Source organism: Cebus imitator, unplaced genomic scaffold (assembly GCF_001604975.1).
Source record: "Cebus imitator isolate Cc_AM_T3 unplaced genomic scaffold, Cebus_imitator-1.0 Scaffold29, whole genome shotgun sequence".
Lineage (NCBI taxonomy): Eukaryota > Metazoa > Chordata > Mammalia > Primates > Cebidae > Cebus > Cebus imitator.
This window is the reverse complement of record NW_016107344.1, coordinates 7,989,512-8,054,974: the sequence shown is the minus strand read 5'-3', so window position 1 is coordinate 8,054,974 and position 65,463 is coordinate 7,989,512. Positions and strand designations below refer to the sequence as shown.

The window sequence follows — 65,463 nt, the reverse complement described above, 5'->3', positions numbered from 1 at the left end:
AAAAAAAAAAAAAAAAAAAAAAAAGAGAAGGGGGTTTCACCATGTTGGCCATGATAGTCATGATCTCTCGACCTCGTGATCCACCTGCCTCGGCCTCTCAAGGTGTTGGGATTACAGGTGTGAGCCACTGTGCTCGACCGTACTTTTTAAATTAAAGAGAATCATAGTGATATGTAGAATGATGTACTCTAAGTTAGAAGTCTTTTATTTCCAGTTCTCACACTCTCTGAGCCTGTTTCCTTTTTTAGGAAAAAAAAGAAAGAAAAAGGCTGTGTGGAGGATTTAGTGAGATAGTGTAATACGTGAAAACATTTTATAAATGATAACTTACCAACCAAATCAACTATTTTAAAAAAGTTTTCTTTGAAGTATAGTAAATGATTTTAGACTTGCAGAAAAGTTAGGTACATTAGTACAAACCATTCTCATATTTCCCTAATGTTCACATTTTTCTGCATTTGTTTAATAATTCTCTCCTTTCTCTGTCTCTTTCTTTGAATCTTTCCCTCTGTCTGTCTACATATATGTATGTGCATATTTTATTCAAAACCATTTATGAATAACTTGTAGGTATAATACCTCTTTCTCCCTAAATGCTTCTGTATATATTTCCTAAGAACAAAAACATTATCTTATATAGTCACAGTATACTAGCACAATCAGGAAGTTACCAGTTGATACAGCACTATTATCTAATTTACAGAGCTTATTCAATTAGAATTTCATCAACTGGCTAACTGATTTCTGAAATTTACTATTATTAAATGGCTAGCAATTTTAGAAATATGCATTAAAATACATGAAATTTCTGGCAGTCAGAGAAAATTGCAAGAAAATAAGGAAAAGAAAGTGTGAAAGTTTTGCTATCTGAATAAAGGCTGCTTTTTTCTTTTAAAAAATTCCTTCTGCAAATGCTGTCTTCCATCATTGCGTAGGTTGCTATTACTGGCAGTAGATCCAAATATTTTGTTAAAACTTTAATAAATACTATTATTATTCAAACACAATAAGTAGCATATCAGACAAAATACGTTAATTTAGGCAGAATATACTATGAAAAGAGAAACATATAAAATAATTTTGGGAACATATGCATTTCTACCAAGTCATACAGAATTTAGGAAACAAAATAATTCAGTTGAATCAATTTTTACAAAGACCAAGAAGGAAAATATGATGCTAAAATGAAAATTGAAGGAAAACAAAAACAAAATAAGTTCTTCACTAATGCAGATGGTAGAATTTTTAGAGTCATTATAATAGTAAGTGCTGTATAGAAATGAACATCTTTATCAAATTTGGGAGTCATGATTATCTTTAAGGTATGAAGGATATTTATCCCTGCTCAAGTGCTTATCGGGGCAATAGTACACAACAAATCACAAACATAGGCGATATGATAAATAAATAAAAAGGAAATATGCAGATACAATCTAAGCCTAAAATACTTTGTTAGACTTTAGGCATTCCAGTACCAATACTTTGAAGAAACACTGGAGCTAGGCCAGGAGAAAGCAATTGTGATGATTAAGAGAAGGAAAGGATTAAGTGATAAGTAAAGATTTAAGTAGACAAATATACAGCTCGGCAAGTAATGACTTCAGAGTATATTATAAGATTCTACAAATATTTGAAAGTTAAAAAGGTGATAGTGGAATTATTTAAAATGATATAAAAGAGTAAGTTACCAGGAGTAATTTAGGCAGAAGAACTCTTTGACATTGAAAATCATTAGTTGTTGGAAAACTCTTCTAATAGGAAGTTAAAAGTACCTATTCTTTCTGAGGATTTGAAACTAGAAAGAAAATGATTCTTGACTGTGCATAGCTGTTTTCAGGCAGGTGGAAAGACTGATCCCATCATTTGACTCTCCACCTATTTCCATGAATAGAAAAGTTAAAAATACTAAATCTAAGGTGGGCTAATGTAATGTCTACCCATTGTTCAAGAGCTTATGTTAATCATGAGTGCCCCGTAACATTTTTAGATTGTGCTGCATAATTAATCTCTGCATTATGTACTGACTTCAGCAGTTTGTTATCTTCTATTTTGGAGGACATGGTTGGCTTGAGGCTTTACATTTTCATTTCGAACAGAGGCTACCAGTCTTGGATCTCGACACTGGTTGATCCCATTAGGATCTCAATATGTACTTCATTAAAGCAAAGCTATCTTTGCTTTCCAAGCAGTGTGCTTATATTTGAATTGAATCCAGAAAGAATTTGAGGTGCTTACTTGTTTCCACTTCTGATTTGGAATATTTTATTGCATGTATAAAAAGACTTTCCCCCTGTTCCATGTTCCTCACCAACTAGTTACCAAGTAAAAACGTCTATCTCAGTCATTCCATCCTTTCATCCTATTTCCACCGTTTCCGTTTAGTCCTGTATCATTTCCCACACAAGAGCTAACACTCTTTATTTCACTATATCATCTTCTTTCTTCTGTGCCTCTACTGCCTTGCTGCCAGATATGTCTTTCTTAGTGTCTTTTGTTGGCTCAAAAATACCAGTGGATTACCAGTTACCAGCAGGACAAAATTGAAATCTATTCATTTGAGTCCTTTTAGGACCTGTCCTCAACTTACTTTCTCAGCCCCATCTCCAGCTACTTTCTGTGCTTCCTGTCCCACCAAGGGCCACACAGCCTTTCTCACACCTCTGCTCATGCTCTTCTTTTGGCCTAAATCCTTTTCATCTTCCATGGTCCCATTCAGATGTTACTTTCTCTCTGAAGCTTTTCTCAATCCTTTAGGTGAGATTACTTATTTAATTTTATATTTCTTGTAGAATTTATGTCACCTATCTAGATCAAATTAGTTTTATGTCTTTTTTTTTTTTTTTTTTTTCCGAGAAAGTACAATTGCCTTGAGGACAAAATCTGGATCTCATTCATCATACACGGTCCTGAACATATGACCTTGTACATAGGTCTCAAATATAGTAGGTCCTCAATAAACTTTTATAGAACGAATGAAAAGATGGAATGCTTACCATCTTCATGTAGAAGAAATTTCAGGAGCAAACAACATGGGAGAACAGCTGTGTTTTTCAAGCCATTCTGTATTTTCCTGAGCTGTCTAATAGGGTAGGATATAATACAAAATTTTCTTTGAATAACCTAGGTTTCCTTAGGTTGTTTCCAGATTTGACCTAATTCAAGCAACACGAGGATGTAATATCCATTTCCAACCCCTGCTACCCTGATTCCTTAGCTGTGTGCTTTTATTTTCAACTATTATCACCACTAGACATATTACATATTATCATTACTTAATTGTTCATCATTTTCTATCTTCATTCTCTGGAGTGTGAGCACCAAGAAAGCAGTGACTTCGTTTTTGTTCATTGCTTTATCCTCATTGCTCTCAACGATAATTGACATGTAGCAAGTTTTCAACATATTTTTATTGGATAAATAAGTGAATTTACATTGTGTCATTTTTGTTATTAAAGAAGTACCTATTATGTAGGGTCAGTTTTGAGACTATTGAGTTTGCCATTTTATAAAACCCAAAAAAGGTACTAATAATTTGATTCATTCAGAAAAGACTCATTGATTATTTAGAATTTTTATTTTTATTTAGGAAATGGTTGGCTATTATTCACAAATGTTAATTGGAGTTCCTAATGTCCATCTTACAGTAGAAAAAAAATATGAGGTATTTATCTATAGGGCTTTATACTTGTTATAGAAAATGATATAAACCTGAAATACAACTTAGCTCCCCAAATAATCCTTTGTCTTTGGGGATAACGGTAAATCTGGTTTGATGTGCTTTTCAGCACATTGTTGTGCATCATTTATTTTTCATCATTTTTGTTCTTTTCATAGGTTGTCATTGAAAAACATATTCGAGTTCATTTTTGAGCTGATAGAGATCTGATCACTCTACGTTACATGTATCAAAACATCATTATGTACCCTATAAATATGTACACTTATTATTTCTGGTTAAAAAATAAAATAAATAAAGCCTTTACTCATATTAAGGGTAGAGCTTGTGCAACTTAAGGAGGAAAAGTAAAACGCATAGCTACCTTAAATTGTGTAAGCCAGTGATTGACCCTGTGATCTTAGATTGTCTTGCTGGATATAGTTCACCTTGAACCACATACTGTGTTTACCACTCACTAGTATATATAAGGATTTTTTTAAAGGACTCTGAAAATAAATATATTCTATCAGCTTAGAAAAGTTTACTTTTTTTTCTTTTCTCTCTCGTTTTTTGACTTGAACTTCTAAATATATAATTATCAATTACTTTTGCATTACATTTATAATGAGGTAAATTTAAAAAGAGTTAGAAATCTTCATTGATATAGAAGTGTACTGTAACATAATTTTTTAGTTAAAAAATTCTTCCTAAGACTTAAGGGCATTGTTGTTTGTCCTCTTATATCTGGAGAAAATATGGAAGTTCCTTTAAATAAACCACTGAATTTTTTGCTATATTGCCAGTGTGTGTGTGTGTGTGTGTGTGTGTGTGTGTGTGTGTGTGTGCGTGTTATCTTTATTGATAATTTGGAGCTTCCAAATCCCAAAATTTCTTCAAGAAAAAGACAGCATTTTCTCAGAAAGCGTTCTTATATGTATCAAAACTTCTTTGGGGTTAAAACCAGGCATATTAAATGCCTACTTAAGAAGGAAAGTTTTGATTTTTAGGATGAAATATTGATTTTTCATATTTTATAGATTTATTCAATTTAATCACCAAATTCATGATGCATACTACTCAGATAACACGAGATTATAATGTGATTCTAAATATGTGAATTTATTGATAAATTAATGTTAAACGTTAAGGCAAATTTAAGATATACCAATGAGAAGACATTGGAAAGAATTTTAAATTTCAAAAAAGCACAAATTCTATACTTTGTTTTGCTACAGGGTTGTCTGTGATCCTGGCAAGTCGCAAACTTCATTTGTCTTAGTGTTCCCATCTGTAAAATTGTGGTCATTATACTTGACACTTCCTTTCTTAAAAAGCAATGTTATGAGGATGAATAAGGTAATGCATTGTGGTAAAATGCTTTGAGCTCCTTAGAAGAAGGGTGTTACATAAATACAGAGTATTATCTCACATGAAAAATAGCTGCAGTACTTTAAATATGCCTACTAAAAGGCACAATCAACTCCTCATCTCTATTTTTCTCTTGATGTGGAAAATTTTTTACATTAAAAGAAATGATCTTCATCTATTGATTGGCAAATACATCATCGACTCTCTCTATTATTGTGTCACTAATATTCTTTTAAAACTTAAATAGTAATCAAACACACTATCAATCTTTCCTGTTCTTTACATGGGAAACTTTGGAGTCATCTTCAGCTCCTTTCTCTCATTTGACCCCTAAATATTTACAGTTCTTGCTTGATAATGCTTATGAGCTCTAATTTTTTTTTTTGTCTCTTCATATTGCTATGCACCACGTGGTGAGTTATGGTAGCCAATAGATCATACTTACAAGCCAGACTGCTTGGGTTGAAATCCCAGTTCTTTCATTTACTGTACAAACCTTGGCATGTGATTCAATGATGTCGTGCCTCAGTTTCCTCATCGGTAAAACAGGTACAATAATGCTGCCTATCCAAATAGGTCGTAGAGAGAAATAAGTAAGGTGGTACATGTAAAACTATTTATAACTGTGTTTGGCATATAATACACTATCAGTATACATTAGCTATTATCATTATATAGACAACTGTAATAATTGTGTTTTCATTTATTGTTCATCAGACTTACTGAGGCACTAACATACCTTTACAACACAATGCAACTTTCTTTTAAAAAGTTACATTATTCCCTTTTCAGTTTTGAATTGAATCCTCACCAAGCACCAAAATGATCATCTTCCATCTCCTAATTATGTGCTTGAAATGAAACCTCTAACATTCCTGAATAACCACTTGCATCTATACAAATTGTCTAACTTCATTGTCAATAATGCACAGGTGGGCATGCCGCTTCAATCAGGTAAATATCCCTGTCATTCTTCACAAGTGTATCATCAACTTCCACTTTTATTCTCCATTTCTCCTCACAGATATATGCTCATCCTTTCTCTCCTTCAGATTTCTGTTCCTCTCTGGAGCTCTTCCCAAGGATTCCCTCTCTTCTGATTTGTCTAATCATTTCAAGAATAATAACACATCAGCACATTGTGTAACTGAATTTGATTATGTAGTTGGTGTGTTTATATTTTTATGTGCAGTATAACTTTATATTGCTTTTTGTATCAGGATAAGGCAATATCCATATCAAAGAAAGGAGCCAGGAGACCATTTCTCCCTTGCCCTGGGTACTGTAAATTAGGCTGAAATGGGTATTGTACGTACAGAGTTCTATCCGACAAGCTCCTGAAATTATCCTTTGTTGGTTTAGCAGTTCCATAGCATACGGCTCCTCTGACTTCCTGTTTAGTCTCTTAGGTCCCGAAATTTTAAATGAACTGCTTACTACTGCAAGTTTCAAGCTGAGTGCACATCATATGTAAATATATTGTTTTAGGGAGCCTTAGAGAAAAGTTCTAAGCAAACAGTAATAACTACCCATAGATTCATAGAAGCTGAAGAATAGAAAAGTCCTAAAATGTCACCTGTTCTTCAAGACCGAGTCACAGTAACTTCTTTTTCTATGAGCTTAATAAGAGACAATTCCAGAGAATAAGCTGATATTTCTGTATCCCCATAAAATACTAATTTAAAATATTACTTATTTCTAGTTTAGAGCTATTGCATCATGTAATTCTAGTAAAGCTTGGAGTCAGTTTCTGATCTGTGGATGGAATATCTAATGCTGAATTGGAACTTAATGCTATTTTTACAATCTACTCTTTTTGGTCTCAACGTTTCTCCCAACACTTCCGTAAAGTCTATTCTGCTTTTTAACTGTGTGTGTGTGTGTGTGTGTGTGTTTATGACAGGGTGATACGGATGGGAGGCTCACATCTTTGTAAAAACTGTGCAGAAAAGAAACAGTATACAATTGACCCTTGAACAAAACAGAGGTTAGGGATGCCAACTCCTGCCTCTGTTGCTGCCACAGTCAAAAATCCGAATATAAATTTTAACCCTCCCCAAACTTACATGCTATTAACCAACTGTTGACTGGAAATCTTACCAAACACAGTTGATTAACACATATTTTGGATATTGTATCTATTACATATTGCATTCTTACAATAAAGTAAGCTGAAGGAAAGAAAACATTAAGGAAATCATAAGGAAAATATATTTACTGTGTATTAACTGGAAGTAGATCATCATAAAGGTCTTCGTCCTTGCTGTCTTCATATTGAGTAGGCTGAACAGGAGGAGGAAGAAGAGTGGTTGGTATCTTACTGTCTTAGGGGTGGCAGAGGCAAAAGAAAATCTGCCTATAATTGGACCAGTGTAATTCAAACCCTTGTTATTCAAGGGTCATCTGTAGATAGAGGCAGATTTCTGAGAGGCAGAATTGAGCATAAGAGTGAAAATTTACTTCCTTAGAATATACAGTAATCTTTAAGAGGCTCTCAGACTTTTATAGGGCCAGGCTTTGGAATTTGAGCCAACCTTACTGAGATCTCAGATATAAGGTACCCCTACCTTATATCTTGGTTAGACATGAAACATTATTAATTAATAAGGATAGTTTTCATTGAATACATTTGAAAGTTGGTCCTATTATTTAGAGCCACAGACCATCTTCATTAGAATCACATGGAATTTTGTTAAATTACTAGGCCTCTCTCCAGCTCCACCAAAAGAATCTCTGGGGTTGGATGCAGAGATGCTTATGCACATTAAAGTTTAAAAACCACTGCCTTTGAAGCATATCTCCTATTTGTGTATATTTCCCCTTTAGACTATAGGTATCTTGAGAGCCATAATATTTTATATTTTTGCAAAATTTATGGGATTTCTATTTAATTTGTAGGTCTCTTGGCAACAATCCCATCACAAATGCTCAATAAATATTGTTAAAATAGAATGGAATTACCTCAAATGTATTTGCCATTTTATATACTTCCAGAAAATCCCACAAGATATCAGAAGGAATATAACTGTGTAAAAATGTCTGCTCTCATTGTATTCTTGAAAATTGCTGAGAGAATAGACTTTAAGTGTTCTCACCCCACAAATGTTAAGTATGGGAGGTACTACAGATGTTACTTAGCTCAATTTAGCCATTTCACAATCTATACATATTTAAAAACAGTATTTATCATGTTGTACATGACAAATATATTGAATTTTAATTTGTCAATTAAAAATAAATGAATAAGAAATAAACATGCTCTCGAGATCATTTATTTATTTCTTTACTTATTCACTTATTTTTGTTTTGAAGTTCTGAACACCTCTCTTTGTGTTTTGAGGTTCCTGAACACTAACACGTTAGGTGACACTTGAGTTAGGACCTGAATTGACAGTCATTACAGTTAAGATGAATATAGTATCCACCCATATCTCCATGTTTTAACCAGTTGTATAAGCTTTTTAGATGTGTGGAATGACCTTGGCCCCAGCCATGTTGGTTAACTTTCCAGTAGGGTGAGACTTCACAGATCTGTCACGTTCAGCAGTTCTTACAGTTGCCACTGGCTCCCTGGACTCCAGACCTGTGTGTCCAACTGCCTTCTCAGTCTATTTGATGACTACCAGACACCTCAATTTCAATCTTCCTGTGTGTTCAAAGTCCTCAGAGTCAATCTGAACTCCTCTTTCTCTTTTGATCTATATCTTCTCTCTTACCAAATATTTTACTGCTATCTGCAAAGTATGTGTACAGAGTCTAACCACTTTTTAAAAAATGGACTTTAGCTTTTAAAGCAGTTTTAGGTTTATAGAAAAACTGAATGGAAGGTAGAGGGATTGTTCATATCCTCCCAGCTCCCACAACTGCATAGCTCCCCCATTATCAACATCCACTACAGAGTGGTACATTTGTTACAATTGATGAACGTGCATGATACATCATTATCATCCAAAGTCCATCGTTCACTTTAGGGCTCACTCTTAGTTCAACTACTTTTGAATTCTTTCCCTTCATCCCTGGTCCAAGTCAAGATCATCTTTTTCTCAGATCATTGCAGTTGCCTCCTAACTTGTCTCTCTACTTCTACTTTTGCCTCCTTTGATCTATCCTCAACATAGTGGCCACGGTAAAAAAATATTTACCAGATAATGTCATTACTTGGCTTCACTAACTCTCCAGTGCTGTCCATTTCACCCAGAGTAAAAGCCACAGTCCTTATAACAAAAACCGGTTTTATTTCAGCAATATAACCAATTTTGTTTTAGCAACATATTATAATTGTATTAGAAGAAAGCAAATGCTGAATTTAGATAACTAATATTTATTGGCCTTTAAATTAGCTTTTACTCCATGCATTAAAAAACAATTATTTGGTATATACAAGCTTTCATTTCACCCTATCCATTAATATTTATCAAGTATAATATTTATATGTTATTAATCAAACACATGCTCAGTACTAGTTCAAGCACTATAAGTATCCAAGATACTGTAGAACACATTGTTTATTGAAGACCTATGGTTTGAAACCTGGGTAGAGTTGGGAAAGCCAACCATTGTGATTGCAGAAAGATCTTTCTTTCTTTTGGTGTATTTAGTACAAGATAGAGCAATTTGTTTTTGAGACGGAGTCTTGCTCTGTTGCCCAGGCTGAAGAGTAGTAGCACGATCTTGGCTCACTGCAACCTCTGCCTCCTGGGTTCAAGTGATTCTCCTGTCTCAGCCTCCCAAGTAGCTGCGATTTCAGGTGCATGGCACCATGCTGGGCTAATTTTTGTGTATTTAATAGAGACAGGGTTTCGCCGCATTGGCCAGGCTGGTCTGGAACTCCTGACCTCAGATGATCCACCCAACTTGGCCTCCCAAAGTGCTGGGATTACAGGCGTGAGCCACCGTGCCCAACCAATGTTCTCTTTAGAATGGAATGTTTTATTACACTTTTAATGTTGCTTCATATATTTCTTTTTTCCATAATTAGTGTCTTTCTAACTTGTTACAGTTATAAAGAGATCATATGTAGAAAATATTAGAGAAAAAGTTGAGATTTGAACTTTGTCTTCAAAATTTCTATGTTACATTTTGTTTTTACCCACCTTTCACTCACACAAAAGAAATGGAAAGAAAACCCACCGATTTCAACACAATGGGCATTTAAAACTAATGACTAACAGCAAGTTTTATCTAAAAAGAAACCTCCTCTGACAGTAGGGTCAATGTCAAAGTGATAAAACCAAACTTTATGTCTTATAAACTTCATAGCTTACTTAGAAATGGCTACTAATGAGAAATCTGGCATACTTACAACTTAAATATACAATATTTAAAAATATTAAATGACTAATGGCCAAAACACTGGCTTAAACAAATCTTCCCAAACATTGCTTTATTTAAGGAGGACAAAATTTCCCAAACTGCACAATACACAAAACAAACAAACCCAGAGCTGTGGGAAATACAACTTTAACATATGTTTTTAAATACAAAAATATTTCTGGGGTTTGATAGCTTATAGAAAATGTTTCACTACAGTATCCTTTTCAAGGAATTGAAGTACTGCAAGTGGCCAGTAAACCACTACTGCATTAGTGCTATAGCTGTGAAGCAATATTTTTTAGAGTGTTATTTTCTTTTCAAGGAAAAAAATTGGAGAGTAGTACTTAAAGTATAATCTTATCAATTTTACATAAAATATTGATAAGAAATAAAAACTTATCATCCCTGGTGTGAATTCAGTAGATTGCAAAAAATACAAATATATATATTAAGGAAAGTTAACATAAGCCTTTTATGGGAACTAAAATCAATTACATGTCAGCTTTGTACTATAATAAATGTATTTAGTCAGCATAGAATTTTTCCAGCAGTGTTTCCTGCAGATTGAAATTGACTAACCAGATGTTAAATATTAAATAGAACTAATCAAAGCATGGTTCAAGAGACTTTAAAAGCAATGATCAAAGGGAGCTATTTATTACCTGATTCATGTTACTGTTGAAATATTGGCTCTGTGATATTATATTTAAACTTAGTTTTTTAAAAAAATTGCATTTTCTAGCTTTATATGAACAATAATTAATGTTAATAAATTAACTCATAAACTATGTAACTGGATCATTGTACATAATAATGGTTGGAAACTTGACCAAGAAATGTAAAGCTCAATTCATAGACATAAAACCTTAGTGGAATATTAGTACATATATAACTTTTAGTAATAATATAACTACCGAAAAACAGTAGGGCTTATTTACGCCACATCTGTATACATACACGTAAACAAAATAAAAACAAAAAAAAATGCTACAAGTTTTTCTTTTTCTTTTTTTTTGAAATGGAGTTTCACTCTTGTTGCCCAGGCTGGATTGCAGTGGTGCGATCTTGGCTCACCACAACCTCCACCTCCTGGTTTCACGCGATTCTCCTGCCTCAGCCTCCTGAGTAGCTGGGACTACAGGTGCACGCCACCATGCCCAGCTTAGAATTTTTTCTGAGGGATATTGGAGCAATCATTTGCTCAGGCCTTTTTTATTCCAGAAAATTAATTATTATTTTAAAAATGGGCAAAAATTGTTTGGGGGAAAGATTTCTAAGACAAGGAATTCCATAATCTCTTATAAGCTCATTCCATTGTTTTTCCATAGTGACAATTTAATTTTTGCTTATTCAATGAGTATCTGTCATAAAATCTTGTTTGGACCCGTTTTCTCTTGAAATATATTTGCAATAGTTGGAAAAGCAGAGTTGATAGACTTTTCAGTACCTAATGTTATAATTTTACTATCATCAATATTTTATATAAATAATTTATATAGCTTAAGAAAACATCTTTCAAAGTTTTAGGGTTCCAATAAACAATGAAATTGACAACCATTCATATGCCAATAAATGTTTTCACCAATATACATAGATTTTTTTTTTTGTATTTCATTTGGATGATAAAATAGGGAAATGAGTTCAGACTGTAAAATTGTATTTCAAATGTTCTATCTTATTCTTAAATTCTCCTGCTTATACTAAATTGTTTTTTGAACTGATTTTCATTCAATTTCTGCTTGTTTTTAATTACCTGCATTCTAGTAATCAATTTTAATCAGCCATTATAATAAATTTTTAAAGAAAAACATTATTTTGATATATGTGATTATTTTTTATAGAAATGAATATTTACTATATGCCATGCTAGCTTCTGTGCCTTGAGTATGTTAAGTTCCGTTATAGTTTTAAAAGCAAATCAAGAAAAACGTATTAACTAGAGAGAGTGTTGTATATTTATACACTCTGAACATACATGTCTATCTTTGAATTTCATTCATTCACTGTCCTAAAATGGACCTACCCTCTTTAAAAGTTCTCCTCCCAGTTAATGTAGAAATCATTGCTAAAATAAGGCACTATACAACTTTTAGACTTTAGCATTTGTAAGCTTACCTTACAGGATATTGACACACAGTGGTTAAACAGGAGTAGTCCCCAAACAAGGACAGCAGGAGCCAATGAGAGGGTGTAGGGTGGGGAAAAACATTTTATATTTGAAAAGTTTATGCTACCTGTATTTCTCCCCATTGTGGGTATCCAGGCTTTTTTTTTTTCTTTTTTTTTTTTTCCTCTTTGCCATTTGGACTTCAGTTAGGCATCCTGCTAAAAGGATATTAGAACTGCTTTCTTTGCTTCAGCATTGCATGAAGATGAAGCACGCAGAAGGCATGAATGGGCACCTCAGGTCCCAGATGGACTAGAGAAAGTAGAGGTGATAGTAGAAAAAATTCGGCAAAGCCTGTGTGAGAAATGTGTTTGTTTGAAACCTGAACATTGAGAAAGGAAACAAAGGCTAAGTAATAAGTGTTCTGCACTATGACAATATGACCTTGCAGATGACACTAGCCGAGCACGACCATGGACACAAAGACCAATAACAGCAATAAAACAACACCAGGTGACAAATCCAGACCAGACCTATAAGAGCTGTATTTTATTATCTGTTTTGGATTAAGAGATTTTACCAGGTCTCTAGTGAGGAGGAATAAGTATAATCAAAACCTCACTTTACATCATTTACAGTTTTGTTGTATATAATTAAGCTTTAGTTAATTGTATGATAGTATGCATCTAATTCTCATTTTTAAATGTTTTTATTATTCTTAGTAAATCCTTTTGTTGTGCTCATGAAATTAAGTTTCAAACTGAAAAAAAATCATTCAAACTCTGCATAAGATTTATTTTCAAATTTTTTACTTTTATTTCATGAAGACCGCAAGATAATTTTGTTGTTGTTGAGCATGAGATGACGCGTGAGAGGTCTCTAATTGTTCGAGTTTAGATTCTCTTGCCTGGAGCAGGAAAAACTGGGTAAACAGCACTGCTTACAGAATGTTGGTTTAGAAAACCTCCTTTCTCACTGGGTAGAGTACAAATTACATAAGGAATCCAGATTTTTTGAGTGGCAGTTTTCTATATAGTAAGCTTTGTGTGCTTAACAGATTAACTGCTTTTCGTGTTATTCTTTTCCCCAGGATTCAGGAAAGAAAATGACATAATAGATTTTTTTTCCCCTAGGATCACAGTAAACCTCCTTAGTCAAACCCAGTTGCTCCTTGGGAGGTAAAGAGCGAACTAACCTATGTTTCTACAAGTTACAAAATCATTTACATTTATTAGCCTTGCACAGTGAGTCCCCAACGCCTCAGAGCTATGATTCTCCATCACTGCATTCTAAGCTTGACTGATTGGTTTAAAAGCTTGTGAGAGATTTATAATGATTCACTGTGTAAGCCAATGATTTTATATTTAAGTCAAGAGACTGCTTATAAATGACAGAAAACTTTAGACTCTTTTTGGACTCAGCAGGTGACCAACTGTTGTTTCCATAGGTTTAGATAAAAATAGCATTTCCTTTATGCTGTTTGAACCCCAAATTTGTAAAGCACACACACATTATAATGTATACAGCATATAATATTACCTCTTCACTTACAGTGCTATCTTTGGATTATTTGACCATATTAATATCTGTGTGTATTTGCCACAGAAACTTAAAAAGCTCTGTTTGTTACTTTTGAACTTTTTCTTATTTACTCTCATAAACTTTGCTTCCTCAAATTCCAGATTTGTTAAATAGCATATATTGCTATATGTTAAGTTTGGAAAAAAATACTATGCTTAGGCTACTGTGATGTTTCGCAACACATTGTAGCAGTATCTTTCACAGCTTAAAGTTTATATAAATAAATTACCACTGTTTAAATGGTATAAATGAAAGAAATAAGATTATTAGAGTACATAGTGAAAAATGTTAACCTTTATATGATATTTGCCTTGTTTGATTGATGAAGAAAATTTGAGATTTGTGGGGAACACTAAATGTTTTAATCAGGAATTTGTTAAGGGTCATGAAGTTCTTGAAGGAAAGGCAGCAGAAATGTCTATGCTACCAACCTTGGAAGAGTTTTTACCAACCAGTCTGTTTATTTCCTCCAGCAATACTGAGGGCACCAACTGGATTGGGACAACTTTCCAGAAAGGGGAAATTTCTTTATCTTTTTTTTTTTGAGGTAGAGTTTCAATCTTGTCATCCAGGCTGTAGTGCAATGGCATGATCTTAACTCATTGCAACCTTGGCCTCCTGGGTTCACATGATTCTCCTGCCTCAGCCTCCCCAGAAACTGAGATTACAGGCATGCACCACCAAGCCCGGATACATTTTTGTATTTTCAGTAGAGACAGGGTCTCACCTTGTTGGCCGGGCTGGTCTTGAACTCCTGACTTCTAGTGATCCACCCTCCTTGGTCTCCCAAAGTGGTGGGATTACAGATGTGAGCCACTTGCAATTTCTAATGTATTTGTTAGAAGAAAATTAAGTCACACCATTCTTTTAATCGGCCTTATTAACCACAATTCAAAGCACTCTGCTCTCTGTCTAATCTCACACTAAGAAGTCCCTACAACTTCTCTCCTGTTCCACTGCTCATTTCAGTCTTATCATCCATCTCCTCTGCCTGTTATACAAGACGCTTTCCACTGCTGCCTGTTTCTCTAGGCTTCTTCCTTTTCAGATCAGGTCTACATTGGTTTCTCCACATTGCCTGGCACTACTCTGTCTTATTTTGAATATGTGCCCAGCATTATCTCAAGGATGGCATGACATTTAATAGCACACCCTTGGCTCAGATCCAGCTTATAACCTCTGTTCTTTCACCTGCTAGCTGTATTGTTTGAGGCAGATTATTTAACCTTTCTGAGCCTCAGTTTCCTGGTTTGTAAAAGGGAAAATAAATTTACCTAAAAAGATTGTGGTGAAGACTAAACAAGCTAATGTATGAAAAAGTGCTTAGTGCCAGAACCGGCATGTAATACGTGCTAAACGCATTATTGCTATTGTTATTAAGCTTACCCTGATAGTGATTACACTAATTTCTTGCCCTAATTGACTGGCCTCTCCCCTACACAGTTGCTTCCCTGGAATCTTTTTATAATAGGAACCACTCTTTCTTTCAAACTTCTATAATCTCTGTTTCTTGAAGTTCTTATACTCTACTTACTCTAGTTCATGTAGACCCATCTTGTGTCTATGAATATCAGGAAAGAATTTGTCACATGCCTTGCTAAAGTTCACAGTTTTGCTGACCTACTAGTATCTTATTCAAGAAAGAAATGGTGTAAGTCTTATATATTCTTGGTTAACTCAAATCGTGTTCTAGGAACTCTCAGACAGCCCTTTAGTCACTTGCTGTAGCTTCTTGCCTAGATTCGTTGTCAGGCTTCGTGTTGCAGTGTTTGCAGAATTTACCTCTCTTTTTGAAAATTGTACCCCATTTTGCACCTGCATCTCTGATCCTTGAATATTCTCTTTTCCATTCTCTCTGATTATTCAGAGGTCACACTGTCTTTTGTTTTAAACTTCTCTGTTTTAAACTTTGATTTTAGATTCAGGGAATACATGTTCAGATTTGTTGCATGGATATATTGCATAATCGTGAGATTTGGGATCCAGTGTGCCTATACCCAGAGAATGAACATTGTACCCGCAGTAATTTTTCAACCCTCACCCTCCCTCTTCCCTCCTCCCTTTTGGAGTTCCCACAGTGTATTATTTCCATCTTTATGTTCATATGTAGCTATTGTCTAACTCCTACTTATAAATGAGAACATGTAGTATATAATTTTCTGTTTTTGAGTTATTTCTCTTAGGATAATGGCCTCCAGTTCCATCCATGTTCCTGCAAAGGACATGATTTCACTCTTTTAATGGATGCACAGTATTCCAGGGTGTATATGCACCACATTTTCTTTATCCAGTCAGTCACTGATGGACATTTAGGTTGATTCCATAACTTTACTATTGCAAATAGTGCTGAAATAAACATATGAGCTCAGGTGTCTTTTTGATATAATGATTTCTTTTCCTTTGGGTGGATACCCACTAGTAGGATTGCTAAGTTGAATGGTAGTTTTATTTTCATTTCTTTGAGAAATTGCCATGCTGTTTTCTATAGAGGTTTTACTAATTTACATTCCCACCAACAGTGGATAAGCAATTCCTTTTCTCCACATCCATACCGATATGTATTGGTTTTTGATTTTTTTAGTAACAGCCACTCTGGTATAAGATGATATCTTCATGTGGTTTTAATTTGCATTTCTCTGATGATTAGTGACGTGAAGCACTTTTTCATATGCTTGTTGACAATTAGCATGTCTTCTTTTGAGAGATATCTGTTCGCAAAGCTTCCTCTCATGGCTGGGAAATCCCATTTGCAAGTTCTATCACTACCCTTGAGTACACTTTGTTTATATCAGGAAACTGAACTTGGTAGAACAGTGAGGTGCTCGCTTCAATTGCTTTCCTCATCTGAGCCTTGGCTCTCCTCTTCCCATTGTCAATTGGGGGAGCTTATTACTACCACCTACTTATTACTACCACCTACTTATTACTCACTTCCTCTCCTGCTCTGCCAAATTTTTGTGGGTCATGTCTCTTATTGGAGGAGGTTGTAAACCTTTGGAATTTAGTTTACCTTATTGCCCTGTGACTCTCTTATGGACCTATGGAAAGTTATGACTTTTGTATGTTAGTGAAGGTTTTCTCTTTGTTAGGGTGAATGACACACTCTGGGGCTTTCTGTATTCTAAGTGGAAGAGGTACCGTCCCCCCTCTTCCCCACCCCATCATTTCTTTTATTTATTTATTTATTTATTTATTTATTTTTGAGATGGAGTTTCGCTCTTGTTCCGCAGGCTGGAGTGCAATGGCGCGATCTCAGCTTACCGCAACCTCCACCTCCTGGGTTCAGGCAATTCTCCTGCCTCAGTGTCCTGAGTAGCTGGGATTACAGGCAGGCGCCACCATGCCCAGCTAATATTTTGTATTTTTAGTAGAGACGGGGTTTCACCATGTTGACCAGGATGGTCTCGATCTCTTGACCTCGTGATCCACCCGCCTCGGCCTCCCAAAGTGCTGGGATTACAGGCGTGAGCCACTGCACCCGGCCATATTTATTTATTTTTTGAGACAGAGTTTCACTCTTGTTGCCCAGGAGAGAGTGCAATGGTGTTATCTAGGCTCACTGCAACCTCTGCCTCCTGGGTTCAAGCAATTCTCCTGCCTCAGCCTCCCGAGTAGCTGGGATTATAGGCATGTACCACCATGCCTGACTAATTTTGTAATTTTTTTTAGTAGAGACAGGGTTTCTCCATGTTGGTCAGGCTGGTCTCGAACTCCTGACCTCAGGTGATCCGCCTGCCTTGGCCTTACAAAGTGCTGGGATTACAGGTGTGAACCACTGCGTGCGACCTCATCTCATCATTTCTTAATCCCTTGGGATCTGCCTTTTGGCATAACCAATTTAGAAAGAGTGCCTTATGGGTCTGTTATTGGTGCATTGGGCAGTTTAGCTACAGTGACAAACCACTGAAAAATATCAGTCACGTAAAATAATGAGTATCTATTTTTTACACATGTAATGTATTGTCAGTTGTGGGTGGCATGCTACTTCTATGGCTCTCTCTCCTTAGCTCTGTTGGGCTTTCTATTTGTCTTCTCATTCAGAACTTAGGTAATAGCCCCAATTTGGGATGTGGCAGACAGAAAGGATAAGGAAACTCATGGAAATCTTATGATGCCTCTTAAAGTACCTACTCATTTGTAACACATGCCCATCCACTAACGTTTTATTGTCCACTCACATCCAAGGCAGGATGTGTATTTCTGTTGCAAGAGGTATGGGCAGTCACATGTCAAGGCATAAGAAATATAATCCTCTTTCAGGTAAGGGGGAGCAGGGGTAAATAATGATGAACCAGAATACAATCTACCCAACTGGTGAAAGCCAATTTTCTTATACTTGCCCTGTCTACAATATTTGAATTCTTTTAATTGCATAATTTTATTGATCAGAAAAATTTTGTCTTCAGAAAGTGGTTTTAAATGCTAAGAAGATATATCATTTTCTTTAAGAAAAAGCCCAGAGGAGGCTAGAGTCTAGGCAGAGCATGTTAGAGCTGTGACTTTGCTTTCCCGTAAACCCTCATTTTCTCCTTCCCACTTGAGTTGGCTTTTTGCTTGTACCTGCTGCACTCATGATTGCAAGGTGGCTTCTAGTGATAGTTGTTGCTACTTGTAGGTTTGGGCTTATCTAGAAAACCTCTCCCTATTTAGAAATATAAATTGTTCCCTTCAATATGATTGGGTCAATATACAAAATGTATGTTAGTTTCCAGGGGAATTCATTAGTCTACGTGGCCTCGATTAATCATCTGGGATGGAAGGGAGGTTGAAGAGTTAACCATAACATTCCTGTTTATTACAGGTATCAGGAATCCAAATCTTATTCTCTTTCATCTTCCTATGGTTATATATTTATGTTTGTGTGTGCATGCATATGTACATATGCATATGTAGACTCACATTATTTATAGTTTATAGTCATCTCTTCTTTAAACTCATTTTCTAGGTGATCCCATCCACTGAGAAAACTATCAACCCTCTGGAGTAGTTTTCACCTCCTTGCTCTAGATTTCAATCACTGGCTTATGGTTCTATGTGAATTTCCTGCTGGAACCTTTCCTTTCAATCTAGCTTCGCCTCTTGACTGTCTTCCTCATCACCAGTCTTGAAATCTGAATGATCTTTTTCCTTTTTCTATGTTTTGGTATATTCAGTCTGTTTTTTATGTTCATCCTTTTCTTTTGTTTAGCAGTTGCTGTGGAGTACCGACAGTGGCTAGAAAGACACTGTGGCTCTCAGAGATAAGCACAGATGAAATGTAAGAGGACACTCCCTTGATAGTTCTAGAAACACTTGGCTGTGAACTGGAGGCTTAGTGTCCAGCGGATGCAGACAAGAGTCAGTGATATTTGTATTATTACTGATAAAGTAACACCTTTTCATCCACAGGCTAGGGAAATCTGGGGAATCCATGGTTACGTAGTTGTATTCTGTTCTGGTAAAAGGGAATATTCATTGTGAAACATGGCACACACCCCCTGTCTCTGACCTTTGCTTAAGACATTCCATCAGCCAGAAATGGCCTCCCCCATCTCTACCTACTTTCATGAGTTAGTGTACATATCTGTCTTTTCATAAAGTTTCTCTAAGGCAATATAATAGAGTTTGTCTCAGCATGGATTTGGGCTTGATTTCTGGTTCTTTGTGATCTTAACCTCTCAAAACTTGTTTCTCCATTTGAAAAAGGGAATAACAGTATTTGTATTAATGTATTTTGCTGTAATAGAAATATTACCACAAACTTCATGACTTAAAGCAACAAATGTCCATTAGGTCACAGCTTCTGTGGGTCAGGAGTCCCAACATGGCTTTGCTAAGTTTTATACTTCAGGAGCTCTTCTGAAAGCCACAATCAAGGGGCCAGCTAGGGCCGTGGTCTCTTTTAAGGCTTGATGGGAGAGGATTTGTCTCCAAGTTCACATGATTGTTGGCAGAATTCAATTCCTTCTGCCTTGTTGAACGGCGGGCATGAGTTTCTTGCTTGCTCAAGGCTAAAGGCTACCCTTAGCTACTTTACCATGTGGCCTCTTGGTTCTTCAAAGCCAGCAAGGTGGAAAGTCTCTCCTAGCAAGACCGACATCACAACCTTCCATGTCATGATTAGGAAAATGACATTCTACTTCTGCCATATTCTAATGACTAGAAAAAATTCTCAGATACTGCCTGCACTCAAGCAGAGGAGAATCACATCAGAATATGAGTTTCAGAAGGTGGGGATAATTGAGCAGCCGTATTAGAAACTATTGGCTACAATTGCCAAACCCCCACAGTTTGAAAATTATGTATATGAAGACTTCAGCAAGATGCCTGATGCTTGGAATGTATTCCATGAAGGGCAATATTATTATTCCTCCTCTCCAAATGCGAGGGCAATCCTAGGAGCTGCTATTTTTTTTTTATCACTCTAATGGTGCTTAGAACTACCAACTTGAAGTACAGTTATTTGTGTATATGTTTAATTTTATTACAGAATTATAAGCCTTTGGAAAGCAGGGACATATTCTTTTATATCCTTGAAGCTCCCAATAGCTAGTATATGCCTTTCTCATAGAGATGACTCATTACTTTATCCCTGGGCTCCCATAATCACATTTCTGTACTCCGGCTCATGTCACGTTGTATTATAACTAGTTATACGTACCAACTTTTCTTACTAGACTGGTAGATCCTTAAGGGAAAAAAGACTGGGCCTTTTCTTTTTGTCCCTATTGCCTTTTCTTCTCTCCCTCAATTCCCTTTTACCAAGCATCAAATGCAGTTCTTGGCATATAGTAGATGCTCAAGAAATGACAGTTCCTTGAACAAACAAATAATAATTGTTTAGAAACAATTTACTGAATGAATAAACAAATTTTAAGAGGCAGCGTCTATCACTAAATTCTCAAGAAATAATGCGAAAAAGGAAAAAAGAACAAGTATAATTCTCTTAACATTTTTGCCTAAAGTAAAAGGTTTTCTAAAAATATCAATCATTTGATTTTTGGAAACAAGTGGGTTGTAGAGTACAAAAGAAATTATTGGCACACCCAAACAGGAGAGCTGAGATTATGGTTCTCTTCTGATCTGTGAAACTGCTGAATGCTCTTCAAAGAAAAATAGATGTTTTAGTAGATGTCTATTTATTATTGTGTTGAAGTTGATATTTTGAAAATTTGAGATATCTACCTCATAGGATTGTTGTAGGGATCAAAGGAGGTATGATGCAGGAAGTATTTAGCACAGTTAATTTAAATACTTTCACAGCCAGTAATTTTTAGATTCTTTAAACATTGCTGAATCATTTTGCCAGCCTCGGGTATAAGTAAAAAGTTGAATCTTCTAAATTTTTTTTTCAGGAAGCCTGATATCTGACATTTGTAACTGAGGAGAAATTTGAATTAATGGACTACTTCTTTCAGTTGAATTTTTTTGTTTGTTTTTGAGACAGAGTCTAACTCTGTTGCCAGGCTGGAGTGCAGTGGTGTGATCTCAGCTCACCGTAACCTCCGCCTCCCAGGTGTAACGATTCTCCTGCCTCAGCCTCCCAAGTAGCTGGGACTACAGGCACCTGCCACCACGCTCAGCTGAGTTTTGTATTTTTAGTAGAGACAGGGTTTCACCATGTTGGGCAGGATGGTCTCGATCTCTTGACCTCGTGATCCACCTACCTCAGCCTCCCAAAGTGCTGGGATTACTGTTGTGAGCAACTACACCCAGCCTGAATTTTTAAAATTATTTGTTATTACTATTTTATTGAGACAAACTGAAATTCTGTCACCCAGTCTAGAGTGCAGAGACACAATTGTGGCTCACTGCAGCCTTGACCTTCCAGGCTCAAGAAATCCTTCCAACTTAGCCTTTCAAGTAGCTGGGACTACAGGTGCATGCTACCACACCTGGCTAATTTTTGTATATTTTGTAGAGATGGGATTTTTACATGTTCCCCAGGTGGGTTTCAAACTCCTGGGTTCAAGTGATCTACCCACCTCAGCCTCCCAAACTGCTGGGATTACAGGTGTGAGCTACCATGCCCTGCTGAATTTTTAGTTTTTATTACGATTGTGGTCTGAAATCCTTAATAATTTGGGAGCTTTATTACCTTTTGAGGAGGCTTGATGTCTTAGTCTATTTTGGTTACTATAAGAAAATACCTTAGGCAGGGTAATTGGTAAGCAACAGACATTTATTGCTCACAGTTCTAGAGGCTGGGAAGTCCAAGATCAAGGTTCTGGCAGGTTTGGTGTCTGGTAAGGGTCTGCTCTCTGCTTTGTGGACAGTGCTTTGTTGCATCCTCACTAGCAGGAGGGGCAGACAGCTCCATAACATCTCTTTTATAAGGACACAAATACTGTTCATGAGGGCTTTGCTCTCATGACTTAATCACCTCCTAAAGCCCCCACTTCGAGTGTAAATTAGTTCAACCATTGTGGAAGACAGTGTGGCGATTCCTCAAGGACCTTGAAATAGAAATTCCATTTGACCCCGCAATCCCATTACTGGGTATATATCCAAAGGATTATAAACCATTCTACTATAAGGACACGTGCACACAAACATTCATTGCAGCACTGTTTACAATAGCAAAGACCTGGAACCAACCCAAATGCCCATCGACGATAGACTGGACAGGGAAAATGTAAACACCATCGAATACTATGCAGCCATAAAAAACAGATTTGTGTCCTTTGTAGGGACATGGATGAACCTGGAAACCATCATTCTCAGCAAACTGACACAAGAACAGAAAATCAAACACCGCATGTTCTCACTCATAGGTTGGTGCTGAACAATGAGAACTCATGGACACAGGGAGGGGAGCATCACACACTGGGGTCTGTTGGGGGGAAATAGGGGAGGGACAGCGGAGGATGGGGAGTTGGGGAGAGATAGCATGGGGGAGAAATGCCAGATATAGGTGATGGGGAGGAAGGCAGCAAATTACACTGCCATGTGTGTACCTATGCAACAGTCTTGCATGTTCTTCACATGTACCCCAAAACCTAAAATGCATTTAAAAAAAAGCCCCCACCTCTTGATAATACTATCACATTGGCAATTAAATTTCAACATATTTATTTTAGGGAGGACATATTCAGACCATACCAATTGGGCAGGGAGTTGGGAGTCTTACTGTTCTCCTGAAGTCTTGCCTTGTTGATCGCTATCTGTGTTACATGTAACCTCTGTCACCTCTAATGACTACCCTTGGGCTTGGGGTATAGTAGGTGCTCAATAAACGCTAACAATGAAAAAACAAAATTGTCCCCGGGATCAGGATTCTCCAATAGGCAGTAAACCCTTAAACGCAGAGACCACAAATATTAACTCTGTATCTCCAAGTCTAGACAAGGTGTTTAGCTGACATGCTCATTTTCTATTCACAAAGTTTATGAATTATAGTTTGCTGTGTTTGAGGGCAATATTTGTAGTATTGTTGATAGGTTCAACGGGTATACCAGTTTCTCAAATGAATATCCTGTGTGAACCCCAGTTCATTCTTATATGCCCTCCCCACAATCCCTGTAGTCTAACGTCTTGTCTCACAACTCTGCTGCTCTGTTCTTCCTCCATGTGGAGTGCTTGGCGTATGGTAGATACCCTGCACTCAAGCAGAGGAGAATCACACCAGAACATGAGTTTCAGAAGGTGGGGATAATTGAGCAGCCATATTGGAAACTATCTGCTACAGTTGTGAACCCCCCACAATTTGAAAATTACGTATATGAAGATTTCAGCAAGATGCCTGACGCTTGGAATGTATTCCATAAAGGGCAGTATATTATTCCCCTTTCCCAGATGTGAGGGCAATCCTAGGAACTTCTGTACCAGCTCTCTTGGTATTAAGCACATTTACAGTGTTGTGCAACCATGATTATCCATTTCCAGAAATGTTTTGTCATAGCAAACAGAAACTGTAGTCATCAAACAATCGTTACCATTCCACTCTCCCCACAACTGTCAACCTTTATTCTTTCGGTCTCTGTGAATTTGCCTGTTTCAGACACCTCACATAAGTAGAATTATACAATATTTGTCATTTTGTATCTTATTTTCTCCACTAAGCACAATGCCTGGAGAGTTCATTCATGTTGTAACATGTGTCAGAATTCCACCCCATTTTTGTGTATACATCACCTTTTATTTATCCATTTATCTGTCAGTGGTTATTTCTACCTTTTAGCTATTGTGAATAGTGCTGCTATGAACATTGGTGTACACATATCTTTCAAGTACCTGTTTTCAATTCTTTCGGGTTTTACCTTGCAGTGGAATCGCCGGATTATATGATAATATAATATAACCACCACACAACTGTTCTCCACAGCAGATGTACCATTTCATATTTCCACTGGCATTGCATGGGGTTCCAGTTACTCCACATCCTTGCCATTACCCTTGTTATTTTCCATGTGTTTTTATTTTATTTTATATATACAGATGTATGTATATATATTTCTAATCCCTATTCTAATAGGTATGCAGTGGCATCTCATTGTGGTTTTAATTTGGATTTCCCTATTGATTACTGATGAACATCTTTTCATGTGCATATTGGACATTTGTATATCTTCTTGGATGACCTGTTCTTAAAGCTACCAGTGCTGTCCTTCCAGGCAGATTCAGTGGTGGTCTCTTAGCTGTAAGTACTTCTGTACTTCCTTTCTCACTATCTATTTTAAAATATCTTAGAGCTCTAAAATTCTTGTCAAATGCCTTCAACTACCCGTCATATATCGGTCCTGGGATAGCTGGCTGTTACTTCGAGTTCAACATGTATGATGCTTAAATTGTCATCTTGGTCTCGTTACTGTCTCCTAATTTCTGTCACTGTCTCAGTTTTTGCCTTTAGTTTAGCTTTGTCTTTGTCTTTGTTTTCTCTATCTTCATTCTCTGTATTCAACTACTCACCAGTTCTGCTTTGGTCTTGATACACAGTTTTTAACTTTATCTCGAAAAGATGCAAACTGAGATTCTAATGAATAGAATGATATTCCATTTAATGATAAGGTCCTTTGCGAATAGATTGATTAAACTATTTATATCTAAATGAGAAATGCTATTGTGTTCTCTACTACAATGCCTTGCACACAAAGGGATTAAATAAGTATTTGTTGAATGATTTGATTTTACTTTGAATATTAAGTGTTAGCATACAAGGCTGTAGTAGTTTATTGTTTAATTTCATCCTAACGTAGCCTTAGGAGGAAAAAACAGTGTCAATTTCAGAAAACACACAAGAAGCTGCAATTAACTTTTTCTAACATGTGCCACATACAGGTGTCTTAAAAATTTAAATTAAAATTTGTGCTTTCTTTTCAAACATTGTATTTAAAGGGTTTAAAAAATTTAAAATGTGTCTAGTAGTGCTTACATTTGATATCAAATGTAAGTGACTAATAATTTCATGTTCTCTGAATTCTTGATTTGTTTCCTGTGTCAGAGATTGGAGACTATTAATAGGCGATTAGGGAGGATATCCTTGAAGTCTCCTTCACACCAAGCATCTCCCTTTTTTTTGGTTCACTTAACTTAATGTGGGAGTTGCTTGTGATATTTTCTGCATTTCACCTTCTGAGGTTATAGGCCCCATTCATATGCCATGTCTCCCTCTCAGATGAGTAAGTATGACTTTTATGAATTTTCTTCACTTGTAGAATTTAATTTACATGAATAATTAGGAAAGGACCAAGTGAAATTTCTCTCTCCCTAGGCAAACAATCTTGTTAATAAAATCAACTGCAAACTTTTATTTTACTTTTTTTTGTATCTTTAAATTTATTGCCTGCTACAAATAAGCAAAATAAAAAGAAATATGGGGTGCTATAGCATACTGCTATTTTGCATATTGATATCTGAATAATTACGTTAGGGCATATTGAGTTATAATATGAAATACTATTCCCTCAAGACATTATCTTAAAATATTTTACTTATTTAGCATACAGTTCAATATTTTAGAATTATGTAGAGAGTATAGTTGTTAACTGGCATGGAATGTGCTGGTGGAAACAAAAAATTAGAGGGACCTAATACAGAAAAGGAATTGTTCTTAGAATGTTACAGCATTTAAATACTGTTGCAATACAGCTGGTCAATTATAATAGCCAACATTATAAAAGAGAAGAAGGTTGTAATTCTGTATAGGTGGTTAATATGTGCATATTTTCCTTTAAAGTGTATTTTACATGGAGTTTGTTTGATATTCAGACCTGTAATCATGTATTTTACAGCTCCCTTTGCACACAGCCAGCAGTGGGTATTCTTTTACGATGCAAAGGCTGGAAATAGATACCAAAAGAATAGTGCCTGAAAATGAAGAACTATAGATTCTGGAGGAAAATGCTCATAATGTGACCCAACAGTCAGCTAGGAATTGGACACCACAAAACATGATGTGGAAGGCAGGTTGGTCTGGTATCATGTACTCTGGTGCCTACATCTTAGCTGCTATGACAAGCCTAGCTGAGATGTATGTTCTCTATCGGCCTAGACCAGAAGGAAAGCCCACCAATGACAGAAACACTGTGGCCAAGCTGGACATAAAAAGGCGTTAGTGTAGCTTTGAGTTTTGTGATTCCACTGACCGTGTGACTATGACCAAGTTATTTCAACTCTTTAACTCCCTATTTCCTTACCTGTAAAACTAACTCTGTGAATTAAATGAAATCATGTGGGAGAAGTACATGTTTTTTTTTCCTAATATTATTATTATTGTTGCTGTAATGAGACCAGATCTTTATATTCCTAGAAAAAAATTTGCTACTGGTATACTGTTCATTGCAACCATTAAAACCTGAAACTGAGGCTGAGATGGGAAGATTGCTTGAGAGCAGGAATTCAAGGCCAGCCTGGGCAACAAGCAAGACCCTGTCTCCATTAAAAAAAAAAATTAGGTGAGCATGGTGGTGCATGCCTGTAGTCCCAGCTGCTTGGGAGGCTGAGGTGGGAGGATTGCTTGAGCCTGGGAATTTGAGGTTACAGTGAGCCATGATGGTGCCACTGCACTCCAGTCTGGGCAACAGAGCCAGACCCTGTCTCAAAAAAAGAAAAGACTCAAGAAAACAAATCAAACCCAAACAAAAAAACAGCGTTGATTCCAGAAGAAAAGGGAAAATGAAAACAAGCCTTTATTTTATATGTGAAGTCATGAAGTGTGTTTGCTTTTATTTTCTTTTTTCTCTTTTTTTTTTTTCATTTTTTTCAAGCAATTGTCTGAAATTTCTATAACCTTGTTCTGGATGGAGCAGGACGAGCCCTCAAACTATTTCAACACTGTTCTGGCCAAGGAATGCCCAGGTCACCACAGACGCTAGCACGCTGGAGGCTTGCCAGCATTTGCTTTTAAAACTGTTTTTGATATGCCTTCTTTTAGAAAATTAAAGATCATGCATATTTGTTTATAAAAACAGTTTTCATCATAAGGCCATTTTCGTGACCACGAATGTATCGTATTCACCTCATTTATCATAAAATTGGTCAGTTTCTATGTATTAAAACACTGAAGTTGCTATTTCTCACTCTCTGCTGTTTGAAGGGGAACAGGATTATTACCCCAATTTTGCAGATGAAGAAACCTATATGCAGATTAAACAGTGTGACTGATGTTTTATCCAGAGTCAATGGCAAAGCAAAAATGGAGTTGAGCTTCTTTCTCTCCTTGGTCTCATAGGCTTTATCACATTTCATGTTGCTGCTATAAACAAGAAACTTAGGCTGTTTGTAAGCATGAGGAACTAAGTGATGGGTATTTAGCGTCGCTTGTGCTAAGTGACCAAAAACTGAATTGATTTCTACTACATTATCAAATTATTCTTACAAAATGGGTATATTGGACTTTCTCATCTATTACTGCTATTTCCAGTGCCTTCTCAATTGCAACAGCAAGATGGCAAAAGGAAATGTAAGTTGTCATGTATTAAAAATCAATTGAAATGACATTTCAACCTTCAGTTGCAGCAAATTCTTTGAGAGAAGGAAACAAAATCCTCATGATAGCAATGATAGCGATGTTTGTGGCTGCTTTTCTAATTAATTAAATGCATGATTTTTAGGTCCTGCCTAGTGTATATTTTTTTGCTATCTGGATGTCACCTTTCTCTGACCTTTCCTCTCTTTTCTGTGTCTCATTTCTTATGCACCTGCTTCATCTATGGCTTAGCTCCTTTGTCACAGAGGAAATGTGCTCTAAATTAATTTACACTTAGGTTACTTAAACATTTTCATATTAATTGAAGACCAAGTAATGCTAGACCCAAAGAAATAAATCCCTAACAGTTAATTTCAAGCACTATGCTACTTGAACGGGAAAAATAGTTTGCTGCTGGTGTGGTCTTTAGGTACACCTCAGATCATACTCACTTTCTTTCTCTTTAAGGCTGTCTCTGCTTTTACCTGTTTCCTGGGTAGATGTGTTTGACTGTGATTCTGCAGAGATGCTTATTTGGCACAGGTTCACCATCTAATGAGGAATGAGAACTTGTGGTTAACTACTGTTTTGGAAGAATAGCTAAAGCGCAAAGTCAGCAGAGTAGGGGACTAATGAAATAGGCCTGTGTGTAGACGGAGAAGGCTTGGCAGATAAATAAAATAGCTTAAAGGCTATGCTGTCAGAGAGTAATATGAAGGCAGACATGAAAATGGGTGGCAAGTTTAGAAGCTGTCCAGAGTCTGGTATGGTAGACATGTGTGGAGATAGATGGGAATGGCCAATTGAAACCAGATTGCGGAGGATTTTAAACACCATGCCAAAGCGTTTGGACTTGAGTCTGTAGACAATGGAGCTCGGCAAGACTCTTCAGTCTGTGTCTCCATAGCCATCTGACCTCCTCCCAGGAGCTCTGCGGTACCCCAGAATGGCAGGAAAAGTATATTTGGAATCAGAATATTTGTGCTCAAAACCTCTTAAAGACTGTATGATCTTGGGCAAGTAATTAAAACGTAGAACTGGTGACCTAGTCCTCTTGCTTGAAAAGCTTTGACAGTGTTGCATATTGGAGTTCAAGTTGATAGGGTCCAGTTAAATAGATTGTGACAATGCATGCTAGACCCGGGGCTTGGAACTAATCCATTTCATGAGGGTAGGTGATATGGTTAGATTTTGTGTACCCACCCAAATTTCATCTGAATTGTAATCCCCATAATTCCCATGTGTCAAGGGAGAGACCAGGTGGAGGTAATTGGGTCATAGGGGCAGTTTTCCCCAGGCTGTTCTCGTGATAGTGAGTGAATTTTGACAAGATCGGGTGGTTTAAAAAGGGGTCTTCTCCCTTTGTTTGACACTTCTCTTTCCTGCCACCTTGTGAAGAAGGTACTTTGCTTCCCCTTCATCTTCTGCCATGATTGTAAGTTTCCTGAGGCCTCCCCAGCCATGCTGAAATATGAGTCAATTAAACCTCTTTCCTTTATAAATTACCCAGTCCTGGGCAGTGTTTTATAGCAGTATGAAAATAGACTAATACAATGGAGCATAAGTGAAGAATGGGTGCTGGAGAAAGGCTCTTTTGGTGGGCAGATGAGATAATCTAGAAGATATGGCGATAGATAGCAACTCAGATCTCATCTCCTCTGTAAAACAGTCCTAAAATCAGTTGTTGGCAGTCATCTCTGGGCTTCCAAAGCTTGTTCCATATGCCTTTATTATAGTAGCTTTGGATTGGTATTAATTATATGCATATTGTATTTTTAAAATGTTCTTTTGGTTTTAAATGACTGAAACCATGGTGGGCTTCTCAAACTAAGTAATAAAAAAATCTCCAGAAACCCAGGTATCTTTATTCTTGTTAGATTGATTCTTCTTCTTCTGCTGAGAAGCTTCTTGGCTTCCCTGTCCCAAGACACATGACAACTCAAAATTCACAGGAGTTGCAGTTCTAACCACTGACAGTGACTAACTGGCTGTCTCAGAATGTGTTTCAGATTCTCCAGAGAAAGCACAGCTTGTGGGTCAATCAGATTTCAGATGTCTATCCCAGCCCAGTCCACTTTGTCAAGGTGAATGGAATCACATAATCCCTATCTGTCTGTACAGGACCAGCATGTGAATGGGCTACAGTTCTCAGGGCAAGGAAAACCAGTGCCTGGGCTGGACAGGTACTATAAAGTTTCCACTACATTGATTTTGTACTTCTTCAAGGATAGGGACAGTGTTTCATTGATATTTTTGTCACTAGCACTTTGCGTACCATTTTGTACATACCTAATAAGCATTGATACATTTTCGTTGAATAAATAAATCATTCCTGGCTGAGATAGGAACAGAATTGCTCATAACAATAATTAATATTTTCAGAGATTTTTATCTAAGATACTTTCTCAATCCATTCATTACATCCCCCCAGCGATCTTGTGAGTAACTAGATTTATAATTCATTTTTGAGAGGAGGAACTGAGGTTACAGATCATGAACAAGTGACAATGAGGAACACACCAGAGTTGAGCCATATTGAGGTCTGGAGAACCAGTCAGAAGAAGGCTGGACATGAGGGTCTGGTTCAGGTCGGCGCCAGAGTGAATAGAAAGTTGAGGAAGGATTATAGAGACATTACTTTAGTGTCTCTAAAGTTAATGTCTCTGAAGAAAACAAAACTAAACAAAATCAAACAAAAACACCTTACTGAAAGATAGTTGCAGGCATTTAACTAACTGCCTTATTGTAAACCTTTCTTTTTTTATTAATGTATAATCCAAATATAGCCAATTTGTCATGAGCAGAAACTAAATCTATGCGTGTTGAGTTCAGATGAATAGGAGACATTCCTAAAATTAGAACTCTTAGGAATTCATGACCAGTTTGTTGTCAAGAGAGGGGTTAGTATACACATCAATGAAAGCAGCATCTATGTACATTTGAAAAATAGTGCCCATATACGAAGACATAATATTTATTTAAAGAGCAATACCATGGGGTGGGCATATGGAATTTCTACTCTCTTATGAGACCTAAATAGCCTACCAGGGTCTCACAGCCCTGAGACTGAGAACCAGTGAGGTAAATATTAAGGATCTCACATACCAGAAATGAACATTGGATTGATCAAGGAAAAACAACCAAACAACAAATTTTAAAATGAAAGAGACAAATGGCAGCTGACTAGTAGTGTGAATTGGTGAGGATCCAACTGTGGGTCAAACTAAGAATATTAAATTTTTGGCTCAAATTCTTGAGCAACATTATGGCTATCAGTAATCCTGCAAAAGTCACTAATTTAGAATCCTTTTCTGAGTTTTCCAATTAACCAGAATTTTAACTGTCCTGTTTATGTAGATTCACTAAGATTAGGGAAAGGGGCATGGCTGTAATTCCAGTTTGAAATTCTTAATGTGTTGGGCTGGGCATGGTGTCTCGTGTCCGTAATCCCAGCACTCTGGGAGACTGAGGTCTCACTTGAGGTCAGGAGTTCGAGACCAACCTGGCCAACATGGTGAAAACCCATCTCTACTAAAAACACAAAAATTAGCCGGGCATGGCGGTGGGCACCTGCAGTCTTAGCTACGTGGGAGACTGAGGCAGGAGAATTGCTTGAACCCGGGAGGCAGAGGCTGCAGTGAGCCAAGACTGTACCACTGCCCGCTGCACTCTAGTCTGGATGACTCAAAAAAAGGATATCTGGATATCTCAAAAAAAGGAAAAAAAAAAAAAAAAAGAAATTCTTAGTGTGTCCACACTCATGGTTGTGTCTTTAGGAACAAGAGTGCTAATATGTATTGAGTGCTTCATATATGCCAGTCCCTGGACTAATCACTTACACTTCTTATCTTCTTTAATCTTCACAACAGGACTTTGATATTGATGCTCTTATTATTCCCATTGTAGAGCCAGGAAGCTGAGCTGCAAAGAGGTTAAGTGACTTAATCAATGTTGCATGGCTATTAACTAGCATGACTGGAATTCAAGCCTAAGTTTATTTGACACTAGAAGTCAAATGTTAAAATGCCATACCATATTGGGAGGAGTCTATGTCCCCTACCCCCAAATCTGTACTCATGACTGCTGTTGTGCTATGTTTTATGTAACTCTACTTATGAAGTCTTGTTAGTTCCAATGTGATTGAAGCTGAACTAACTAGAGGAGACTCTGTATATTTCAATGCTTTCTATCCCATGAATATTTATAGGAAACCATGATTATATCTAAGATTATGAAAATGTTGAATTCTATAAAAACAAAGATAAATATTGTAAGCAAATAATGAAAAAATTCTGATTTTCATTTAACAGTAGCTTGATTACNGATGTGTATACTAACCCCTCTCTTGACAACAAACTGGTCATGAATTCCTAAGAGTTCTAATTTTAGGAATGTCTCCTATTCATCTGAACTCAACATGCATAGATTTAGTTTCTGCTCATGACCAATTGGTCAATTTGATTATGCATTAATAAAAAAGAAAAGTTTTTACTAGAGGCAGTTAGCTAAATGCCTGCAACTATCTTTCAGTAAGGTGTTTTGGGCTGATTTTGTTTAGTTTTGTTTTCTTCAGAGGTGGTGGGAACAATGGAACTTTCTGAGTAATTTATGAACTTTTATTTCATTTATGGAATACCAACTTAAAGTAATAAATAATAAAATATATCGAGTTTTAGACACACTTTAAAAACAAAACATTTTAAAAAACATAGTCATCTATGCATACTTTTCAGTATGCATAGGCATACTAGAAATAGGTAAAACATTGTGTTAAGAAATGAATACTGGTTTTGTCAGGTGACTACTGGTTATCTTTTGATGAAGAGGAAAAAGAAGATTAAAGAGCCATCTCACAATGACAATTAGACAAAAGTTTTCTGAAATTTAGTCTTTAAAAGCTTCTGTGGAGTGAAGATATTAAAGGTTAAAATTAAATACAAATATTTAAAAGATATTTTGATCAATTTCTCCCAAGAGGTAAGATGATAAAAATAAAGTAGAAGACACAGAAACATGATAACATAATAATTTGTTTGTCCTGATCACTTGTTTGCTTTTAGTAATTTTTAAAAGATTGATGAGTCTGTATGTTTGTACTTCAGCGACAAGCAGATTCATGACAATCATTAGTTTCCTGTGGTGCTGTTATATCAGGTATATTTTCATCAGGACTGCTGGTGGAATTATCAACCATAATATTAAGACTGAAATAAACAAGAGAGCCTTTCCTTATGCAATCAATTCAGGTTTTTATTTCATTAAAGTGTAAGATGGTAATGTCACTAAATTGCTATCTAGGCTATTACCAGTCTGTGTTAATAGTCTTAATTTATCAACATTTATTTTAACCTTTGCTATAAAGACTTGAAAACAAAGCTGATATTTGTTAATTTTTTAGGTTAAAAAACCTAATATTTTGTGCCTGAGTTCCTTTATCACAGTATGTTCCTAGTAGAAGGTTAAGTTTTTGAAATCTTTTTTAAAAAAATGTGTGTCTTCTTTATAAGTCTAACCTGTTTCTTGAATATTTACATAAGTACGTAACTTCTAAACAAAGCCTATGATGAAGCATTGTGCTACAAGCTTAAGTGTAGTTCTGGAAGGAGACTGGGCTCTTGATGTAGAAGACCTGAATTTGAATATTAATTCTGGCCACTGAAAAACAAATAATTGAGTAACTTAACTTCTCTAAGCCTCACTTTCCTCATCTCTGCAAGGGGAAAATAACACCTGTCATGTAGGTGCCTATAAAATGGCAATACTTACTATGTAACTTACAATTTAGCTATACTACAATGACTAAAGGCAATGTGTACTATAAAGATTTTTTTTTGGCCGTGTGGTTTTGAGATCTAGCAATGTCTATTTCTTTAAATGTGAGTAACTCGGTGCAAAACAGGCCCTGAGTTTTTGCAGGATTAGCGTGCCAATGTCATCCTGCCACCCTAGTTCATAGGTCAAAAAGAATAAAAGTGAAATCTAAATCACGCTGAATTCCTTCATGTTTATTTGATGGCATAACTTTAATTAGGAGCCTTCATTTTCGTTTACACTCAGCTATGACAATTGCAGGCGAATTGTCATACAACATATTCTTTAGTCCATTATTAGTACAGGCTCTACTACCTCAACACACTCTCAAATATTTATGGAGAAATAAATGAATACATAAGGGTGTGGGTGGCAGAGTCTTAATGTAGGTGCTGGATATCCATCTGGTGAAATGTTTCATCCAAACCTTCCTTGGAAGACATTATGCTCCATGGGGAGAGGGGCTTTCTAGCCAAAATGATTAATTAGTGTCCTGTGAAACCTAAAGCTGTTTGACTGTTCTCTGGGCTTCCTCCCACAATTTTACCCATGTCTTCTGATTGGTCATTGGTACAGCGTGTATTACTTTATGATAGTTAAGTAATCATGTTCATGAGATATGTGTAACAGATAAAATCTCTAAAGATCTTTACAAGGAAGGTCACCTTGGCTGTTGGGTCCAGCTCCCTCTGCTTCTTTTTGAGCAATAGGGTTTTAAATCAGTCCTTCAGCCTGGCATTGGAATAAGTTTGAAACCCAGGAAATCAAGCATAATAGCAGAGGCAAAGGATTATATTAATTTCTAATCAGATTTTTTCCCTTTCAGAACCAGTTCACATGTAAATGTATATAGAAGACCTTTAAAAAAGATATTTGAAGGTTTTCATTCATTTAAAAAAAGCTATTGAGACTCTACGATGTGCCAGCTCTCAGGCTGGAGTCTGTAAATGACATTGATCTTATTCTTAAAAGTGGTTGAGGTACAAAAATGCATATAATATATTTAGGTATAGAGTTTTAAAGACTACAAAAGAAACAGATAAAATGATCAAGGAGTTCAAGGACAAACATCAAATACCACACATAGTGCCAGGCACATAGTGAGGTATTAGGTGAAATTTCATTCCTTCCCCTTTCCTTTACATGTGGGAAATTTTACATGTGGGAAATGTGTGTGTGTGTGTGTGTGTGTGTGTGTGTGTGTGTGTGTGTGTGTCTGTGTGTGTGTAAAGGAGCAATGAAATACTTTATGAAAAAAATGATTTACTGGCTTTGGATATTAGATGACGGTAGGTAAAAGGCATCCTAGTCAAAAGAACTAGTATAAATTAAGAAATAGAGGAAGGAATTGTATGAGGAAAAATCCAGTTGTTTAGTTTCCTGGAGCACAAGGTTTGTGATGAGACTTGTGAGGAGTAAGGTTAGAGGGAAGGTTAGGGCTGCGTTGGTGTTAAAGTGATAGATATCTCACCATAATATCAATTCTGGCAATATTTATAAGCTTGTATGTCTGAAAAAGCATATAAGCTTCTATATGAATTAAGTGAGAATTTATGTATTGAAAAAACACTGGTTTCCAATTTTTGTTTGCCAGAAATCCAGAGTACTACATGACTGGAGAAAAACAATGAAGCATTTAGCAAGTTTCATGCCAAAAATACTGAACAAAGCACTTCGAGACTTAAATATTAACCCAGTGTATCCATCAGGATAGATTGTTATGCTGCAATAACAACTAACAATCCCCAAATCTCTGTGGCTTAATCCACTACAGTTTCTGTCTCACTTTCACAAAGTGTGCCATCCTACCAGTGTTGATCTAACATTCTAAGCTGCTTTGATGTTTTATATATATATGTGTGTGTGTGTGTGTGTGTGTGTATAGTTTGTTTGTTTGTTTGTTTTGAGACAGAGTCTTGCTCTGTCTGTCAGGCTGGAGCAGGCTGGAGCGCAGTGGCACGATCTTGGCTCACTGCAACCTCCTCCTCCCAGGTTCAAGCGATTCTCCTACCTCAGCCTTCCAAGTAGCTGGGATTATAGGTGCATGCCACCACGCCAGCTAATTTTTTGTATTTTTAGTAGAGATGGGGTTTCACTGTGTTGGCCAGGCTGGTCTTAAACACCTGACCTCAGGTGAGCCACCTGCCTCGGCCTCCAAAAGTGCTGGGATTATAGGTGTGAGTCACCACACCCAATCCTCTCTCATGTTGGGCAAGGAAGGAGTAGACTGGACAATGAAACAGCAGCAATTAAATGTTTCCACATGGGCACATGTCACATGTCGTGTCCACCTGCATTTCATTGGCCAAAGCAAGTCACTTGGTCCTGTCTATTTATTCATGTTGTTTCTTTCTGGAAGATAAAGATTTCATTTTGTTTATATTTTTGCCCAATGCCTGGAAAATGGTAGACATTTGATAGATGTTTTTAATTTTATGTTTCTTTTAATTATTTTATTACATAAATACTGCATGATCACAGTGAGCATTAAAACTACACAAAGCCAAATAAAATGAAATATGAAAGTACGCCTTTTCAAAATGTTTCAAGAATAAATGAATGTAAGATCGATTTCAAACTCTTTAAAACAACATACAAAAATATTTTACTATCTGGTCCCGATGTATCTTTTCAGTCATTTTTTTTCAGCATTTACCCACATAGATTATTTTCCATAAAATTCATTCCCCAAATATCATATCGATTCACACCACTGTACCCTTTACTTACTATTTTCTTTGCCTGCAATTTTTGCTTACTTTTTCCTACACCGGTCTAATGTCCTTTGTGAAGCTTTTTGGACCTTTCTTGGCAGTCCTAATGCCCTCCATGACCTTGTAACACTTTGTACAGATGTCATTTTTCTTGACTCTTAGCCCCTGAGTTTCTTAAAGGCAGGTAAGGTCTCATTCATCTTAAATAGCCAGTACCCTTTCTAGGGACTGGTACAGAGGGAGTGTTCCATCATCTGGCTCACCATTCCCTTGTATCTTTGATATTTCTCTATCTGTTTGTTTCTTCTCAACTTATATATGCTCTTAATGATTTCCCATTCTGCAAAAAGCCCTCACTTGATCTTCTAATCACAGTTTTAGCTCTCTCTTTTACTGTGTTTTGAAATGTCTTGAAAGAGTTGTCCATACTTCCTATCACTACTCCTTCACTTTTCATTCATACTTGGACACAGCGCTGCCTGGTTTATGCTTTTACGACTTCACAGAAATGATCTAGGAAATCTAACAAATGATGTAAATGCCAAATCCAATTGCAGTGTTTCAGTTCTTCATTTGAATGTCCCCTCCAAAATAATTGAATTAAAGTCATATTTGTACAGAATAATGTAGTTACCTGCTGCTTTTCTCTCCTCTTCATTCCATTTCCTATGTTGATTGTGATCCAGTGTAATTTTAACATTTTACACTTGTTACTTATTAAATGCTGGGATTTAGGTTGAGTGAGGTCTAGCCGGAGGAAATAAGTCACAGGACAAGAAGAAATGACATCCCAATGTAATGCGTTGGGTTTGTAGAAAAAAAACAAAAACACAACAAAAAACTAAGGTCTATGCTATATACAATTGTGAGAATATGAGCAAATAGGAACTGTTGGCCAGTGTACCTAAGATTTAGAGGGGATGACAGAGTTAAATCATAGCTTACTAGGCTAAACAGCCTTGGTTTCAAATGATTCTTTTGAAGTGGAGAATTTTGTAGTGAGAAAGGGGAATATTTATGGCATAGAGAAAAGATTATTTACACGGTATTTAAGAATCTTCTAGATAGCATTCAAAACAGATCCAAAGGCATCTATCTGCCTTTCAGATGTGCAGGGAAACTGTAGCTCCTCCGGGTATCATTACATGGATGCGTGAATTTGCCATTGGTATTACAAATAAGAGAACTTATAAGGGAAATAAAATTGATAAACACCATGCAATGTAGATTTTGAAAGTCTGCATTTTTAAAGACTGCATTTAGAACTGAAGCTGAAGACAGAGTGACTGAGAACTGTCATACTGTTATGACAAGCTAAAATGGACTAGGGTAGGACTGGGGTTTGGAAAAAATGTGATCTAAAAACAAACAAGGTCAATTAAAGAAGAGGATTCATACTGACATTATACATGCCTCCTGGAAATCCACTAGAACTTTCTAGTCTTATCTCCTACTGCTGCCTCTTATGCTCTGTTGCTTCAGCCAAACTGGACACTCTGTAGCTTACCAGTTGATATAAAGTTCTGAAAATTTTAGACCTCTCTTCCTGTTAAATTTACTACCATAGAAGTGTTTTAATATCCTTAGAAAGTTGCAATAAAGTTAAAAGCAAATGTAGTTTTACGTCTTTATCATTTGTCTGTATGATGATTTGTCTTTGTTTGTTAACTCTTCCTCTTGAATTTCAAGAATTAGTTACTTATTCATTATTATCATTGACATTTCCTGTGCTTTCATTTGTTTCTCTATCACTGACTATTTCCTCAATTTCATTATTATCAAACAGCCCTTCTGTGATAGACTGCTGTTCCCCATCTTCATATTGATTAATTTCATTTTCACATGCATCATTCTGATTTCCCACATCTTCAGAACAATCTTCAGAAGATGAGTCATTTGCAAAGACAGATTTTCATTAGTGGAGTCATCCTCAGAGTCAGAATGTGATGGTCTGTTCGCAGGAATATTGTTTGCTCCTCTGTGTCTTTCATTATCTCTTGGAAGGGATGTGCCTGATGTACTTGCTTGGTCATTATCCAAGTAATTAAAATCAAATGTACTTATTTTGTAGATTAAACAAGAACATTCTTTATTATGATTGTTTGCAATTGAAGCTTCAGGGACACTTTAGGTTGGATATTACATTAAATATTATTTTCCATTTAAATTAAAACATTTAATCAGAAATTCTGAAAAGCAAGATATGTAAGCGAATGCCTCATATGTTAAAATCATGAGATGCAGTGCCACTATAATATTCTTTCATGAATTTAATGTACAACAGATAAATAGTTGAAGAGATTATCAATGCTGATTATGGATTCTAGTCACTGGCATTGTTTTGGTTCTGTGCGTGTTTGTGTGTAAATTTCCAAAGAGGTTATAAACTGTTATATAACTGTATTATAAAAGCACTGGGGTCCTTTAAAATTTTTAATGATTTTTTTTCCCCTATGGTAGGGACTTTTATTTTTTTTGTCAGCAAGGACATTTTAGACAATTAATTGATTAAAATTCTTATGTAAAAACATGCAATCTGATAGCTAAGTGGAGTGGTTACCAGAAGAAAATAAGAAAAGAAATTATTTTGGGTGCCCCAGAGCTATGAGGCCTATAGAATGTGCCTGTGATCTTAGATTAGATGGGCAAGGAAGTTGGTAATGGGGTGCTCATATAAAAATGTATTTCAAGAACAAGAAAAGCTTAGGGGCTGCAGGAGAAAGCCTAAGGACCTGCTACTCCACAGATACCGTGGGGGAAGATAGCCTTATTTATTTATTTATTTATTTTTTTTTTTTGAGACAGGCTCTTACTCTGTCACCCAGGCTGAAGCACAGTGGTGTGATCATGGCTGATTGTGGCCTTGACCGCCCATGCTCAGGTGATTTTCCTACCTCAGCCTTCCTAGCAGCTGGGACTGCAGGTGTGCACCACCCACCATGCCTGGGTAATTTTCTTGTATTTTTTTGTAGAGATGGGGTTTTGCCATGTTGCCCAGGCTGGCCTCAAACTCCTATGCTCAAGCAATCTGCATGCCTCAGCCTCCCAAAGTGCTGGCATTACAGGTGCTTGTCCTTAAGGTTGGTAAATATCATACCTTAAGAGTTTAAAAGCCAGGAGAAGTAAGATGGTAAAACTTGCACATGCAGGCCTTGCTGTGCTGTTCTCACTGCTGCTGCCTCCAAGGCAGTGAAACAGCCCCCTCAGGCCCCCAATCTGGGCTAGCAAAAATCCTGGCATTGTGAAGTGACTCATTAGAAGAGGGGACAAAGAAGGAGCTGCAAGTGTGTAAGATTTTACAGGGATCGGCATAAAAAGCAAATACTACAGGGATGGACCCAGCCCTCTTATGTGGCAAGAGTAGTGCCAGGAGCTGTTCAGTTCTGCTAGCTACACAGCAGAAAGGCAGAGTTATGTCAGAGGAATTGCTGCAAGGTACAGCAATTGCAATTGCAGTCTTGGGACAACGTGGAGCAAGCCCAGCCTTGAGCCTAGTGAGGGACAAGGGAAGCCGTGGTTCTCAGCCTTCAGTCCCATGAACACCAGAAGTCCCATAGGTCTGGCAGCTGTTTTCAGCTAATATTTGAAAAAGTGCTGGTAGTGGGGGATTCTGTGAATAAGTGAAAAATTAACCCATCACTGGTGTGTCAAACCAAACGTCTTAGTTTAATGTGCTGTAAAAAGAGTACTGTCAACTGAGTGCTATAGGCAACTAACATTTATTTCTCACAGTTCTGGAGGCTGGAACCGAGATCAGTGCCAGCATGGTTGGATTTTGGTGAGGACTCCTTCTTGGCTTGCAGACAGCTATCTTCTTGCTGTGCCTCACATAGCAGAGAAAAAGGGCGAGAAAGAGAGAGAGAGAGAGAGAGACCATGCAGAAGTTATCCTCTTTTAAGAGCACTGCTCCAGGCCGGGCGCGGTGGCTCATGACTGGTAATCCCAGCACTTTGGGAGGCCAAGGTAAGTGGATCACCTGAGGTTAGGAGTTTGAGACCAGCCCGGCCAACATGATGAAACCCCGTCTCTACTAAAATTACAAAAAGCAGTTGGGTGTGGTGGCACGTACTTGCAATCCCAGCTACTCGGGAGGCTGAGGCAGGAGAATCACTTGAACCCGGAAGGTGGAGGTTGCAGTGAGCTGAGACAGCACCACTGCACTCCAGCCTGGGCAACTGTTAAAAAAAAAAAAAGAGCACTGCTCCCATCCTGAGGAATTACCTTTGTTACCTAATTACCTGCTGAAGACCCCACCTCAAAATACCATGACGATGGGGATTAGGGTTTCAACATATGAATTTTGGGAGGAGAAACATTCAGTCCACAGGACCAGGTAATGCTGTTCTCTTACTGGCGGATTTCAAAGTAGTTGTTTAATGGACAACAGCTTTGTAGATCAAGAGGAAAGGTAGGCACTTTCTTTTCTGGGGAAGACAGGCCCTCAGTGGATTGTAGTTTTAGAGCATGAGTTGGCCATGCTGTCTCTGAAAGGTTGGGTTTGGCCCGGGTATTATGGGGGTTTCTTGACACTGCCCAGGCCTGGTGGTAACTCAGGTAACAGGGAAACTATAGCAGCTTGAGATTAATGGAGCTTTGGAGGTCCTGTTTGATATTTATGCATCTTTCATGATTTATCTTTTGGGTTTCTGTTTATTCACTAGAGCACTTTAGGACTTCTGATTTTTTTTGACTAATTTAGTTTTCAGTCAATTTCCTTATGTGCTATTTACTAGATATAGCCTCTCAGTCCACGTGTGTGTGTGTGTGTGTGTGTGTGTGTGTGTATCAGCAGCATAATGTATGTTTTAAAATAAATTCTCAGTTTAAATAAAGCAATTTTTTTTAAAGAAAAACTTAAGTATAAGCTCTAGGGCTATGCATTTAGATTTTAATGACATCTCTTTAAACTGCAATTCTACTGTGTGGAGTAATTTCATGCACATCACACAGTTCAGGCCATTTATGAGTTTACTCAGTTATTTAATAAAAGACAAAAACAATACAAATATTTTTGCTGTTATTTATATCATGTGTAATACTCTTTCCCTTCTTTAAACAAGTTAATCTTATTAAAAAATCACTTATGAGTAACCGTTGTAGAGAAATGGATCGCCTGAGTGTGATTCCATTGTTAATTAACGAAAAAAATGAAGTTGACAAAAGACGGTATCTGAAGTAAGTGAAGACAGTACAGAAATTTCCCAAAGAGTACCCACTACACAACCCAAACATTCAGGTCAAAAGGCATTAGCTGATTTGTGACAAATTATGATCATTTTGGGAAATAGAAAGGAAAATGCAGGAAACATTGCAAAAATAAAAATCAGTCACTGCTACAAATGTGATTTCCTTATCTTGTTCTTAGCCATTTGACTTTTATGATAAAATTTAAAACATATGTTTTGGTAAAATACTTTCTTCTATTTTTGAAAAATCACACAAAACTGATGGTAAAGCACTAGTTTAATAATCCATCCTCCTCACTGTCTATTTAAGGCTGTGTTCTTTGTTTCAAGGTCCCAATGAAATAAAACAGAATGAAATTAGTGACCTTCATACCAGCTTCCTAACCAGCTTCTGGCAACAGACCCAGCCAGCCATCAGTCTGTCAATATCCTGTGCAGTTTCAGATTTCATTTGCAAAAAAAAAAAAGAATTCAGTTTCTTTCCATAAACATCGTATTTCAATTGTTTCTTTAAAAAAAGCTAATTACATTTACACATGTTACATACAAATAAAGATGTATTTTGTTGGTAAGCTTTCTGCAGAAGTGGAGCTTGATTGGAAATGTTCATTTGAGGCATATGGAGAAAGCTGCAATAGTGAAGCAAAATATTTATAATTCTTCCCTGTTTGGTTTAGATTTGTCAATCTTTTCCCTTCTTTACATAAAACAACATCTTGCATACAAACTGTTTAAAAGTTGAAATAGTAGCATTCCAAATGTAGCCAGAGGAAGGAAAATATAGTCAAATTTAGAAAGAAAAATGTACGCAAATGAGAAAAGTATCTTTCAGATAAGATTTGTAATTAGGGGAAGATCTTAGAAGACGAGGAATTGCTAGTTTTCCTATGACTGGCAACAGAGAAGACTCATGTACACAGCTCAATCTTTACATTTAAATTTTTGTCTTAAATTTAAACTAGTTTGTTTGGTACCTTATTTAGTCTTCTTTTTCATTCTCAACACTCCCATCTTTTCTTGATGTTCTTTGAAAACAAATCCCCATCCTTATTTTTTCCCCTGGTTTCATATAATTATTTTCTTGTCTGTCTTCAGGACTGAAACATTAAAATTTTGTTCTTATAGTGAGACTCTGTCTCTATAAAAAATTAAAATATAAAAAATTAAAAAATTAGGCCAAGTAGTCCTAGCTACTTGGAAGGTTAAGACTGGAGGATCACTTGAACCCAGGAGTTTGAGGTTGCAGTGAGCTGTGATCATGCCACTTTACACCAACCTAGGGGACAGAGCAAGACTGTCGCTAAAAAGAAAAAAGAAACTAAAAATAAAAATACATTTTCGTTCTTTTAAAAGCTATCCTTATTCATTTCTACAGAGAAGATGTCAGAACTCGTTGAAATTGTGTCCCACAAAGTCAGAAGCTGTTTGGTTTCAGTTGTACCAACAAGTAATGCCTGCTTTTCAGCAGTGGATTTTTTTATTAGTGAATTCCTTAGGGTGTGGCACGTTTCCTCAAAGTCAAATTTCCTGAAATCACAAACATTTTATTATTTCCTTTCATCTTTCATGACTTTGCATTTCTACTCCTGTACTATTTATAATGCCTAGACTCTTAGATGTTTCCTTACTGTGACCTTAAAATTGCTTATCTTCCAGGCGAATTTCTTTGTGTTTGGTCCAGAATGGTCTCATATTGCTATGATCCTGTGCCCTTTGAACATCTGCCACATCAAGGATTAGCATTTTAGTGTTAAGGACAAAAATTATCTCAGGATGATTTGTAATATTATATACATACATACATATATATATATATTTTATTCAGTACTTGGAGAGATTCTTGAGTCTTAATATGTTTCACCTACAGAAAATGCTGTGTCTGGGTTTATTCTGCATGGCACAAGGGACTACTCAACACATGGTTTTCAAAAACCAATGACTTGTCTTTGAGGAAGTTTCTTCTATATTGCAGGCAAGCTGATGGAGTTACTATTTTAAGAAGAGTGAGGCTTGACAGAGATTGCTCTTATTTATTTTTCTAGACCTCTGCAGTCTGTTTACTATGTGTATACTGGTCTCATTTCCCACCCCCCATCTTCTCTCTATACTGGTCACATTTTAAATGACAAATGTCTTTGTCATTTAAAATAAGCTGCCAAGATAGAAGAGTCATCTTGGGATATTTTTGATATTTTTCTCCTGTGGTTGATACTTTCAAAAATATTCTTCTGTATGCTTTCCACCTGTTATTCCCTTGAGCCAAGGACAGATTCCTTAATAACTTCTGGGACTTTCTTCTGTCCCTTCTCCCCCAAAATAAACAAACACAGAAAGCTGTGTGAACAAAAATCTTGTTGGGAAGCAGTGCAGTAAAAAAGAGCTTTGGAATTTGAGAATCCTGGGCTCAGCTCCTTGCTTGAGCTTAGTACATTTGGGCAACTTGCTCAATTTGGCTAAGTCTCAGTTTACTCATCCATTAAACAGGATAATAATATACTTTGTGAGAATTAATAGCATATAATGCATGGAAAGCTCTCAGTAGGCAACAGTGAATGGTCACTGATAATAGTGATAATATCACTGTATTTCAGTTAAAGTCTTATTAGATAGTGCCCTTTGGGATTTATGTTCTTGGAGTATTAAAGGAAATCACAACACTGTATTTCTTGCCTCTCAGTCTCTTTATGGCATCAGCATCACTGAGCAAAAATGGAAACTAGAGTGTTTTCTGCACCTGTGTGTATGTAGTAGTCCGTTTTAATGCTGCTGATAAAGACATACCCGAAACTGGGTAATCTATAAAGAAAACGAATTTTAATGGACTCACAGTTTCACTTGGCTGGGAGGCTTCACAATCATGGCGGAAGGCGAAAGGCATGTCTTACATGGCAGGAGACAAGAGAAAATGAGAGCCAAGTGAAGGGCAAACCCCTTATAAAACTATCAGATCTTGTGAGACTTATTCACTGCTACCAGAACAGTGTGGTAGAAACTCTGCCCCAGTGATTCAATTATCTCTCACTGGGTCGCTTCCACAACATGTGTGAATATGGTAGCTACAATTCAAGATGAAATTTGGGTGGAGACATAGCCCAACTATATCACTCTGGTTAGTATTGGATGCTGCCTGTCCTGGAACCTGGAGTACCTTGATATCTCAAAGATTGAGAGGCTGCCCGAGGATTTTGTACAGCGATTTGAATTGGCCTAAGGAACCTTGAGCTGCTTCTCAAATAAATTCCGTAGAAAGGAAAAATCTCATGATATGCTGAATAATCATGTTCTTTGGAGACAGCCATGCCTGGGTCCCAATCCTTCTGCCACTTAAACACTGTGGTCTCTTGGGCAGTTTCCTTATCTCCCTGGGGCTTACCTTTCCTTCTTTGCAGAACGATGCTAATTATATTTTCTTTTCAGGTTGTCAGCTGCTTGGAATTACGTATGTGTAGCACCCAAAAGAGCTTGCTGGTATTGCAAACATAAATGGCCTCAGAAAAGTGTTAAAACCCTCAGGTTTGAGGTTTAATCTTAATTTTTCCACTACCTTACTAGGTGAACAGGGCAGATTACTTAACCTTTACCTCCACATGGATGTGTTGGAATTAAATATTTTGAAAAGGAATTACTATTTTTTTTCAAAAACATATGATGGATGTAAAGTAAGTATAATCTTAGAATATTTTTTCACAAATTGTTTTTTGGTGCCGCTTTCAGAGAAAAAGTAAGGAGTTGGAAACAACGATATGTTTTACATTTGGTTACTTCTTTTGCTCTTCTGATATGTGAGGTATGTGGGCAACTGCTGGGTCTTCATTCTGGCTCCTCGGAAGGTAGAGTGAGGGGCTTAATAAAAGTTTCTTTCTCCTAAAATTTCCCTTCAAAATCTAGGAGTAATGCAGCCATGAAATAGCTGCCCTGACTGCTGCAGGCTGCAGTGCTGAGGATTAAATGAGGTGAGTCCCAGAGTCTCCAAAAGCATGGCAACACCCACGTCAGACAGCAGACAGCAATGGGTCATTTAGGGGTTTGCACCCCAGACTGGATTAAAAGGAGATCAAAGAAAAGAAAGGTTAAGGTATGTGTTTACAAAAGGAGCTGGACGCTTTTCTATCATTTAGGATGTTTATTGTGTTTAACTTGCTTTTCGTTTTTGAAACGGAAAGGTGCACTTTCAGATTAATTGGCAGCATATTTAATTGTATGGGGAGTTTCTGTCTCATAAGGCTATACGAAATAATGAGCAGATAAGAAAGGACTAATGGCAGCATCTGCATGGAAGTTCATGACACATTTATCTACATAAAAATGCTCTCCTTATTTCTAAGGAGTAGTAAAGACAAATAAAAAATGCATTCGATTAAATGACAAAGGACATAGTAGTGCCCCCTGAAGGTGTGAGCTGGACCTCGCTGGCCTGAAGGCTGTGACAGGGACCGCGAAATGGCAGACAGTAGCTGCATTTCTGCTGTCACAGTTTCAGCAATTGTCACTGTCAAAATGTAGCACATTCATTATTCAGGTACAAAACTATAATTAAGAACATTGGCCAAGAAACGGGGAGGGGAATTGGACGGTTCAGGGATTTGGAAGTAGGATAAAGAGCAGTTCTCCTCTAGGTCACTAGTTCAAACTTCGCCCATATTGGTAATGACTGACAGTCATTAATATATGATGGCTGTTTGATGGCCTATATGAGTAGGTGCCCATATCAGAAAAGTCACCATTGTAATTGGCATTAATTGGCACTTCTGTTGGCAGCGTCAGCCGAGAGGCTGAAGATTGAATGGGCTATAGCGAGTGAATTATCCTCTCATCCTGGGAAACGGCCTCCCAGGGCAAGGATGAAGCACTGTCGCTGTGCATGGTGGGAAGGCAGCTGCTGTCCCAGCTCCTCCAGCTCTGCAAACACAGGACATCAGTTTGTAGTGTTCTCTGTTTGGCACTTTGCTTGATGAGTCCTGAATCTACTTAAAATCCAGCCTCACCCAAATGAACAATGGGCTCATAAAAAGCCAAAGGGCCCGAGTGTGAGATAATGAGGGGGACCTGCAGGGCATAGTCCCCTCTTTGCTTCCTGCTAAACCACACTTGGTCAGAGAGCTGAGCAGCTTCCTATGTAATCTGCAGCAACGTTTGATTTTAGCTCAGATATATATATATATTTTAAACAACAACAAAAAACCATATTCTTTTTAGAGATGAGAAAGCAAAGACCTCTCTCTCTCTCTCCACGACCTGCAGTAAAACACAGTTGGACATGCCACCATGTTGACTTTTTATAGTTGAAAATTAAAGGTCCACTGTAATCATTTTTTGCTCTCCATTGATTTAAGGACCCAGTCGAATAATAATTTAGACTCAACTTTTCATCTCTGCATAGATTCATGATTTGTAAGCTGTTTCTGGCAACTATCTCTGTAATACCAATGAAATTTCTCTTTATTCATCTCACTTTTTGGCTCAACTCCCTCATAATTAGCTTTTAGGTCAAAGTAACAAGTATTTAAGACTAAATTTCTGTGAATATCAACTCCTAAAGGACATTTCTCCCGCAGTACTTCTAGTCACCATTTCCTTAGCATTCTCCTTAGCATTTTCTTATAGATATGCTGAAGTAAAGTATGTGAGGAATGTATTTTCTGAAAAATTAAACATCAGAAAGAAGTTTATTTGTGCTTTAAATATCTATTGTTTTCAGGTTTCAGAAAAAGCCGATTGCTAAAAGCACAGTTAAAAAGCAGAATAGAGAATATTTAAAAAATAGTAAAAAATTGTAATGCTTTTGTTTGAATTATTATTTATTTAAATTAGAAGAAAGACTATTCCTATGGTTTAAATTATCTGGAAAATCAGAGCAATTTCTTCCTTAATCAGAAAAAGTCATGTCTTATAATATTTATATTTTTATTGAAGTAAGCTTTTTACCATTTCTTTTTTGAGGTGGTTTATTTATAAATTAAGCCATAAATTCCATTTCTTGGATATTATTTTTGCCTTTAAAGTTTTGTTTCAAAATCTAGTAATTTTCTGGGTTTTAACATTGTAAAATAAATGTGGAAGTTTTACTATAGGTGGCGCTCTTGCATACATCTTGCTTTTAGAAATGTCTCTATATAGAATGAGTTTGGCAGGCAAGTTTAATGGAAGCTGCTTAATAGTATACATTATATATCATAAATTCTACTTAATGATTCTGCCCAGATAAAGAGCCATGAGCCCATTCCTCAATGATTGATATGCTTGTTTCATCCAAATTACCACCATTTGGTATATTATGACTTTTATTAGCAATCCAAGAATTTTAACAAGTAGATCATGGCTCACCCACATTAAAGTGTGAGAGAAACTTGGATCTTTCCATTTTCTCCCCAATTGCAGAGATGGCACCATTTATGTTCCCCATTATAAAAATAAAAATTTCAAGACATGATTAAAGAAAGGTAGATAGTGTACTACCGAAAGAGCAATTCACTCTCTTGGAAGAAAGACGATGAATGCAGGATCTCACACTGACCCAAAGTGAGAGAATGTTCATAGTCAAAAGGTTGCCCAATAATTTGACAAAATTCAGCATGTGGGGAAACTACTTATTATACATGTCATCATTTACTTTAAGTGAACAGAAGACACCATGAAAATTTAAGTGTAGGTAAAGAGATAGATTAAGAGGGGTAAGAACATAGAGATCTGTGTGTGTTATTGAGAGAGGTGGCAGGAGGAAAATGAGAGAAAGGTGGGAGAGAAAGGAGAGAGTGAAAAGACTTGCAGAAAGGAGGAAATTGATTGGGGTTGCAGAGGGCTTCCAGAGTCCTTCCTCTGTCTGGTGGTGAAGCTCTTCTCTGGGACTATAGGGATGCTCATGTTCTTCCCAGAGGGGCCTCTTATCAGGGCCATGTTTAGTTTCCAGTGACAATATTTTGTTAATTGGTTAAGTCTGTACTGTGGTTTAGCCACACGCAAATATTCCACTTATAAAGCATCTCAAAGAAGATGTTTAGGAAAATGTGTCATTCCCATTCTGTAAATCTTTTCTTACTCTTTTGGAAAATTTGGGATAAATTAATTCTCCATGATCCACACATATATCACCTTAGTACATTCAGAATGTACAAATACTTCTTTCTGTTTGACATTTCATACTTAGAGAGCACTCCTTGATTTTTTTTCTAAAGCCTTTATATAACAAGTTAAAAATAATCTTCCTTGATGATTTAGTGGCATGAACTGAGATTAGAACTTCAAAGACAGTTGCACACAAGATGTACTTATTGTTCTTGTGGTCCTTTAAATATTCTGAAATGTCATTTTCAAAATGTCATTGCCATTTGTTTACTTCTTGTTTTATATTTCTTTGTATAAAAATGAAAACTCTTCATTGTACCACATTTAAGGCCTTCACATTTCCACTTAAAATAATAATTTATATTTCCACAAAACCAGACCTTTTCTGCGTAGAGGGGAAGGTCACAGCTTTTCCATCATAATCTCACAATCTTTTAAGAATCAAAATTAGCAGTTTTAAATCTCAAACACCAGAAGAAAATGCTCATTTATTAAGGAGATATATCTAATAAAATAAACTATTCTGAAATAGTTTTCTTTATAACTGTGAATTATATTAATTTTTTTCCCTTCTTCCTCACTTAATTCATAAGGACAAACTAGGAATGGTATGTAGATTCTAAAAAAAAGTACACTATTCATTATCTACATGTTTCCCCTAATGTTGTCAGTGATTTAGTAATATATTGTTAACTTTGGCAAGTTGGTAAGTTATTTGCTGATGAATAAACTTTCCTAGCTAACCTAAAGAAAATTTATTGATTAGGAAAAGCTTTATCAAATGTGTTTGTACCAGGCACTGTTTTATGAGCTTCCTATATAAGAACTATTTTATCTTCCCCCAAACTTTAAGACGTAGATGTTATCACCCTCATTTTACAGATGAGAAAGCTGAGACACAGAGGACTTTAATAACCAAGCCAAAGCCCCACAGCTAGTGAGCAGCATTTACAGGATTTACCTGCTAGATCTGACTCTTGGAAGCATGCTTACCCACCACACGTGTGCCTTCCACTTTAATAAGTGGAAAGAAAGGAAAGTAAAGCAGAAAAGTGTGAACCAAAGAAGTTACTTATCAGCTTTGAATTTTTCAAACTATTGGGATGGAGCAGAACCAAGGAGATATCCAATAGGAGTGCAAGGTGGGGTGGATATTCTATTCTTCCTTAATATTATTTATATTATTTATGTTGAGTACTTAAGAATTCTCAGAATTACCAGATATACAGATAGTCCAATGAATCAGAAAATATTTTTGGGAGTTTTTTTACATGAGTCTCTTGTGCTTCTGCGACAGTTGCAGACAGAAGCACTGGCTGATTTTGTTTTGTATTATCTTTTCAGGCATGTTTGTATAGGTGAACAGCCTTAGGAGTTAGAGATACTGTCACACTCAGAGAAAAGGGCAATCATGCTTACAGTTTATTACAATAAATGATTCAGGATCCCTGAGCTGAGGGTTTCTCTCCTTTAATGCAACATTATGCAAGTGCAGGGTCACCTGTCCCTCTTTGCATCGCCCTATGGAGACTGGGATTTGGGACACCAAAGCAAAAATAATGATACTCTGGCTATTTCTGTTACTGATGGTAGTAACATCCTTTGTCTCTGATATAGGGGTATCGTGTCTTCTGCCAGCATCTGTGAAATGATGGCAGACCAACTTGCTATCATGCAAATTGGGTAAAATCTTAGACTCTTCATAGTTCTTAATAAAGACATACCATTATTAAAAATGATTTGAATTATTTCTTGGATGATAATCTCATTTTATTGATATGTATGATTAAGCTTTACTTATAACTTCAATATATTAATATGGACTATATAGTTTATTTTCTACAAATATTCTATTGCAAATTTAATTTTATAACCTCAGGTGCTCTTCTTGCTTTTTTTGAAGACATTCTTTAACGTTCTCCCACATTAGTAGTTTCACATTTTGATACTTGTCTCAGAAAAGAGAAACTATATATAGGGACATGTCAATGAGATCTGAGAAAATTACCTGGAATACTATATGGGCTACAATTTGGAAATCATTGTTTTAAACCATTACATCTCTGTAAGGTGATCAAACTATATTTCCCCACCATGAGCACAGAATATTTTATTCATCAGAGACTTTCCATTTAGCTTAGTAGCAAAGTGGCTTAACAGAGTTCTTGATTAGTATTAGGACACCTAACTTCTAGTGCTTCCTTGGTCAAGAGTGTGTCAGCAAAATGTCTCAGTCTCTTTTTTTTAAATATGGGAATAATAAACCTTGTCACTTGCCTTCCTCACTGCAATATTAAGAATACAAATGAGAGTCTCTTGAGAGATTTTGAAATCTGCAGAAAGAATATACTATATAAATATGTAACATCAAATCATATTTTTAGACCTGAACGAGCTTATAGAAAGCACTCGGGCTAATTCTCCCATTTTATAGGTGACGAAACTGCGGTCCAGAAAGTTAAGATGGCTAGTCTAATGTCACAACTGGTTAGTGTGTAAGAAAGTACAAGAAGTTTAGTCACAAAGTTTTCCTTTTTAAAAAAGTTGGTTAGTGGTAAAAACATTAATAATCACAGATATTTCAAGGTGTCATAGTGGTGTTATTTCCTTGGCAGCTTGGCATAAAGCATGTTGCTCCCCAGAGGCAAGCCAATTTGATAATTGCAGTTCATCAAGAATTTTACTTGTATCAGTTGAACACAGTATTTGGTTTTTGGCAGTTGTACTGACTCGATCTGGGTGAACGTATTCTTAAAGATACCCTTGGAATAGTTGATGCCTCAGTTATATGTGGAAAGGCATTGATTAACTCTTTAAGATGACTAGAATAATGACTTAGGCTGAATATGAAGCACGTATGTATGAATATGTTGCTGGCTCCAGACTCCCACATTTTCTCTTAAGTGATTTACGTGGTGTTATTGGATTTCTCCAACAGCTTTGAATGTTTACTAGTGTACACTTGCCAGGGAGCGTCAGCACCTTCCCTGGGTTATGTAGTGCCAGTGACAGCTGAGAGCTGTCAGACAGCCAAGATTCACTAGAACTGTTTACCCATATCCAGGTACAAACATTGGGGCCAGAACCTGCATCACTTATCATGTTGATGCTCTTAATTAGGTACTAATTAAATATTGTGTCTGGAAACTTCCTTGATCTGTGGTACAGAAGAATAGTTTGAAGCTAATGTATGACCAAACCAGACGAATCTATTAAGTCATCAGGAATTTCCAGATGCCTTACATTAAGAGATCCTTATCGCATGTTAGCATACCCAGGTTGCAGTAAGTTTGTTAACCTATCATTTATAAGTATGTCCTTATTTTTGATTTTGTCCATTCAGGGTACCAGAGTTTTGATTTGTGTTTGTCTTTTAATTCAGGGATTTTTGAAAAAGACCTTAGGGTTTGTTAATCTATTGAGACAGGCTGAATCCACATTCTCAAAAACATCCAAGGTTTACTGAATAAATAAAATACACTAAAGGAAATACAGTAGATTCTAATATTCATTTCCAGTCCCTCTACCACAAAGAGCAGATGAGGACCTTTAACCCTCAATCAACATAGTAAAGGGGTTAGTTTTTGTTTTGGTCTACCCTGGGGTCTCTTTGGAAAGCTCAAGATGGCTCTTGCCTCATACCTTCTGCCCTGGACCACTGACCCTGTTTCACTTGCACAAAGCTCTCTCTAAATAGCATGACTCTTGGTTGCCCTAAAAATGCTAGTTGCCTGCCTGATCAGTTACAGGGCCCCATTGATTCTACAACTGGAGCGCCTCTGCCTGTTCTCTCCCTTGCATTCTCGCTTGCTCATGACTAGCAATGCACTATGGTGTGAGAGAACAATTTAAACATGCTTTGTTAAGAACATCAGTGGACACTCCCACCCAAACTCCTTTGCACAGTGCCATGATATTACTGGTGAGACACCATTAATCGTTACCTGGCACCTGCAGCTCAGAGCCATTATCTGTTTCCTCACTTCAGTGCCAATATCCGCTGGATATACACATATTGTGTATTTGATGGGGCATAGGTAATAGTTTCTTGCCTCTATGGTGCTTCTGCCTTGATTTGGACTAAATGATAATTACTAATGATGATATGAGCAACTCACACTTATTGGATGCTTGCAGGATGCTAACACTGTTTCAAATGATCTACATGTATTAACCCAAACTTTAAAATATAGAAAATATTCATCTAAGTATTGACATGCTTTTTTTTCTGTCAGTGAGCAGGAAACAAAATATAGAAAGCAATTATTTAAGGCCCTTCTATTCTATTTTCTCTTCTATTATGCATTCTATTCTGGAATTGAGGCAGTCCAGGAAGTGTTTTGTGCTGAAATTGTGTATTGGTTAGTAATAACTACAACAGGGACCATTGTACCTTTAAGGAAGCTCATCTCACGTAAAACAGAAACCTTTTGTCAATATTTCTTAAGAGACTTTTAAAGAGTTACCTTTTTAGAATGTCAGTGACAGATGTGAGGTTTACTGAAATGATAAAATTAAGACTATATCTGAATAGCTCATTATCGAATAGGTTTACATTATTATATAGTTGTTAAAACAACAATTCATTAACAGTAGGCAACAGGTGGTTTCTTATTTGGAAGAACCGAAGGGACGAAGCAGTTTTAAAAAATAACAGATATAGTTGGTGTGAGGTCAAGGATGTACCTGTGTTGAGATTTTGGAGGCTCTATAAAACAACTTTTTGGCAATGGTATTAGGTAAAAGCCTTCTTTCGAAGGAACAAATGCTGTACAAATGATATCAGATTGTGGCTTGACTTTCAACATTATAAATACTATTTTTAAAAAGTTCATACAGAAAATTTAAATTTTGCATGGTCAAACAGATACATTCATTCCTTTTATGACCTCCGTCTGTTGTGACATGTTTAAAAGATGTCTCCTATTTTAAAATTATGTAATAGCACATCATAATTTTAATAACTTGTGGATTTATTCTAAAAATTCAAATATTTGATTTATCTGAAATATGTTATAGTGCATGGCCTGAGGTTGGTATCTACCTTAATTTAAGTTTTTATAAACAATTGCAGTTTTCCCTACCCATTGAATAGGATGGATATTATTTGATTATTATTATTTGAATATCCATTCTATTCAATTTATTTGAATTGACACCTTTTTTGTACAATAAATCACTTGTGTACTTCCTGGAATGTGTATTCGGTTTCATTCATCTTACCACATGTTCTTATGCCAGTACCACATGGTTTTAATCATGATAACTATATGATGCATTCCAATATCTATAAAATATTTTCCTCCTCCTTCTTCTTGTTCTTGTGCTTTTTCTTCTCCTGTCTTCCTGTCCTCATCCTACTTCTCTTCCTCCTCTTCCTTTTAAAAAATTGTCTTTTTCTTTCTTTTTTTTTTTTTTTTTTTTTTTTTTTTTTTTTTTTTTTTTTTTTTTGAGATAGAGTTTCGCTCTTTCTACCCAGGCTGGAGTGCAATGGCGCGTTCTCTGCTCTCCTCTTCCTCCTCTTCCTTTTTTTTTTTTTTTTTTTTTTTTTTTTTTTTTTTTTTTTTTTTTTAATAGAGACGGGGTGTCACCATGTTGGCCAGGCTGGTCTCGAGCTCCTGACCTCAGGTAATCTGCTCACCTCTGCCTCCCAAAGTGCTGGGATTACAAGTGTGAGCCATTGTGCCTGGTCTAAGAATGATCTTAAATATTCTTAATATTCTGGCATCTTTTTTATTTAGATAACATATCAAATCACCAAAATGTCCTTTGGGATCTAAAATGGGATCATACTAAATTTATGGATTGATTTAGGGAGAACTGACTTATAACAATACTGAATCTTCATGTCTAAGACAAGGTTTATCTTTCCATTTATTCAATAATTGTTTTTATACTGTAGTGGAGTTTTATAGTTTCCTTATTATAGGATCTAGAGATTTCTTTATGTATATATTTTTGAGAATAAAAATATTTTTAAAAATGTATTATGTGAATATGTAATGTGATAAATGTTTAAATTGCTGCTATGAGATCTTTTATTTTTAAAAATTCTTTCTTTAAATAGTTTTTAATTGGCCTGAAGGATTACCAGAGAAAGAAGGTTAATCATATTCCACAAAATGATTATGTAAGAATGTTTTAAGTGCTCATCAGTGATGGACTTAAGTAAATTTGGCTAGTGTGTTTTAGGGACAATAATATTGCAAAGAAAATGATGATATAGATTCATATTTATTGTGACAAGCAAAAGGACCATAAGATATTTTTGAGAGAAAAACTGTTAAGGAATACCATTAGGCATGATATAATTAATGTAAAACCATACACATGTAATTCATATGTGTATATATATTTGGAGAGAGAGCTAACATTATTTTCCAAAGTGTCAACAGATTATTTGTGTGTGTCAGGTTTTGGAATAATTTTTGTATTCCTTTGTACATTATTTAATTTTTCAATAGCATTTACCATAGTTTGCCAAAGCAGCAATACAGTTAAATCCAAATAGAAAACAATATTAGAACTTTCATAAGCATTAAAAATAAATACATAAAGGTCTTAGTATAATTTTTTCCACTAAAGAGATTCTTATGGATTTAATATAATGTTTATGGATAGTCTTGAAAATAAGGTTAAACAATTTATTTGGCCTACTAACATCTATTCAGCATGCAAAATTGTTAGTAATTCTATTTATTTGAGCTGCACCAATCACATCGATAATAACACCTAGCAGAAACATCTTCACATCTGAAAGACAGGGTGACATGCACTAGATTTCTATCGCTGTGCAATAACACATCCTCAAGTTATTAATAATGCTCTGTTTCTTTTTAACTTAAAACGAAATCACTGAATACTTTATTGGTTATTTTAAAAATTCTATTTAAAAACTTTAAAATTGTGGATATTTAAATAAAAGATTTTTAAATGAAAGAGATAAGTTGTGAAAGGCATGTCATTTTTTCTACTTGCATGTTATATTTATATAACTTAAATGTGGTAAACTTGGCAATTGAAATAGGAATTAAGTTGAGTTAAGCCTCACCTCCCACACTTAAAATAACTTTTATATTTATAATAATTTGTGAATTGACAGGAGACTTAAAACATTGCTCAATTTTCTTTTTTTAAAATTAATTTATTTGTATACATATTTTATTGCACTTTAGGTTCTGGGGTACATGTGAAGAACAAGCAGGATTGCTGCATAGGTACATACATGGCAATGTGGTTTGCTGCCTCCATCCCCGTCACCTATATCTGGCACTTCTCACCATGTTATCCCTCCCCAACTTCCTACCCCCTGCTGTCCCTCTCCTAGTCCCCTCCAACAGACCTCAGTGTGTGATGCTCCCCTCCCTGTGTCCATGTGTTCTTATTGTTCAACGCCTACCTATGAGTGAGAACATGCGGTGTTTGATTTTCTGTTCTTGCGTCAGTTTGCTGAGAATGGTGATTTCCAAATTCATCCATGTCCCTAAAAGGACACGGACTCATCGTTTTTTATGGCTGCATAGTATTCCATGGTGTATATGTGCCACATTTTCCCTGTCCAGTTTATCATCGATGGGCATGTGGGTTGGTTAGAACATTACTCAATTTTCTTACAGACAGCATGATCATCGTGATTTTAGTCACCACCAAAACAAGTTATTACATTCTTCTTAGTGCCAAGCCTTATGCTTTATATGCATGCTCTCATTAGCAACTACTTGTGAAGTAAGGACTACCATTGTACCATGGTAGAGATTTTGTGACTCAGAGATGCTAAAGAATCTGTCAGTTGTCATACAGGTTAGAAGCTGGATTTGACCAAGGCCAAACTGCCCCCAAAGTTCAAGCTTCAAAGCACAACAGTCCCACAATCCAGTCTCCTTATATTTAATTTCCAACAACTCAACTCTTTTCTTTTGCTATACCTCTCTTTTCTCAGTATATTACACAGGTTCCTCTTCTAATTATTCCCCAGAGGTGACTTGACATCCACATATGTTGGAAGAAAAATTTGCCTAGTCATTCAGAGAAAGATATTCAATAGTTTCAGATATTTGACTCATCAGGATTTTAATTCAGCAGAGATTAGAGGTTGTGCAATCACTTCATATTGTAAATAATTTAATCTAGGCCCAGACAAGTTAAGTAACTTGTCTACATTTGCATAGCTTGCTTCATTGACAAACACTTATCAAACACTTACTTTGTACTAAATGTTGTTCTGTCTGCTTTATGAATATTAATTTGATTCCAATAATAACTATGAGGTAGGTGAGACTATATCCATTTTTAACAAATGAGGAAACTGAGGCATAATAAAGCTGGATAACTGGGCCACTGTCACACAGATAGCAAGTGGTAGAGCCAGATTTGGAAGGAGACAGCTATAAGTCTTTGCCTGTAATCACATGAGCCATGTTGCCTGGAAAAAGAATCCAGGGCTTCTGGTTTTCATTCATTTTTCTTTCTACCACATTGGCTGATTACTTCAACCTATGAATAAGAAGAAACTTGCCTGAAATCTGGTTTTGAAAAATAATTAGTTTTATACATTTTAGAAAAATTAATGAGTACTGTGAATGTAACCAAAGTCTAAGTGAGTGCTGTGCATACTTCTAAAATGATGCTTCTCTGGAGCCATGTTTATTGTTATATGGGACTGTCTTATTGATGATGGCCTTTTCACCCAATACCTGCTGATCTTCCATAATGCTAATATACACCCAAAGTTGACACTTGCTAGACTGTCTTTGCAAGCATAAATATTAGACATCCTAAAATTTGATTTTGGCTCATCTTTTACTTTGAATAAAGAGATCTAAAAATCAATCCATACAGCTGCATTTCATTTTCTGTGAATAGAGGTCAAATATATCAGGGCAAGAGTAGTATTAAAGGTAATCTATGAGGTCAAGGTAAATGTATTAGGTAAGCAGTTTTTAAGATTCCGATTTTAACAGGATACATAAACCTTGTATATTTTGTTTATTTTTTGTTGTCTTACAACAAAACTATGTGAAATTTAGCATTTAATTCCTAAAAATAGCAGTAATGGAGTATATGTATGTGTGTGTTTAATTTTATTTCTCTTGCCATTGGGAGTATTAGAGAAAAGAGCTTGAAGGTTTAAGATCTGAGTTCAAGTTTAACACTTACTGGCTATGTGACTTTAGGCAGATTGCTTTTTTTCTGTAAGTTTTAGTTTTCTTATCTGTACAGGGTGAAACTTATTCCTAATTAATGAAGTGTTGTGAGGATTGAATAAAGTAATAAAATTAATTGATTTTTAAAATAGAAAATGCAATTTATTTTCAAAGTGTCGTTAAATGCTATCAATTTTACTGCCAGATTTAGCATTTCATGATGGGGTGGGCTGTGGCAGTGTGCCTCAGGTCAGATTAGGGTTTCTCTCTTGGATTCTAATCTGAGGCCTGTCACCACACTCACTGTGTGAGCCAGGGCAAATACCTGTGACTCAGTTTCTTGCACAATCACAGGGTTGGACTAAGAGAAACTTAAGGCCCTTACCAGGTTAGAAGTTCAGTGATTTATGATGTTCTTTGCTATATGCGATCAAGAAATCAGAGCACAAGGCTGGGGTCACAAGTCACAGCCTAAAATGTCTATGTTTGACACTGATTAAGTATATAGATAAAAATCACATAACTCTATAAGCACCTCCTTTTCATCTTGTAAAAATGAAAGTGGAATAACTATGCAAAAACCTTTACTCAAATCCAGATGTTTCGATCTTTTTTAAAGCTAGAGAATCCTTACAAATAGAGTTAGGTGGTGATATGGTTTGGCTCTGCATCCTCACCCGAATCTCATCTTGAATTGCAATCTCTATAATCCTACATGTTGAGGGAGGGACCAGGTGGGGGATGATTGGATCCTAGGGGCATTTTCCCCATGCTGTTCTCTTGGTAGTGAGTGAGTTCTCATGAGATTTGATGGTTTTATAAGGCAGTTTTTCCTGCTCTTGCTTGCTCTTTCACCTGCTGCCATGTAAGATGTGCATCTTCCCTTTCTGCCATAATCGTAAGTTTGCTGAGGCCTCCCTAGCCATGAGGACCCAGTCAACTAAACCTCTTTTCTTTATATTATAAATTACCCAGTCTTGCATATGTCTTTATAGCAGTGTGGAAAATAGACTAATACATGTGGTAAACCCTAGTATGTAAAATACATGAAATAAATATATCAAATATGTAAAAATGCAGATTTTTTTTCCTAAAAATAAAGGTCTAGCAACTGAGCTTGTTATCTTTCCCTCTAAACCTGTCTCTATTCTTATTTTGTGTGTGCTTTAAAAGTTTTTTTTGGCACACAGTAGGTGTGTATATTTATGGGGTGGATGTAATGTTTTGATACAGGCATGCAATGTGTGGTAATAACATGAAGACAGTTGGAGTATCCGTCACTTCAAGCATTTATCATTTCTTTGTGTTAGGAACATTCCAATTCCACTCTTTTAGCTATTTTAAAATATATAATAAATTGTGATTGACTTAGTCATCCTGTTGTGCTATCCAGCACTAGATTTTATTCATTCTAACTATATTTTTGCAACCCTTAACTACCCCTACTCTCTCCCACCCCTTGCCCTTCCCAGCCTTTGGAAACCACTATTTTACTATCTCCATGAGTTCCATTGTTTTAATTTTTAGCTTCCGCATACGAGTGAGAATATGAGAAGAAAACCCACTCTTCTTTATTCTGTGTCATCAGTTGCTTTAATATTGAATATTATCTTGGACTTTCATACTTTGATATGCCATGGATCACCAAGATAATTTTACATCCAAAATAATTCTTTTTTTCTTTTAACTTTTATTATAAGTCCTGGGGCACATGTGCAGGATGTGCACTTTTGTTACATAGGTAAACATGCAAAATAATTATTGATTCTTGTGTTTCCTTTCCATCTCCACTGCTACTGTGTCGATTAACCCTCTTGCTTGGACTACTATCTTAACTACCAACTAGGTTTTCCTGCTACTTCCCTTTCTGCTTGTAATCCATTACACTGTGGCTAAGTGACTTCTACAATGTGCACACTTGAACACACTCATTTCTCTTTCCACTTATTTGCCACAGGGACCCTAAAGGACTCTGATGAAATACAAAGGCGCTGATGAAAAAACTTTTAAAAGACTTAGAATCATAGTCATCTGCATGTAGTTTACTTTGACTTCATAGTCTTAAAGTGGGAAGAAGTGTTAGAAGTTCCCTAGGCCAATGTATGTACCTATGCAACAATGTTGCATGTTCTTCACATGTACCCCAGCAATAAAATATATATTAAAAAAAAAAGAAGTTCTCTGGGCCAAATTTCTATCATGGAAGCAGTCCTCTTTAGATCAACTCTAGTTTGACCCTGTTCTCATTACACTTTTGAAAATACCGTCTAAGTTTACAGCAGCGTTTTTGACTAGCCATATATTAAGTTGTGTCATAGTGTGCAATTGTAGTCCATTGAACACATGTACTTATTGTAGCTTTATAAAAATGCATTTAAGATCTGCCAGGGCAAATCCCCATGCAAATGTTATAACCAAGAACATTTACAGTACTCACACATTATTTTTCCAAATGAACTTTTGGTTCATTTTGTCAAAACACTCTATTGGAAATTTCAGTGGAAAAATCTTAAATTTGTAGATTAGGAAAGAATTGACATTATTGCATTATTGAATTACCTGATTAAGTTACTACACTTCTCTATTTATTTGCTCAAAAATATTTTGTAGTTCTCTGCATATAGATCTTATATATTTTGTGCTTAATTGACTTCCATATATTTTGTATATTTTGATGCAATTATGGATGGGATTTAGAAATTACACATTTTAATATGTAATTAAAAAATCAGAAAAATATTTTCAATTTAAATATTGCTGATATTTAGGAAACATACTGTTTTTAGTATTGATGGAGATAGAAGGCAGAGAAATTTTAGGCAGAAAAGGGTGGGGTCCCTGGCAAAGCCCAACCCTCAAGCCTGGAACCGTGGCCCAAAATGAGAACAGGCATTCCTGTTTTCCCACTTGAACACTTGAACGCTGCCTTTTCCAAAACCACCTGTGGCTTGCCCTGCCCCGATCCTGTACCCATAAAAAACCTCTGACCTGAATGGCAGAGGGCATAGAAGGAGAGAAGAGAAGAAGCAGCTGGACGTTGGAGAGAAGCAGCTTGACTTCAGAGGGACAGCTTGACATCAGGACTTCAGAGAAGAGTCCCTTGCCGGACCCCAGGGGAAGATCATCTTCCCACTTCATTCCCCTTCCAGCTCCCCTTCCCACTGAGAGCCACTTTCATTGGCAATAAAATCCTTTGCATTCACCATCCTTTAATTTGTTCGTGCAATCACTTTCCTCTTGGCTGCCAGACAAGGATTTAGGTGCAGGTGCTGTCACACTATCCCTCCATTGAGCTGTTAACAGTTCAGCTATCTACAGAGAGCAAAGCTAAAAGAGCACATGGTAACACATGTCCTCTGGGGCTTCAGGGGTTGTGGGTAACTCCCTAGATGCTGCTGCAGGGCTGCATGGAGTTTCACTCCTTCTGATGCCCAAGAGCGCTTGTTTTGGCTCCTGTATCCACTCACCTGCATGCTCCTCCTCCCACGAGGGATAGAGAGCTGCTGGCAGCGTAAGTGAGGCATCCCTGTTGTGAGGACTTAGAAGGGGGCAAGGAATATTTTCTGTTTCAGTATAGTCTTTTGTCTGGTTATCTATCTACAGAATTCTATTTATTAGTTTAAATACACATGAGTTCTTGATTATTGTGTCAAAATCTTCTTGATTTAAACTTTCTTTCCTTCCCTTCAGGAAGAATAATAATTGTTGGACAGCGAAACCGACTTTTTCCCTAAAGTTTCTTCATGTTTAGAGTCTGTTTTCCCTTTTAGGATCTGCGCCTGTGTGATTGTAACTGTATTTCTCTTGAACTTTCTAACTGTAGGACACAACATTTAGCCCCCTTAATTTTCTCTTTTTCAAATCTAGTGGGCTCAGAGGATATGTTTGATGTCCATTTCATAGAACAAAAATGCCAAATACTATGACTGTTACTATAACAGTGAATTTGATCTTTCATCTTGATGTTTACTGGACTCCCAGTGGATGGGACTTATACAGAATATCTAAGATTTAAAAAGATTTGCTGGATATTATTTTAGTATTTTCCCTTTTCTTCTTCATAAAGGTCCTTTTTCTCACATAAAATGAACTGAACTTTGTCATTTGTATATATCCAGTTAAACCACTTCTATAAATAGCACAATCTCAGTTGTTCATCATTGTCAGGAAATGAACTGTTTGGGTAAGTAAATTTTCTTAGAACATTATCTTTTCGAAAGCCAGAACTTTCCATTTATTTTGGGTTGACATCTCTCCAAAATATATGCAATACTATATGTGATATTTATTTTCTAACCATGATGCCTAGCTTCTTAAAAACCACTGTGTTGGAGAAATTTAGTTGTTAAGTATAAAAGAAGATGAGAAGGAAGCGATATGGGAAATAAAGCTACTAAGGTGTTACTTAGTAAAGCCTTATACTTTATTTATTTATTTATTTATTTATTGAGATGGAGGCTTGCTCTGTCGCCAGGCTGGAGTGCAGTGGCGCAATCTTGGCTCACTGCAACCTCTGCCTCCTGGGTTCAAGCGATTCTTCTGCGTCAGCCTCCTAAGTAGCTGGGACCAGAGGTGTGTGCCACCATACCCGGCTAATTTTTGTATTTTTAGTAGAGATGGGGTTACACCATGGGTTGGCCAGGAAGGTCTCGATCTCTTGACCTTGTGATCCGCCCACTGTGGCGTCCCAAAGTGCTGGGATTACAGGTGTGAGCCACCGTGCCTGGCCAAGCCTTATACTTTATTATAAGTGAATGAATATAATATAAATATTTTTACACTAGAACTGTGTGTTTAAATTCTTAATAAGCACACTCACTAAACTAATAGAGAGCAACTAAATGAAGAGAATTTGAATTGCATTTTAGAAATGGCTAAGCAACAATGAGTTATTGAGGCCGGGCGCGGTGGCTCAAGCCTGTAATCCCAGCACTGTGGGAGGCGGAGGCGGGTGGATCACGAGGTCAAGAGATCGAGACCATCCTGGTCAACATGGTGAAACCCCGTCTCTACTAAAAATACAAAAAAAAATTAGCTGGGCATGGTGGCGCGTGCCTGTAATCCCAGCGACTCAGGGGGCTGAGGCAGGAGAATTGCCTGAACCCAGGAGACGGAGGTTGCGGTGAGCCGAGATCGCGCCATTGCACTCCAGCCTGGGTAATAAGAGCGAAACTCCGTCTCAAAAAAAAAAAAAAAAAACAATGAGTTATTTATACTAATTTTTATTTACTCTCTCTTTGTTACTGGGATATGCTCTCCCCTTCAGTGAAAAGCTTAAACAATACTTTACTTTTGTTTTTTTGCAGACGCTATGCATTCTATGTGGCATTTATTTTGGTAACTGCTTACTACGGGTGTTTTTATGGCCACTCCACCGTCATTCAAGTTCTAATCCTCAGAAACTCAGACAGGATCTTTACAAAGATAATCAAGCTATAATGAGGTCTTTTAAGGTGGGCTCTATCCAATATGACTTGTGTCCTTATAGAAAAGCGGAAAGGTGGAGACACACGCACACACACACAGAAAATAGCAATGAAAATGCAGAGATTTGGTGATGTGTATATAAGCCAAGGAATGCCAAAGATCATCAGCAAGCCACCAGAAGAGGAAAGAGACATCAGACAGATTCTTCCTCATATCCTTTAGAAGGAACCAGTCTTTCCAACAGCCTGCTCTCAGACTTCTAGTCTCCAGCACTGTGAGACAATGCATTTCTGTTGTTTAAGTTACCCAGTTTCTGGCACTTTGCTACAGCAGCCCTCATAGAATAATACATTGGTTTTCCATCAACATTTAATTCCTCGTTGATTTTATGAAAAGAAATACTGACTTCATCTTGTAGGTCTTGTCTTCTGTATCTCTCCATAGTTTCAGAGACTTAAAACAGTTGTCTTGTGGAGATGGAACGAGCTCAGAATATTTGCAGGTATATCTTTGTTCATTTCTCAAATATTCAAGATCATCAGTTCATCCATCCATCCATCCATCCATCCGTCCAATATTTATTGTCTATCATTGTGACAGGCTGACATCGACTTTGCCCTTATGAAACTTGCATTCAGCAATTATAGTGTTTATGGAATTTGCAATCCAGGATTACATTAGCTTAGTTAATGAAAATGGTAAACAAAAAGATATTAATCCCTCTTAAGTACATCTGCTGGCTTTACATCTGCCTCCTTCTTCTGTGATGCAGACTAGATTGCAATTATAATGCCTGATTTACTTTTTCTCACCATGTTTTATTTTTCTCAGGGCTTTTAGCATTTGTGCATGCAAAATCCTGTATTTCCTCCTAGTTTGTCATTGTTTCTTCTGCTTTTTCTCTTCTAATATCCACAATAATTCAGTTTATGGTATACATATCTCGGAAAAGAAAGAATATTGACTCCAGAAAAGGGCTATGAAAATGAATTCGTATACAATAATGCTAATGATAGAAGACAGAACCCCCTCCATTCATTCATTCATTCAGCAAATAAATATTTATATTGAAACCTTTTCTGATCAATGGTAGATAGGACAAAACGGCCATTTAAGCCGGGCACGGTGGCTCATGCCTGTAATCCCAGCACTTTGGGAGGCCAAGGCGGGTTGATCACGAGGTCAAGAGATGGAGACCATCCTGACCAAAATGGTGAAATCCCGTCTCTATTAAAAATACAAAAAAATTAGCTGGGCGTGGTGGCACGCGCCTGTGGTCCCAGCTACTCGGGAGGCTGAGGCAGGAGAATTGCTTGAACCCGGGAGGCGGAGGTTGCAGTGAGCTGAGGTCGCGCCACTGCACTCCAGCCTGGTGCCTGGTGACAGAGTGAGACTCTGTCTCAAAAAAAAAAAAAATGGCCATGTAAGTAATATGGAACATAGAAATGGCTGAATATGGCTGGGGGCAGTGGCTCACGCCTGTAATCCCAGCACTCTGAGAGGTCGCGGTGGGTGGATCACTTGAGGTCAGGATTTCGAGATCAGCTTGACCAACATGGTGAAACCCTACCTCTACTAAAAATACAAAATTAGCCAGGCACGTGTGGCATATGCCTGTAATCCCAGCTATTTGGGAGGCTGAGGCAGGAGAATCGTTTGAACCCTGGAGAGGGAGATTGCAGTGAGCCGCGATCGCACCATTGCACTCCAGCCTGGGCAACAAGAGCAAAACCCCGTCTCAACAACAACAACAACAACAACAAACAAAACAAAAAAGAAAGAACTGGCTGGGTACTGGTCAGTGGTGCTGAAACTTAGCTTCTGGAAGAAGAAAAGCCTTCCATCAGTCTGCCCTGAGGTCATTGGTTTCTTTGTCATAAAGAGGTGGAGGGAAGCATGTGCAGCTGCAGGACCTCTTGGGCAGCTGCCTTTCTGCAAATTTAATTAATGAATCAAAGGTAAGTGCTATATCTCCCAGGTGCTTTCTGCCTTCAAAATCACCTCTCTTGGTGCTCTCTTCAGTGTCCTTTGACTTACTAGCAATAAACAAAGCATCCTGTCATTCCTGCATCCAGTTGAGCAGACCGGAGTGTCTCCTTACCCTCTCCTCTCTGGCTTGAACTAGGTGTACTGGTGGTGAGCTAACAGGGAGCCCTCTCCTCCAGAGACCCGGCTAGGCCATGGTTCCCAGACTGGCCCGGTCAGAGA

The 65,463-nt window shown here is 36.8% G+C and overlaps 1 non-coding gene across 1 annotated transcript; it reads right to left on the bottom strand.

Moving 5' to 3' along the window:
- Positions 1–27,212: 27,212 nt before the first annotated feature.
- Positions 27,213–27,337, bottom strand: LOC119470400. Its single transcript, XR_005199291.1, has one exon. It is a non-coding gene; the product is annotated as a small nucleolar RNA SNORA9 (small nucleolar RNA).
- Positions 27,338–65,463: the final 38,126 nt, after the last annotated feature.